Below are 72,089 nucleotides of genomic sequence, written 5' to 3'. Positions count from 1 at the left end.
TTACAATTACATGGGCAGGATAATGCATACATTTCTTACCAAGCATTGCAGCCTCCTCCTTTGTTTACCCTTCACCTCCCTTCCCAGCTTCCCCCCTCCCCCCCGCCCAATCCTTCCCCCCACACACACACCAACATTGTAAAGCAGGCTATAGATCTTTAAGTCCTGGAGAATCAAAGAGCCCTAAATATGGCCTTTGTTATGCAGTCAGCCACAGATATTAGAAGAAAGCTTGAAAAGTTAGAAGGTTTTGAGGTAAAGTGGTTGCCCAGTTGGTGTTGGATAAGAGAGACACTCTGAAAAAAAAAAAAAAACGAGTCTAAGAAGAGAGTTTGAGTTTTGGTAGGAGCACCAGAAAAAGGATCAAGAAACCTTTGGCAAAGACAGCACAATTCATTTGAAAATGGCAGTAGGGAACCTTTAGGACTAGATCAGTGAGCTTAATGCAAGCACAATGGACATTAGGAAAAGGAATGTCCAAGGTGGAGAATGATAGAAAATGACAGGTTAAGTAAGCACATTAACCACCTGGAAAACATAAATGACAGGTTAAGTAATCATATTAACCACATGGAAAATGTGTTCATAGCTTTGGAGAAACATGCAAAGGACCTCTGAATTCCATTAAGAAATTATGGCTATGAAAAAGGAGCTGGGGGGCTGGGAAGGTGGCTCAGTGGTAGAGTGCTTGCCTTGCATGCATGAGGCCCTGGGTTCGAATCCTCAGTACCACATAAGCAAAAAGAAAAAAGCCAGAATTGGCAATGTGGCTCAAGTGGTAGAGCGCTAGCCTTGAGCTGAAGAGCTGAGGGACAGTGTCCAGGCCAGAGTTCAGGTCCCACGACCGGACTCAAAATAAAAAGGAAAGCAAAAGAAAAAGGAGCTGCATCTGATATAAGAATATATTAGGTTGAAGTACATGTCAATTATAAGCTTTGAAAAGTGTCACCAGAAATTCAAAGCAACAGAGAAGGAAGGAGAGTAGTTAGCAGAGAAGACAGGGAAGCGCTGTGTCATAGAAGATGAGGCCAAGAAAAGAGAACAGGAAAATATCAGGCTCAAGAAAAAGATTGTTTCTCTTCAGAAAGTGTTAAAGGACCACTTGCTTTGATAGAGAATGCCATGGATAGAGAAAGAACATTAGGAATAAAAACAGAAGAGCTAAACAAACAGTTGAAAGATCTGTCACAAAAATACACAGAAGTTGAAAACTAGAAAGAGAAACTACTAGAGTAAAAGCCCCAAAAGACTGCTGAGATCTTCACCATGAATGTAATTGAACCTGAATACACAGATCTGAGCCTCCTGTGTAGCTAGAATTAAAGGTATTCACCCCAGTAGTGTCTTCCTCTTGCAACCCCCCTAACTTTTTCTAAAATAGATAATTTCTTAGTTCATACATGGAATTTAAGCAACTACAAGAGGATCAACATAATACTCTGTATTCTATGTGAGCATAGTGGAATCTAACTAGTTCTCAATAACAAGGTATAAAGTAGAAAAAAAACATGGAAATTAAACAGCACTCTGTTGAACAATACATGGATCACAGAAGAAATTAAAAAGTTCCTACAATTCAGTGAAAATGAAGATACATCACAAAGAAACCAATGGGATACAGCGAAAGCAGTCCTGAGGGACAGATTCATTGCTCTCAGTGCACACATCAAGAAAACATAGAACAAGTAAACGATCTTATGATGCAACTAAAACTGCTAGAGAAACAAGAAAAAATTGAACCTAAAGTTGCTAGATAGAGAACCGAAATAAGAGCTGAAATTTAAGAGACAGAGATTATGAAAATTATAAATAAAATTAATTTTTAAAAGCTGCTTAAAAAAGTCACTAAAACTGAAGGACCACTGGCAAGAGTAACTAACAAAATAAGAGAGGAGATCCAAATCAATAATATCAGAGATACCACAGGAAAAATTACAACAAACATCCAAGACATCAAAACAATCATAAAGAAATAATTCCAGACTCCAACACAAAGGAAGGAAAACCTAGTAGAGAGGGATGAATTTCTACAGAAATACAAATTGCTATCCCCCCTTTCCTTTTCAGCCATTCTTCTCTACCATGTATGGTGGGGGCAGCAGTTCAGTAAATAAACTTCTTTTCATGACTGAATAGTGTGTGTTGTTCTCTTCATGGGCTACTTAATGAAACCTACCTATTTAATATACCTTACAAATGGTGCCATGACTGGGATGAGGTTTTTGAATTGGAAATGCTAGAATTTTCTAACCACCCCTTTTCTGCAAACCAAACTGCCTTGAGACACCACGTGAGACTTTTCACCAATACCATTGCTGGCCTTCACACCTCCACCGTCCACACCACTTCTCTACTCTGGTGAATGAAACTACTCTCCACTACTCTCTGTTACTCAATCTCTGCTCAGATGTGGCGCCATTCCAGAGAGCTCCTACGGCCTTTAGCAGAAAGGATGGTCATCTCTGAAGCCGAGAATGCCTGGTATGGGGGGCTTAGTCATTTCTCTCTATAGGGGTCTGGGTCAAGCCTGAACACCACTTCTTCCTGGTCAGCTCTCCTTCACTCACCAAACTGACTCTCTAACACATTTAATGGGGTCCTGTGAGTCATGTCCGAGCTGTGAAACCCCGCTGACATGCCTCCTGTGCTCCCTGGATAGCCAGATGACCTAATATTTTTTGCTGTTCACAGATTTAGACAATTTATGCCTCTGCAATGGTACATGTTCAGAAGTCTCTTTACTATCAGGCTGTCTTTGCTCTCTGCTATTCATGTCTAATTTTCTATATCTCTACAACTTTTTGGATTGTGCCCTGAAGAGTGCAACATGGGCTGGTTCCCAGGGAACCTCTCTAGGTTCCCTCAAAAAGGCCAGCCAAACTAGGCTTGATTTTTTGTTCAGGCTTTCTTTTCATTTTTTTCAGAAATTCGCCAAATTGAGTTCACCATTTTGGCCACATGGTGGGTTAAGGGTTTGGCCCCATCCAACCCGTACACTTCCACGAAGCTTGTTACTCCTCCATCCATCTATTCTAATATGCATTGCTAACAAGTTGCTCTTTTCACAGACCCTGGTAACTGAGGCCCAATCATCTGATGTGCTTTGTTAGCAAAGATGTCTAAATATTGTTGTCAAAAATTTTAAGTTTTGAGTTTTGCCTTTTTTGTTTTGTGTTATGTAGTCTAGTACTGACTATGTGATTCTAACATATTGGGCATATATGTGCTAAGATTCTCACATCTAACGAGTTTTGTCATTGCAGAATATTTGGTCAATTCTTGATAAGGACCAGGTAAGCTCTACTCATTATAGTTGATCTCCTTGTTGCTTTAATTGGAAATAACAAAGAGCTTTTGTGGAAAAGATTGTAGTGCAAGCCAGCCTGGGCTGAAAAATCCCTCAAACTTCATCTCCCAACTAACCTGCAAAGAGCCAGGCTGGAAACATGGCTCGAGCCTCTTATGTCTAACCAGCAAACACTATATGTGGTACCATCATTCAAAGTGGTAGAGTGCTAGCCTTGAGCAGAAGTGCTCAGGGACAGTGCTCAGGCCTTGAGTTCAAGCCTCCTTGAATGCAAACTGGGACTAACCATCCCAGCAACGAGCACCTAGACTCAACCAGTCTGGGGAACAAAGGAACATGGAGAAGAATAAGAGGAGATGATATCACATCATCCACTTTGTGCCTGCCCTATCAAAATTAACCAGAGCTGGGAGGTCAATAGAAGTAAGAACACTGCCCATCTAATGTCCATACCTGTCTACCTTTCAACTGGACAGGAATTCATATTCTTGTACTTGTTATTTGACTTCTTCTCTATCTAGTCTCCAGGTGTCAGAAGAAGGTAGGGACATTTCTACCAACATTTTCAGCCCCATGTCCTACCTCTTGCCATTTATTTGCTCTCTAGTATTTTTTTTCAGTCCCTCAATGCGTCATGAAACTTCTCCAGACTTCGTCCAAGAGACTTGCCTCCTCCAGACTTTATCTAAGGACTCAATGCCCAAGTGACAGCTGTTGCCTTCTGCCTTCTCCCAGATGGGACCACATATCAGCCTTTTACCCTTAATGTCAATGCTGCTTGCAAACAGGAAGTAGCCAGAGAGAATCTTCACCTTTTTTCATAATTATCAAATGGCTGGAATGTAAGTTCTGAACAGGGACACCTCACTCCCTCTTGGCTAAGTTTCCACCCAATATCTGTTACATAGGTAACTGGCAGACGTGGAAGCAATCACCTTCTGCTTCTCTGCTAGGACACATCCTAGTCCACCTCTGGTCACAAGCCTCCCATCTGACCTTCGGAGGGTTCTAGACCCTGTCACATGCAGATCCAGTGTGGCCACAATTTTCCAGCACCTGGCCACACCTCTTCCTGTCCCTGACCTAGATAAGTCCTGGATCAGAGGTGGGTCGACAACCCTTCCTTTTCAGTCATCCTTCTCCACCATGCATGGTGGGGACAACCTTTTGGTAAATGAACTTCTTTTCCTGCCTGAAAAAAAAGAAATGCAAATTGTCCAAACAGAACCAAGAAGAAATAAATCAATTACAAATGTAAATAACCTACAATGAAATAGAAGAAGTCATAAGAAATCTTCCAACAGGAAAAGCCCAGGACCTGATGGATTCACTACAGAATTCTATAAGGCCTTTAAAGAGGAGCTAATACCCATACTCCTCAAGCTCTTCAGAGAAATAGAAACAGAGGAAATAATCCCAAACTCATTTTATGAAGCCAATATCACATTCATCCCCAAATCAGGCAAAGACCCAACAAAGAAAGAACTACACACCAATCTCTTTTATTAAGACAGATGCAAATCTCCTCAATAAAATTGCAGCCAACAGAATCCAGAAACATATAAAAAAATCATACATTATGACCAAGTAGGCTTCATCCCAGAGATGCAGGGATGATTTAACATATGTAAGTCAATAAATGTAATATTGATCAATCCATTGGTTTGGATCAATCCAATTGATCCAATCAATTGGGTTACATTGTAAAATGTAAAATTGATCCAAGGTCAAGAATCACATGATTATCTCCATTGATTTGGAAAAGGATTTTGATAAAATTCAGCACTCATTCATGTTAAAATTTCTGGAAAAAAGAGGAATAAAAGGAACCTTTCATAAGACAATAAAAGCGTTACATGGCATATCAAAAGCCAATATTATGCTTTATAGGGAAAAACTACAACCAATTCCCTTAAAAACAGGAACAAGGCAAGGATGCCCACTCTCTCCACTCCTCTTCAATATAGTTCTGGAATTTTTAGCCAAAGTAATAAGGCAAGAAAAATGCATTGAAGGGATCCACATAGGAGATGAAGAATATAAACTCTCTCTTTTTGCAGATGGCATTATTTTATAAGTTAACGATCCCTAAAGCTCCATCCCCAAACACTTAGAGCTTAGAAACCAAATTGGCAAATACCAGGATTCAAAATTAACCCCCAAAAATCAGTCCGCTTTCTGTAAACCAACAAAGTACAAATAGAAATGTATATCAAGGGAACAACCTCATTCACAATAACCTCAAAAAAAAGTATTTAGGAAGTAACCTAACCAAAGATGTAAAGGGTCTATTTCATGAAAACTATAAAAGCCTAAAAAAAGGAATCTTAGAGGATACCAGGAAATGGAAAGACTTCTCATGTTCCTGGATAGGCAGAATTAATGTGGTGAAAATGGCCATACTGCCAAAATTAATAAACATATTCAATGCAATTCCCATTAAAATTCCAATGACTTGCTTTACTGAAATAGAGAAAATATTCCAAAAGTTCATATGAAACAACAAAAGACCTAGCACAGCCAAAACAATTATAGGCAAAAGAAAGGATGCAGGAGGGATCATGATACAAGACTTCAAGCTCTATTATAGAGCCATAATCACAAAGACAGCTTGGTACCGGCACAAAAAGAGACCCAAAAATCAGTGAGACAGGTTAGAGGACCCAGAAATATAGCCACATAGGTACAGTTAGTTGATATTTGACAAAGAAGACAAAGACATACGGTGGAAGAATCATAACCTCTTCAACTACTGGTGCTGGGAAAACTGCCACATGCAGAAAACTAAAAGTGGACCCTAGCCTATCACCATACACTAACATAAACTCAAAATGGATTAAAGATCTTAACATCAAGCCTGAAACTCTGAAACTATTGCAGGACCGAGTATGAGAGAGACTTGGAATTATAGGCAAATGCAGGAACTTCCAGAACAGATTCCCAGGGTCACAACAAATTGGAGAATGACTCGATAAATGGGACTACCTTAAAATAAAGTTTCTGCACAAATAAATAATAGCAACCAATCTAGAAAGAAAGCCAAATAATTGGGAAAATTATTTACCAGCAATATATCAGACAAGGCTCTAATATCAATTATATACGGTAAACTCGAGAAACTAACCCTTTACAAACCTAACAAACCAATTTTGAAATGATCAAGGGAGCTAAAGAGAGACTTCTCAGAAGAAGAGGTAAAAACGGCAAAGAAACACATGAGGAAATGTCCATCATAACTGGCTGTAAAGGAAATGCAAATAAAAACAACTCTGAGATACCACCTTACCCCAGTCAGAATGGCCCACATCCTAAATTCAGCCAATGACAAATGCTGGAAGGAATGCAAAGAAAGAGAAGCATTACTGCATTGCTGGTAGGAATGTATACTAATACAACCACTTGGAAAGAAGTATGGAGGTACCTCAGAAAGCTAAATATCGACCTGTCCTATGAACTGGCCATACCACTCCTAGGCATCTACTCAGAACAACAGGAACAAGTATACAAAGACACACACTCCTTTATGATTATTGCAGCACTGTTCACAATAGCCAAAATTTGGAAACAACCCAGATGAGTCACTACTGATAAGTGGATCCAAAAATTGTGGTACCTATATACAATGGAATACTATGCAGCCATTAGACAGGACAAAATGATGGCATTTGTAGGGAAATGGATGGGACTAGACCAATTTATTTGAGTGAGGTAAGCCAAGAGCAAAGAGACAAATGGCACAGGATCTACCTGATATGTGGATTCTAAAGCCAAAATGCAAAAAGGTATGACAAATTAAACAGGATCGAGAAACAAAGGACAGACACTCTTTTTGTTGTATCACCGTTAATGACTCCATGTTCTTGATTATGTAGATGGTAGAAATATGCACGCAATGCAGGGAAGCCAGGAGGAGGAACAGAAAAAGTGGGAAATGGAACAACACACAACAAAGTAGTCCATCAGCTGCACTGGACATAGAAGAAAAATATCTAAGTAACCCAAACACAATGATGGGAAGGGAGGAATGAGAGGGAAAGAGGGAATAGCTTACACTAAGCAAAAGGGAAAAAATGTAAACATCACCTGAGTTGGGAAAAATAATTTGGATTGTCAAAGCTCATAGGATTAACAAATTTTAGACCATGATAACGATAATTTGCCTTCTCAAGGTTAAAATGTGTTTGTGACTTTAAGTATCACAATTCCACAATATTGTGAAATCACCTATTTCAATTTTGACAAAAAAGTGTGAGAAGGGAAGGGTTATGAGGGATGGGTGACAATGTTGTCAGACACCTTGTATTCATATACTGTTTTGTAGAATGGGAACTTCTTTCTACAACTACTTAAAAATAATAATACAAGGAATTTAAAAAATAAACAGGGATGGCAACTGATAAGTTCAAATATAAAATAAGAAATTAAATCCAATTGGAAGGCAAATTTCTTTGGCGAGAGTAATGTAGTTTATTCGATAGCAAGTCTCCTTCAGCAATAATTCCAAAAGCTAGACCTCAAGTAAGTGAAGTAAACTAAGAAATGGAGATACAAAAAAAAAAAAAAAAAACTTCGCCCACTCTTTCTTGCCTGGACAGCTGGTGTGGGTAAAAATTTATCATGCTCCTGAGTTAGGACCAAAGCGGCAAGGAACATACTTGGTCATGCTAGGACCAATATACAGAGAAGGCTGCAAGATGAACTGTTCAGAGACACCCAGATGATCCCTTAAGGATAAGACTTACTGTTAACTACTGCTAACTAGTGTGTTTCTATAACTTACTTGTTTTCTATTAAATTTACATTTTAAGTCTGTTCATTGGGTGGAGAGAAGGGAATTTTTAGGATCTGGTAAGAAGGAATCAAGGATTTGATTGGACATGAAAACCAGTGGGGGGTGTGTAAAGCAGCGGGGCCCTAATAATCAGCAGCACTATCAATGAGGCCCCATATCCTGGCCCACTGGAGTGCATGGGACATACTACCAAAGGGCCAGAGTATCTTGTTGGAAGGGGTAGGATGTCATCTTCACATGATTAGCTGTGAAGAAGTGATTGGGGAACGGGCAGTTTGTGAAGTGATGGTTGAATACTGTTAGGCAGGAGACCCACTGGAGTGATGGAGGGGTTCAACCTATGTATACGCTGCATGGTCAGAGAAATGGAATTGGAGAAAATCAAGAGAAGGAAGTGGTGAGACAGTAGGAGGGGAAAGATTTGGGAGAAGAGGAATTTAAGGGAGAATAGGAGGGAAAGTATGCCAATTGGCCACCAGGCCAGAGGAGTATAGGCCTGTGGATAGTGGAGAGGCCTAAAGAGCAAAAGGAAGTGATGCAAGGGAAAAAGGGAAATGAAGGAATGTCTATAAAGAAGGAAGGAGTAAGGCAAAAGGACAAAGCCTTTCCTATTGAAGTTTGGAACTTTGGAGATGATAATTTGGGGAGTTGGTGCTTTGCAGACCAATTAACTATGAGTGACTGCCCATTGGAGGTCTGAGATTTGGTGTTTGGGTTGGCTTGTCACTGAGTGTACAGCCCAGGACAAGGTAAATGAAGGCACATTTCGAGTGTAAATAAAGTTATTTTCAATGTGCCTCATTGGATTGTCTTGTGTTTTATGCATCATATGTATACTAGTTCACGTTAGTAGTCTCAAAGGCCATGAAATTTGTAAAATTTATGAGCTCATAATCAGTTTGCAAATCCGAATGGGACAATGATGGCAATATGATGTCACAATATCAAGTCATAATAATATTTTGATGTAATAATTAGTTGGTGATTCCATAATGGTGATGAGGTCATAATAGGTTTATGATGTCACAATTGGGTTGTTGATGTCACAATGGCATGCTGGACTTCAATTTTCATTAACTCCCAATGAGAATATGAATTCAGAATGGGAATGTGAGATCTACAAAGTCATGCATTGGCTCAAATGTGATGAACTCCCAACAGGTATGTGATATCACAATGTAACACAATGCTCATGATATCTGACAGTGATGACATAATTTTCATGGTAGAGTGCATTTCTAATATCACACATCATACCTGAAATATGAAGTCAAAAACATTATGAGATCACAAAGGCCTATGTATCACAAGGGCATCGTGTCAAAGTTATGAGGAAAGGACTGGTTAATGATGTCACACTGGTGATCCTGCCTCCAAGGGTTTGTAATATAATGGTTTAATTGTTAGACCACAATGATTATATGGGTAAACAACTTAACTTTGATGTCACAAAGGCCATATGCTTTTTCAAAGGTGCTAAGAGGTCATAACCGATTGAAATGTCACAATGTGATTGTGATGTCACAATGGCAATGTGATGCTCCAATAGCTTTGTGATATCACGTTGGTAATGAGGTCACCCATGGAATAGTGATGTCACTACTAGTTTGTAATATTACAATCACATGTCTGATTTCAATTGCTACTAGTTTACAATGAGGACAAGAATTCAAGGAAGGAGCTAGAAGTCCTAAAACCCATGACTTTTCTAACATGTTGATGTCATAATAGGTTTGTGAAAACAGAAAGGCACAGTGATATCACAATGTCAATGTTATGTCACAATATCATGTCATAATAATGTGTTAAGGGATTTCAGAAGAAGATTGCTGAGGAGAGGTTGGATTCAAAATAAGTGCTCGCATAGAAAGCAGTTTTAGTGTTCCTGTGAACAGTCCTAGGCTAGAGAATCACACCCAAGTGTGCCATCACCGTACAAAGAGGATGGCCAGAGAGGGAAAATCCAGGCAAGGAAAGAGATCTGAGCACTTGCCAGTAGCCATGGCTGCAAGGGCTGGGGTGGCAGTGGCGGTGGCCATAGACACCATACCTACAACAGAGAGTCCAGGACAAAGGAGCCAGACACAGTAGACTAGCAGATTCTACTCAACACCAGCAAGAACTGAGAAGGAGCAGATATCTTCGTCCTGCAGTTTTCAGACCAGAGAGGGTCCAGGAACCAAGAATCTGGTGTGAGTAGAACCCTGACTTCCTCACTCCTTCTCAGGGAGCAGATGTGGGAAGGCCGCCCCTCCCCTCACCACCACTGGAGGTCTCCATCTTTGATACTGACAAAGGCCCGGTTGAGCAGATAACTCCGACTCAGGCCTTGGAGAAAAACAAGAGAGTCATTTTGCAGGTCACAGGAACTAGAAGTGTCCTGCCAGGCTCAGTTCCACCAGGGGAAAGTCACTCTGCCCAGGCAGAGTGAAATTTGTCCTCGGGGAAGAGACTTTCTTCACTGGGTAGACAGAGCCAGAGGCTGCCCCACCATACAGAAGCCTAGACAACAATTGAAATTAAGTAAACATAAACCCTGAGAATGGCTCCAAGCTGGGTTCTGTGAGTGTCTCAGGAGCTAGCCCCTTAGGGAAAAGCTACTGTTTGATGAAAGGCTTCAACCCTACCCAGAACCTAGCCTCATCACTGCATCTCCAAACTAGAGGAAACAGCCATCTCCCACTTTTGTGATACTCAAAGATCTCCCTCTCACTGAACTAGCCTGGGAGGAGGATCACAAAATCCTGCCTAACACAGGGCATTTTCTGCCTGACCAAACTGACTTAAGAAACCAATCAAGCCATAGGAAAACCAAACACCACAAGCAGACCAGAGACTCCACCAAGACACTGGTTATAGATACAGGGGAGATACAGGCTCTTCCCATTCCCCCTCCAAAAAAAACACCCAAAACCAAAGAACTCTTTTTTAAACATTTTTTTAATTTTTATTTTTTAAGTGTTTTCTGTTGATCTTTATTTTCTCATAATTTTTATTTTTGGTGTAAGTGTGTGTGTGTGTGTGTGTGTGTGTGTGTGTGTGTGTGTGTGTGTGTGTGTGTTTAATCTCTTTGACCTTTTGGTCCTTTTTCATTATTTTCATTTTTTCTCTTTCTTTATTTTTTGCATGACTTAATTGCTGTTCTGCTCAACTCCAGATACATACCTGTCATCAATTGGTAGACCTTCTCCCCCATTATGTACATACGTAAGCCAGAAATTTATTGCTCAGTTAACAACCTGTTACGCTTAACTTTTATAATAGCAGTATTATCTCTTTATACCTACATAATTTTCAAGTAACTAATTTTAAAATTTTTATTTTATAGTTTTCACGTTTCCTTTCTATCCCTCACCTCCTCTCATTCTATCCTTTTCTTCTCTCAATATCATTTCTTTAAACTTACATAATTTTTAAGTGTTTCATTTCCTAAATTTAAATTTAATTTTTCCATTTTTTTTCTTTTTTAAAAAAATTTCTCTCCTATGATTCTGTCCAATCCATTTCCCTCTCAGAGATTAGGAATTGGTTACATTTAGTCTCATTTTACCTATTCACATCCCTCTAGTCCTATTTTTACCCACATTTCTCCCTGAAGCTAATAATTTCTGGTTTGCCAAATCCTTCCTCGTTGTTCTTAACTCATTAATCCATGGTTGTTTGATTTAGAATAGATTGTATCTGTTGAACTAGATTGTATCTGCAGCCATTTTGGTTGTGCAACTGAAGGACTCTAGCTGATGCTTACCTTAAAATAGTGTTCAAACACAAAATTGCTGTTACTTTCATACCAAATGGGCAGAACAAGCCGGAAAAACACAAGAAAAATGGCAAGTCCAGGTATCTGAACTTCCACTAATGATAATCATGTGAGAGAATAGTTAATGATAATAATAATAATAGTTAATGATAGTAACAATAATTAATAGTTCCCCCAACAGCTCTACAAACACTACTGGTAAACATGGTGAATGAAATGTTTGAAAATTTGCAAAGGTCTCAGTGTGAGCGTGATAGGGAACAAGAGGAGGCAATCCAAATAGTATTACAGGAATCATGTGAGCATTAGGAAGCTACTTAAAGATTAATACAGGAATTGCATAAGCAGGCTGAGAACCGTCATAGAGAATTACAGGAATTGCTTTAATTTGAGGAAACTAATCAAAGAGTAATACAGGAATTGTGAGAGCGTGATCAGAATAGACAGAGAGAAATAGAGGCATTCAAAAAATCTATAAAGAGACAGCTGGAACAATTCAGGGAGACCACAAAGGGAATGCAGAATAGAGCCTGCCAGAAGGAATGGGAGTCCAAGGAAACCATAACCAATCAGCTATGTGATCTGAGAATAAACACTGAACACCAAATTAAGGAAGTAAAGCTCATACAAGATCTAAACCAAAGCTCCAACAAAGAATTTGAAGCTATCAAAGCCGACCAGATAAAAGGAAAAGAAATTAAAAACAAATAGAAATTCTTGACAGGTTAGACCAGGCAGAAGATCAAATTTCAGGGACTGAAGACAGCCTAGATATTATAGAGAAATAACATACAAATATCCAAGATAAATCCAAGAAATATGATAGATCTATTCTATATTTGGAAGACACCATCAGAAGGCCTAATCTGAGGATAATGGATATAGAGGAGCACCTAGAGACAGAAGTTAATGGTCTAGAAAATTTATTTAACAGAATCCTAGCAGAGAACTTCCCAAACATGCAAAAAGATAGGCCTATGGCCTATTCAGATAAAAGATGCTTTCAGAAGCCCAAATAGACCAGAACAGAATAGGACATGTCACCGTCATATTATAATCCACACAAGATCAATTCAGACCAAGGAAAGGATCCTTAAAGCTGTCAAGGAGAAAAGACCAATCACCTATACAGGAAAACCAATTAGAATATCCTCAGATTTCTCAGCAGATATGATGAAAGCAAGAAGAGCCTGGAATGATGTATGCCATGCCCTAAAGAAAAACCACAACAAAGAACAGTGTACCCAGCTAAACTCTCCTTCATAACTGAAGATCAAATAAAAATTGTTCATAGCAAAGAAAAATTGAACAATATATCTCCACAAAACCAGACCTACAAAGGTACTTAAAGATATCCTACACATAGAAAACTAACAAGACAATGGCCAAGAAATGGCATCTAAGCGAATAAAATTAGAACTCAACATGAAAAGCGCCCAAAGACAGTCCTGTAACACATGGAAGCTGAACAACACACTGCTGAATCACCAGTGGGTCATGGAAGAGATTAGAAAGGAAATGCAAATGTTAATGATATTCAACAAAAATGAACACACAAATTATTAGCTCCTCTGGGACACAGCAAAGGCAGTACTCCGAGGCAAGTTTATAGCTCTGAATTCTTACATCAACAAGTTAGAGAGATCTGAAACCAACAATTTAATAAGACATCTGAATCTCCTTCAGAAAGATCAGCAAAATAAACCCCAATCCAGTAGACAGAAATAAATAATTAAAATTAAATTAGAATTAACTAAATTATCATCCAAAAACACCATAAAAATAATCAACAAAACAAAGAGTTGGTTCTTCGAAAAAATTAGCAAAATTGACAGACGCTTAGCAAATCTTATCAGAAAAAGAAGTGAACACACCCACATTAACAAACTCAGAGATGAGAATGGGAACATCACCATCAGAACATTATAATGGAATACTTCTCAAAACTTTATGCTAATAAGTTTGAGACCTGGCAGAAATGGACATGCTGAAACTCAACCAAAATGATTTAAATCAACTTAACATGTCCATATCAAGCATAGAAATGGAAACAGCAATAAGAGACCTCATATCTAAGAAAAGCCCAGGACCAGGTGGATTTAGAGTGGAATTGTACAAGGCATTCAAAGCAGGGCTCACACCAATCCTCCTCCAACTATTCAAAAAAATTGAAAGAGTAAGTTCACTACCAAATTCATTCTATGATGCCAACATAACCGTTATCCCAAACCAGGCAGTGACTCATCAAAGAAAGAGAACTATAGACCCATTTCTTTGATTAACATTGATGCAAGTCTTCTCAACAAAATTTTGGCCTTCAACAATTCATCCAAAAAATCACACACCATGATCAAACAGGATGCAAAGCGGTTCAATATATGCAAATCAGTTAATATAATTCATCACATCATCAAGAGCAATGATGAGAACCCCATGGATATATCAATAGATACAGAAAAAGAATTTCACAAGATCCAACACCCCTTTATGATGAAGACTCTGGAAAAACTATGAACCCAGAGAACATACCTCAATACAATAAAGGCTGTATATGACAAACCTATTTCCAGCATTATAATGGTGAAAAACGAAAGCTATTTCCTCTTAACTCAGGAACGAGACAAGGATGTCCACTCTCCCCACACTCTTCAATTTAGTATTAGAATGCCTACCTACAGTAATAAGACACGATACAAACATAAAAGGGATCCAAATACAGAAAGATGATGTAAAAGACTCCCTCTTTGCAGAAGACATGGTCTTGTATTTAAAAAATCCCAGAGACTCCACTCCCAAATTACTCATGCTGATTCAAAACTTTGGCAAAGAAGCATAGTATAAAATTAACTCTAAAAAATCAATGGCTTTTCTGCAGGCCAACAGTGAGAAGTGTGGATGAAATCAGGAAAGCAACTCCATTCATAATAGCCCCACAAAAAATGAAATACCTAGGAATTAACTTAATCAAAGGAATGAAGGAACTTTATGATGAAAACTTTAAAAACCTGAAAAAGGAAGTCAAAACGGAACTTAAAAAGTGGAAAAACCTCCCATGCTCCTGGATTGGAAGTTTCAACATAGTGCTAATTGCAATACTTCCCAATGCTATCTACCAATTCAATGTGATACCTATCAATATTCCAAACTCATTCTTCAAGAAAACAGAAGAGGCAATCCAAAAATTCATACAGAACAATAGAAGACCCTGAATAGCAAAAATGATCCTTAACAGAAAGAACAGTGCTGGAGGAATATCACTACCAAATTCCAAACTCTACTACAAAGCCATAGTAATCAAAACAGCTTGGTATTGGCACAAGAACAGACCTCAGGACCAATGAAATAGAATTGAAAACACAGAAATGAACCTACAGACCTTTAGCCACCTAATCTTCGATAAGGTAACTAAAAAACAAACAGCATGGAAGAAAGACAGCCTCTTCAGTAAATGGTGCTGGCAAAATTGGTTAATCACTTGTAGAATACTAAAACTAGATCCTTATATATCACCCTGCAACAGAATCAACTCCAAATGGATCAAAGACCTCGAGTCAAAGCAGACACCCTGAAAACATTACAGGATGGAATATGAGAAACCCTAGGTTTCCTTGGCACAGACCGAAATTTTCTTAATAGAGACCCAAAAACACCAAAAATCAAAGAAAGGTTGGACAAATGGGATTTCATGAAATTGCAGAGCTTCTGCCTGGCAAAGGATAAAGCTAGCAAGATCAATAGAAAGCCCACAGATTCGGAGAGGATCTTCACTAGCCATACAACAGACAAGGGTCTTATATCTAAAATATACCTGGAACTGAAAAAATTATATCCCCCAACAACAAATCCTCAAAGAAAGAACTCCCCAATAAATAAGTGGGCTAATGACTTACAGGGAAACTTCCATGAAGAGGAAATAAGGATAAGGAATAGACACACGAAGAAATGCTCAAACTCCCTAGCCATAAGAGAAATGCAGATCAAAACAGCATTGAGATACCACCTCACCCTAGCTGGAATGGCTATAATCAAGAACTCTAATAACAACAGAAGCTGGTGGGGATATTGGTGGGACTGTATACTTGCTCAACCACTTTGGAAAGCAATATGGAGCTTCCTCAAAAGACTACATAGAGCTCCCCGATGACCCAGCACTCACACTTTTGGGCATTTAACCAAATGATTACAAACAATACCATACTAAAGCTACCAACAAAACTATGTTTATTGCAGCATTATTTACCATAGCTCAGATACCGTCCCTAACCAGATGCTCCTCAGTAGATGAATGGACCAAGAAAATGTGGTTTATATACACAATGGAATTCTATGCCTCCATCGGAAAGAATGACATTGCCCCATTTGTTAGGAAATGGAAAGTCTTGGAAAAAATTATATTAAGTGAAGTAATCCAGGCCCAAAGAAACATAAGTGCCATGGTTTCCCTTATTTGCAATAACTAGTATATGTCTGAGACAAACAGAAACTCATAAGTGCCATGGTTTCCCTTATTTACAATAACTAGTATATGTCTGAGACAAACAGAAACTGTCAGAGAAGTTGATGTTAGGAGAAATGAACCCTAAGATAAGGACTCAAATTGTTTTCTGTTCTTGCTATTGTTTCTGCCATATTTATGACATGATTTATTTGTTGATTTTTATGTCCCTCCCCCACGGTATAATCCCTGTTTTCACTGTTTTTGATGTTGGTATAATTTGGGGATGGCAAGGGGAAAACAAATTGTTATACAGGTGGACTAATTACCACAATGACATGTACAAGATATTATGTCGAAAATGAACTTTACAATTTTGGTGCGAAGGGGTTGGTGGGGTGGTAGAAGGGGAGATATGAAGGAATGGGAAGGAGAAACAAAGAGGCAAAAATGCTTGAAAAGAAATGTACTCATTACCTTGTTCATGTAATTGTAAACCCCCTGTTTGTATTTTCACAATAAAAAATCATAAACTAATAAGGTAAAATTCATGTCAATCTTGTTTTGTCAGTCGTAGGACTCTAACTCTGGGCCTGGGCACTGTCCCTCCTCTCTTCGGCTGAAAGATACCACTGTATCTCTTCAGCTACAGTGCCGTTTCTAGTTTTCAAGAGATATATTGGAGATAAGAGTCTCACAGACTTTTCTGCCCAGGCTGAATTTGAACCACTATCCCCAGATCTCAGACTTTTGGGTAGCTAAGATTACAGGCATGAGCCAACAAAGTCCAGATCTAAGACAATTTTTAAAAAGTAAGCTTATTGAAACTTCTCTCTTTTTCCAATAAAAAATCTTACTTTTTCAGCATTAGTTTATAAGTATGATTTATTTTTAGATGAAACTGTGAATTTTTTAATCGAATCATACATAATTTTACTATTACTCAGTATCTCACAAAAATCCACAGTTATTGACTTTCCCCAACGTCAATTATTACATACTACATTACTTACTATTATTATTACACTCTATATTACATATATTATGAAGTTAAAATAGTTTGGATCATTTCAGATAAATTAGTAGCTGCTATTTTAGCATTATAAATTCACATCTGTGATTTTAAACGAAGGAAAGAAGATTTTCAAGTTAAAATGAAGTATGAATGTGTAGTGTGTCCCAATTGAAACAAAAATTCTGAATTCATACAGAGAAAATTATTTTCTTTCGACTTATGACTTTGTAGTAATACTATTGGAAATAGTGAGGCAAGAAGAGGAAGAATTCAATCATTTTTTTTTGTCGGTCATGAGGCTTGAATTCTGGGCTAGAACCCTGTCCCTATGCTTTTCAGCTCAAGGTGAGTGCTCTACCGCTTGAGCCCCAGCTCTACTTTTGGTTTTCTAGTGGTTTATTGGAGATAAGCGCCTCACAGATTTTGCTGCCTGAGCTGGCTTTGAACCGTGATCCTCAGATCTCCTTGATCTTCCTGAGTAGCTAGGATTACAGGCGTGAGCCACCAGTGCCCGGCAAGGACGAAGAATTCAAATCATGTCAAACAATGTCTCTGTATGAAGACCTGCCTATTCCCAGTTGTCACAAAATTTCAAGTGTCTATCTTAGAATTCTATTTGGAAAAGTTCTAAATCATTGATTCGTTTTGTACTTTCTACTATACGAAACAAAATATAGACACAAAACAATTGAAATAAAATGCACACATATGTTGAAGTCACAACTGGAAAAACAACTAACAAAGTAGAACTCCCCCAGGAACAAAAGCATGTTGTGCCCAGTTTTTTTTTTTTTAAGCACAAAAACTTCAAACACATGTTAACATGGCGTAGAGCCATAAAGATAACTGTGTCTCAGAAATACGGTTGTGTTAATTTGTAATTAAATTCATCTAGATGAACTTAATATAGCAAATCCCTTGAATGGATCAAATTGTATAAAACAATTGTGACTGTATGCGGAGTGAGATCTGCACATCTTTAAAAGAATAAAATAACAAAATCATGACATACTTAAAAAATTCAGAAATGTAATGAATAACTCCAAAAGTATCCGTATTGAGAACTAATTTCTACTAATTTAACAAGAAAAAATATGCAAATAGTAGAATCTGAGTATTTTACATGAGTGTACATAATTTTAAACTACTCCAATTTACACTTTGTAGAAGACGGAATGTAGCTTATCTAAAGGAAAACATCAACTCATGATATGAATGAAATTAAAAATCTCATGAAAAGAGAGAAGTAGTTTCTGGAAAATAGTAGTTTAATAAATGTTGGTCAAAATCTTTCTAGTACTGACAAAATTGCATATCTATTTATTTAGATCCAAAAAAGATCCCAAGTTACTCGTGCGGATTTGAAACTTTGGCAAAGTATCAGTTTACATCTGGAAAATTATTATGGGTTTTAACTCTGGCAAGGAATTCATTTCCTCTTCGATCTGACATATGAATATATGAAAGAACTTCTCCAACTAAATATCAAGACCTAACTAAACATATAACCAGAAAAATCATCATGTAAGCCGTATTGCAACTGGGGTAAAAGTAAAATCAGTCATACTGATTCTGTATTTATTGTAAATGTTTATTTTTCATTAATTATTTCCTTTAGCTTGCATTTTTAAAACATTGTGTTACATGATGTATATCTTAGTAACTAATTTTGGATGCCTCGTTAAATTTTGTTCTGAGTATATTGTCTCACTTCAGTTCCTATCCTATGAAATGATGTTGATTACAAAAAATTCTAATAACCACTGTTTATAATACACAAAATCTCATAAGCATGACACCAGTAAGCATTGTTTAACATTTTGATATCATGGTCTCATGACTGATGAGGCCTATCTGCATGAGTATCATTGTACCTAGATTCCTCAGCTTGAATTTTGCTACTGTTAAAAAATATTTATGTCTTTATTTGTGACCTATCAGAGATTAAATCTGAGTATAAAGCCTAAGGAAGATGATAAAGCAAGAATTCAGCTTTTCTGGATATAAAGTAAACAAAATTCAGCATAGAGTAACTCACTGGTTTGAAGTCAACCAATTTCTCCAAATCATTCTAAGCATTTCCTTACAATGTGTATTTTTCTCAAGAAGGGAATGGGTAATGTGAGAAGAGGACTAACCATGCATTGTCTTCAAATATACATAATTTGGATTAGCCTCTACATTTGGATATAAGCATTTCTGATAAAAACTGAGTAATTGATTATCAGGTCAGGTATAATATATCCTAGTTTCATATACCAAACTACATTCAGAAAATGGTATATACCAATTAACTAAAGAATGTCTTGGAAGAAAAATGGCATTTCTATACTATGTGATGCCCAATTCTTAGGTATTTCATTATGCCTCCATTTAATGAATGTGATTGTTTAAATGATTCATGAAGTATTAATTAAAATTGATCAGTGTCTTATAATATAATTGTGTATAATTATATCCTAGAATCATTCAAGAACAGCCCATTCAATCATGACATACATCACATTCCACTGGTATTCATACGGATACGAATGAGTTATTTAGGACCTTCTCCCATTTGGAGATGGCAGGACCAGGATTCGAACTATAGGCTCCATCTCCCACCACTTAAACCTGAGGATAGGGAACTCACCTGTCTGTCCAAGAACATCAGCAAGACCAGTGATTAGGCAGTCACCAGTGGCTCTCAGCAGTCCTCCTTGATACTTACAAGGCTGTGATAGGAGGATCATAGTGAAAGTCACCCTAGGCAGGAAAGTCCTTGAGACTCCTTTCCACCTTCAGTGCCAGCAAAGCCAGAAGTAGAGCCATATGGCTACAGTGGTAGAGGGCTAGCCTTAAGCAAAAGCAGCTCATGGACTGTGCCCAGATCCTGAATTCAGGTTCAGGACTGGCAACAAACAGACATACAAAACAATATGTGCAGCCATCCAGCTAAAACAGGTCACCCTCTTGTCCCCAATTGGATTGGACAAAGTTCCCTTGGAAAGGGGCTGGGGGAGCCGCTGTCATCTTGAATCCATCCATGCTGCCTGCATCACAGGATTCTGGCCACACCCCCATTCTTTCACGTTTCTTTCTGTCCAATGGGATACAAGAATGGTGGCCACACCCACATTCCATGATGCTCAGCACCAAGATTCCCTTTGGTGTTTGACACTACCACCAGCAGTTGAGGAAGGTAGAGGTGGCTGAGTGGTGAGCAGGAGACTCGAGGAGACTTTGGAGGAGAATAGAAAATTGACATCCTAATCAGTGAGTGGGAGAATAGAGGATTTCCCAGAGCCTGGGAACATGGCCAGCCCATCTTTCCCATCCCAGTGGTCAGATGTCTGAAACAACAGGACTCCATGAAAGAGCTACAGGCAAAAAACTACTTCCAGAGCAGCAGCAAAGGAATCCTCCCATCAGACCTGCAACATTCGAGAAAAAAAAGAACACAGGAAAGGGAGGGATCCCCAAGACAAACACCACTGGGGAGCGTGATTCAACAGAGGGTCTGGCCAAAGGTGATGCAGACTGTGGGCCTCCCCTGCCTTTGGACACAGGCACAGCCACCAGGGGCCATAGGTTCAAGGGTCCTGATACCATCAAGGATCTGCAGATGTGCTAGTGACACGTGGTGCTCACCCTGGACTGCAGCAAAAGAAGAAACCAGGCACTCAGTGCCAAGATTCCACCACTGAAGCAGGAGAAGACAGACTTGCAGGATCGACTAGAGAAAGAAAGGGAGAAGATAGCCCAGTTACACAAAGCACCACAAACAGAGCTAGAGATCCACAAGTCACCCATACAGAGGTTGGTTTCACCAGAAAGAGATTTACAATCTGCACCAGCCCAAGTGAAGCAGGTGGCCAATGATAGATAATGGGAGCACGAAGCTCTTACCAGCCACCTGCAGGCTGCAGAGTGGTGTGTAGCAGAGCTGCATATGGTGGCTTCTACGGACACTGCTGCACAGAAGGAGACTGAAATGTTCTTTGAACGACTGAATGATGTGACCCTTCAGCTTGAGGAAAAGACCAGAAGTTTTGAAGTCCTGCAGCAAGTGAACACAGAGTTGCAGGAGAAGCTGGAAGTGCTCTGGACAGAGAACAGCACCAGAAGAACAGAATCTGCAAGTTCCAACTAGTGCTGGTGGCGCATGAGTTACTGAAGAGACTACTGGACAACCTGAGCTGGATGGTGACCTCAGCAATTCTGGTGAGAGACACGTTCACAGAGGACCTGAGCATTGAGAGGTCCGCATGGAAAGAGGCGATTCAGTGGCTGAACGAGCAGGTGAACCAAATGATAGAGGAGGAGAGAAGGACGAGGCAGGTGCTGGATAATGAGCTGGGGGAACTGAGAACGAAGCTGACAGAGCCATGGCCCCCAGCAGGACCATCTCAGGTGGAGCTGCAGTTCCAGGCCTAGGCCTACGGCACACAGATGGAGTTGAAAAAACTGGAGCAATAACTTCACATCCAAGTCCAGGAAAACCAGAAGCTCTGTCTCCAGAACACAGAGCAGCAGGAGCAACTGCAGAGACTGGAGGATAAGGCCAAGGGTCTGCAGGAGATACCCTAGACCCCACAAGGTGCATGTGTTTGTGTGTGACCCATAGACAGAGGAAGAGCTGGCCCTGCTGTGGAACACTCTCCACAAGGCGTGCGGTGAGAAGGAGGCGCTCACCAGCATCCTGGACTCAGAGCAACAGGTGAAGAAAGAACTGTGGGAAACCTAGACCATTCAGAGGAGAAGATAGAGGAATGGAAAGAGGTGGCTGAGAGAGGGAGAGAGAAAGAGAGAGAGAGAGAGAGAGAGAGAGAGAGAGAGAGAGAGAGAGAGAGAGAGAGGGAGAAAGAGTTAGGGAGAGAGAGAGAGAGAGAGAGAGAGACAGGGCCAAGTATCATGGGAGCTGCAGGAGCAGCAGGAGCAGTCCCTGGCCCAGCTGCAGGTGCTCAGAGACACCTGTGAGCAGCACATTGCCTCCAATGAGCGGCTGAACTCTGAGAAGGAGGCCCTGAAGCAGCACCTGCAGAGGCAGACCCAGCTGCTGGAGCTGCTGAAGCAAGTGTAGGGCCCGAACAACTTGGGGGGCCAGGTGGTGCCCCCAAAGTGGCGGTACACTCTCAAGTGCCTTAAAGTGACCAGACCATAGGAGGAGCGCCTCCAAGTCCAGCTGAGCTTCCTGGCTTTCCCTGGGGAAGTGGAAAGTGTGAGTCCTGGGGAAGAAAAGGAGAGGAGGTTACTCCCCCCGACATGACCATCCCAGAGGATTGAGACATGCCCCAGACCTAGAGGGACATGGATCTGCGAGCCCTCTCAGAGGCTGAGATCCACAGGGGAAATATTCTGCTGCAGGGGCAGCGGCCTTACTGCAGGTGTCCAGCCCACCTGCAGCTCAGTGCCAGACAGAGCTGGATCCACAGGCCCCCTGCACTGTGAGCTGCCATCACAGCTGGCGTGGGGATGGCAAGTGGGACACGTGCATCCGAGAAGAAAATCTGCTTCATCCAGGACCTGTCTGATGAGGTGGACTTCCAGAGTCCAGTGGATGAGCTCCACCATCAATGTAGCCAGCTGTCGGCACACATCCGCACCATCGAGGAGTCCTTCATGGCATGTAAAGAGCAGATGTTTGTCCTGGATGAGCTGTGTCAGGAGAAAGCCGAGTATGTGTGCTGGCTCTCCCAGGAGAAGATGGAGAAGAAGAGAGAGCTGCAGGAACTGCTGTGGGTCCTCGCAGGGGAAGGCACGGACAGCGGCTCCAGAAGCAAGCACAGGCTGAGCTCCTGCCCCCACCACCACTGCTTCAGATGCCTCAGGCTCTGGGGTGGGTGAAATGAGGGAGGAGCAGAAAGGTTTTGAAGAATTGTAACTTCAAGTCAGCTTGGAAACTGCCAGAGGAGAGGTCGGGGTTCCAACCCCATAGATGACTCCCCCATGGAGCACATCCTGTGGCAGATGCCTCACATCCAGAGCCGCCTACAGCTTGAGGTCTGAGGCAAGGAGCACTCCTTCCCTTTCTTCTGTAGACTGATGTGGATGATAACTCTCTATGTGACATGCTGACTCTCAAAAGCCTCGGCAGCCACCAGAATTAGGTGGCAGGTGGCCTTCTCTCAGGCCTCCATCTGCCACAAGATGGGGGTAAACTATGGGCCAGGTAGGGCAGAGGCTGCCAGGAAGCGGTCCAAATTCAAGGGACATCTAATGGCCCATTGGTGGCCAGAGAAGAGGCCCATGTTATGCTTATCACAAAGAATAAATTGTTTTCAAAGGGAAGAAAAGCCTCCAACAAAGATTTGTTCTTCCAGTCCTGGGGCTTGAGCTCAGGGCCTAGCCACTGTCCCTGATCTCTTTTGGTCAAGGCTGGCACTCTACCAGTTGAACCCCACCTCCCCTTCCAGCTTTTTCTATATGGAATTGAACTCAGGGTGTCAGTCATGCTAGGCGACCATCTAGCAGTGAGCCGCATTCTCAGTTAGGATAATTCCTCCCCCCCCCCCCTCCCAAACCCATATGGCCATTCCTCAGATAAATAGGAAGTAGGGGCTAGGATGAATATGAAGCACAGTCTGGTTCACACAGAAATACTACCCTGCCCCCTCTTGGACACACTTAGTTGAAGTTTCTCTTCTACCATTGTGGGATGAGAGAGGGACGGGGGAGTCTCGAGAGAGGAGTACCAAGAACAGTGACCCCCTGACACCACAGCCTACCTCACACAAGTGATCCTCTAGATTCCAAACTTAACTGACTCAATGTGGATTCTACACTTTCTCATCACCTCTTCAATGCTCAGGATGAATAAATGTAGGTCCTGGCCTCAGCCCACACACAGGGTAGAAGCCCTAGTCCCAGACCAACTTCCATCTCTGACTGCTCTGAGTTAGGCCAGACTCACACTCACCATAATGTTGGTGGCCATGACCTCATGTATGGATTCCAAGAAGATGCTCTGTAGCAAAGAGCAGAAGCAACAGAGCGAGCAGGGCAGAAGGATGTGGTGGTGATGATTGCTCTGAGATCTTCCTCCTTGGAGCCCTCCTGTCAAGCCAGAGTCATGCTAACCAAAGCATGGCCAAGGCCAGAGTGTGAGATGAGATAGAGTAACACAGGACTAAAGGAGGTACTGCTTTGTCTTGGAGCACTTGAAAATTCCAATTATATTTGACCCATATCATTCCCAAAGCCAACATGCAATGCCTCTCCTTGTTGTTGTTGGTTGTGAGCACTGTCCCTGAGCTATTTTTCTCAAGGCTGGAACTCTGCCAATTGAGCCACAGCGACACTTCTTTTTTTCTGATAATTCATCGAGGATAAGAGTCTCACACACCTTCCTGTCCAGGCTCGCTTGGCACCATAATCCTCCAGATCTCAGCTTCCTGAGTATCTAGGATAACAGGTATGAGCCACGAGTGCCCAGCATGTGATGCCTTTTGAAGGAATCTTGGCGAGTCTGTATAAGGAGCCCCAAAGGGCCTGGATAGACCACAACCCAATCAAGTAGCTGGGATGGGGAAGGCTGACCTTCTAGCCATACTGTTTCCCAAAATTAAAGATGCCAGGTGGTTTTGTATGCATCCAACACCTAGGTCAACCCCCGTGAGGCTTAGTGGGGAAAACGTGGAGAATACCCAAAGATTGCACTGTAGAAATCTCTGATTTTGCATGCATGTGGTGTGAGTGTGTGAGTGTGTGTGTGTGTGTGTGTGTGTGTGTGTGTGTGTGTGTGTGTGAACTCAGGGCCTAGGCTCTATCCCTGAGTTTTCTTGCTCAATCTAGTGTTCTGCCACTTGAGCCACAACCCCACTTGATTTTTGATGGTTAATTTTATATAAGAGTCTCAAGGATTTTCCTGTCCAGGATGGCTTCATAGCACGACGGGGGCCCCAGGGCAGTAAGAGTAAACATAACTCACAGGTACAATCCCTATGGTGGGTGACTCCTGCCTCCTCGTGGCCAGACGCGGGACATGCAGCCCCATGTCATCGTCCTCTTGAATTCAATTGGGGGAAGTGACCAAGCTGACTTTTGCTCACCCTGAGTGCTGATGCCAGAGCAGGTATGTTCCACCCTAGGCCAAGAGAGCTCCAGGAGGCCCGGCTCCCAGGGGCACAAGGAAGGGAGAGGTCAGCTCCAGGCTGAGCTAAGAGCCTTTTCTCACGGATACCCCAAGTTGGCCTTCCTAATCACCGTAAGAACTGTCAAAGAATAAACAAAAAAATATTGTAGCTGTGCCTACAAGTGCTAGAGCTCTAGCATTGAACCAAAGAGCTCAGGGACAGGACCCCCAAGCTTTTAGTTCAAGACCCTCAGCTGACCCTCCCCCAGTTTAGCTAAATATGAACTAGTAGGATTTGTCAAGTGTTTCTGAAGAATGGTGATACTGAAGAAAGCATCCTAATTCTAATGAAAGCTGAACTTGTGACATACAGCTATGTGCTGAGTCCTTCACAAGGTCTGTTTGCTGGGTCCTTCCGACATGGGGGTTTTGTGTGAGTCCTCAAAAAGTCCTGTTTGCTGAGTCATCCCAAAGTGTGCTATGTGCTGAATCCCTGAGAAGAGTGGGCCCTGGTGGTTTTTTCAAAGGGTGCTGTGTGCTGTGTCCATTACACAGCATGCTGAGTCCTTCAAAAGATGCAGTGTACTAATTAATCCCAAAGGGTACTGCTGTGTGCTGAGCCCTTGAGAAGAGATGGATAAGGTGAATTTTTCAAGTGCTCTGTGCCGAGTCCTTTACACAGGGTGCTCTGTACTGTCCTTCAAATGGTGCTATGTGCTGAGTCCTTCCACCCGGTAGTATGTGCTGAGTCCTTCAAAATTGTGCTATGTGCTGAGTTTTTTGAAGGGTGCTGTGTACTATTTTACACAGTGTGCTACATACTCAGCCCTTCAAAGGGGGCTGTGTGTGATCTCAACACCGGGTGCTATGCACTGAGTCCCTGGGAAAGAATGGTAGCGTTGAGTTTTTCAAAGCATGCCATGCACTTAGTCCATTACCTTGTGGGCTATGGACTCCCTCCTTCAAAGGATGCTGTTTGCTGAGTACTCTACACAGGGTACTTACTATATGCTAAGTCCTTCAAAGGGAGCTGTGTGCTGAGTCCTTTACACAGGGTGCTTTGTGCTGTTTTTTGAAGTGTACTGTGTGCTGACTCATCTAAAAGGGTACTATGTTCTGAGTCATTGAGAGGTAGTTATCCCCAATAATCACACACATGCAAACACACGCAAACAAACATACACACACAAACATAACCAGTAACAAACATACATACACAAACATACACACAAGGGTCACCGTGCACCACCTTTTTGGTGTGTGGATTGGAGGGGCATGGAAGAGAGTCTCCTCCAGCCGTGGGGCTAAGGGGAGATTTGATACCCTGGGCAGGTACTGGGGTTGAGAGGGAGTGATGAGCTGAGGAGAGCCTATAATTTCCATGGCCTGGAAGCCTTTGGTCCCAGTCAGGGCTTGGCTTGCAGCCAGGGGTGAGGGCCAGGCCCGAGGGGAAGAGGGGGAGGGGGCATGAGGAGGAGGGAGCCGGGCCCAAGGCACACTCCCATGGCAGCAGTGGCCAAGGGCATGGCTCAAGGTAGGGCAACAGGGTGGGTGAAAGACCCCAGACTCCTGGGATATTTTCTTCAACGGGAGGGCGCTCCAGAAACCAAGACTCCAAACCAGTAGATGCAATAAGCAAGAAGAGTTTATTCAGCATTTGCGCAAACGGTCTCTCTGCCTCGGCACAGGAGAGAGCCCGGAGAAGCAGTTACAGGCATCTGGGCTCCAAGACTCTTTACTCAATTCCTTATTTCCAGAAGGGAGGGGGGTTTGTGCTAGGGCGAGCAAGTTTACAAAAGCAAAATCAGCAGTGAGCAATTGTAAAATGTATCTCTAATTTTTAATCTTTCATTCCCTCCTTTTTCTTTGGGCTAACTTTAATCTTAAAATTTAGGGTGTCTCTATATTATCTTGTGGGGTGTCAGTTTTCTCAATGCTTGATATTTGGATCTCAGAACTAATAAATGGACTGCGCTGATCTTTTTCTTTTACAAAAGACACCAGTCTGTTGAGTATACAAGGTCCGATTGTAACAAAATTAACAGTACCAGGGCCACTTACATTTTTTTTCCCACCAGTCCTGACTCCGTGTATCACAGTTAACTTAATTTTATACTAGCTTTACTTGTATTCTCCAATTTTAAGACATACTCATACCATCTGCTACGTACTTAAACTTTCTGAGGTTTGTCTTAAAGACAATTCTTACTTTTCAAATTTCCCCAATTCCTTTTCCAAGGCTTTCTTTACTACCCTCTTTTTTTAAAATTCCTTGAGCATCTTTGTGGCTGGAGTTTAAAACTGCCCAATTTTCCTTTGGCTTGTGGAACCTTTATCTTAGAACAGCCTTAAGGCACCACTGTGATGCAGAAGCTTGCTAGATTTTAAGGCTAAGAGTATTACCTCCATTGATAACACACTCAGGTTATTACCATACCAGAGCCAAACTAGGCTGTGACCATGGAGAGGATTTCTAGTCACTATGGACTGAAGTACCTAAGGCAAGCAAGCCAGCGATATCCTTGTCCCCAATATCCACTGTGGGAAGAGAGGGTTTCTGGATATCACCCAAAAGAATGTCCCACAAGATCTTAGATTTAGCAGCAGTCAACCAGGAAGCAGACTCAGGTGATGGAATCAGGCAGGAGTTCCTCCAGGTGGCTTTCAGGCCGTAGTTGAATGCAGCAGCAGCAGCAGCAGCAGCAGGGTTTCTCAGTGGCTCCAAGGGACTGTCACACCTCATGCTGGGCTGTAAATTCCTACACAGACTGGTTAAGGATACATTGCATAGGCTTGGCAGGCTTTGATCCTGCTGGTTTTTAAGATCTTTAAACAATAGCCCAGGACAATTTACCAAAATCACAACTTTTTACTAACCAGATATTTTGTAAATAGACACAGAAGGCTCAGAAGGCTTAGTCTTGTAGCCATCTCTGACAGATGCAGTCTCCACACCTTGAACACCTACAACAGTTAACAATATTCTTTATGCCTTTTTTTAAAAATTATTTTATCTATTTTGCCTCATTTCTCCAAAACTGACTCTGGACCCTTGATATTAAATTGGGGGTAGAAGGGCGAAAGTCCATCTTCTGTAACTTTTTCAAGCTGACTTCAGGGACGTTAATCCTACCTAGCCAGGAACCTATAACCTTAGCCTATTTTACAAAGAGGCCACCAGGGTTAGATGTCATTAAGAACAATATTTAACTTTTGACAACTGCACAGACCTTTTCTCCGGCTACAGCAGTATAGCTTGTTTTTCACTCTGGTTTGCAAAAGCATCTTCCTAGATGGCTTAGGAATGTGATCTCTAATGATCCCAACAATGCCTGAGACAGATATCAATAGAAACACATTCTCTGTATTTTTCCTGAGCAGGTGAAATTCATGTAACTAGTGTCAACTCAATTAGAGCTGCCAATTAGAGCTTTTGGCACATAAAGGGGTTGAGATTTAAACTATCCCCCACGTTTTATAACATTAGCTTTTTACTGTCACAGAGGACTGGTAAGTTCCTGTCCCTCACAAGGTAGATAGTCATGGACATTAGGCATGCTTACAAACTCTTTTTATGACCTCCTGGCTCTGACCAGTTTTGAAGGGCCATACACAAATGACTCTAGGATCTGACATTTCTGCCATCCAAGCAGTGGCTTACTGCCTCTGGATGCTCCTCCATTGCTTTTGTCCCAGGAGTGTCTTCTTCACATTGGGATAAATGCCTCATTGGCATTTCCCTTTAGCTGGTTGCTGGACTTGAACTCGGGGCCTGAGCACTGTCCCTCAGCTCTATAGCTCAAGGCTAGCACTCTGCCACTTTGAGTCCCAGACTCGGGGCTTGAATGCTGTCCCCTAACTCTTCAGTCCAGGGCTAGTACTCTGCCACTGTGAGTCTCGAGCTTGGGGCTTGAGTACTGTCCCCTGACTCTTTAGTCCAGGGCTAGTACCCTGCTGGCTGAATAGAGGTGACAGTCTCACAGGGACCTTTTTGTGCCCGGGCTGGCTTTGAACCAGTTCCAGATCAATGACTCTTATAAAAGGCCATTTTACTCCAATTAAAAGCAACAAGGTGGTCAACATAGAAGTAGCTTTTAAGCATGCTCTTACCTGAAACTTATTAAAGTTACATCTGACAAACTTGTAAGAATCCTCTGTGCTTTGCTCTGGGCTTGCTGGAAACTTAAGAAACAAGCTATAAGAGCAAACTGGAATAGCAATTATTTTGGTAATCCTAATTTTTCCTCTGTGCACATTGAAGCCAATGTTAAAAACAACTTTACTTTTAAATTTTATATCCAAAAATCCATTCCCTATTTTTTTAGTCTCCTATTAATCTTTTTTTTAATATTGTATACTTTAGTTTTTATTTTCATTTTGAAAAGATCCCTTGAAATCTTGAGGCCAAGTGTCACTCATTGCCTCTTGACTGCTTGTTTTAAAACAGACACACAAATAACAATCATCATAACTGAATCAAAAAGCTAGACTTAGCATCTTTATGACTTTTAAAAACATCTTAATTGTAAAATATTAAAAACAAGTCACATTATACAAATAACCTTTTAACTCTCTTTTTAAGGCCTTTCTAATTTTAATGTTAACACATCCAAGGGGAAGTTTTAGCAATACTAATCAGATCATCACATCACTCATTTTAACCATCATGTTTTCAGTGTCTGTCTGCAGGGAAAAGAGAGAACAAAGATGGGCCACTCAGCCCCTTCTATGGAATGGGCACACACCCAATCCGACTCTAAGGTTAGATTGCGGCGAATGCCTTCTCGGCCAGAGAGGAAGAACGACCACCACACCAGGAGTCTTCTCAGATCACACTTTATTGGAGAGCATTTGCTTTGATGGGAGAGCTTGAGCGAGAGACCCCGTACAGGAAAATGTGGCCGCTTATATAGGGAATAGGAAAACGGGTCGTTCTATCATTGGTCGTCTGCCTCCCACCGTCACCAGGTGCCACGGGATTGGCTGGGGACTCTACGTGGCTTGCGCATGCGCAAAGCCCGGGACCCACAGTCCCGCCAAGCATTGCCTAATATGGAGTTGTTTACCTCCAAGCTGCAAGGAAGTGGGCGCCATCCTGTAATGGCATTCGCCCCGGCTCCCCGCAGTTCCCCCTTTTTGTTTTTGGCAACAGGTAAGAGTAGAGGTCTGTTCCCTGAATAGAAGAGGACAATGCAAAGCCTTCGTTCCAGGTTACCTCTCCCCAGAGGATGGCCCGCCAGTCCGATGCCTTTTTTCCAGGGGTGGGGAAAGCACGGCATCAACCCACATGCAAACAGACTTGCTCTTCTTGAGGAGATGGGGTCTTCCCCAAGTGCAGTGCATACGCCTAGCACCCTGTCCCGTATTGTAAGCTGCATACCTGTCCCGGTGCAATGAGATCCCCTGATCCCTCGGGGTGCTAAGGCTATGCAGGATGGCAGGGCTTAATTGCCCTTTAGGGCTGACAGCCAAATCTGGGGTGAGGATCCACTTTCCAAGGCGGCTAATGCTTGTGAGATAACAACATTGTCCCTTCTGGTTTGGGCTCGAAGGTGACAGACCAACCATAGGCAGACTACGCGTCCTCCCAAGCAGCAGACCAAAAACATCCCAACTCCCACCCACTCTTTAAACCAGGAAACAGCAGAGGAGACCCAAGACTGGAGTCCCTCCACCAATCCGGGGTCCACTCGCGTTGAGTTCACTGTAACAATGGCAATCCACAGCTGATCCAGCATCTCATCAAATTCACCAGTCCAATTACCTAAAAGATAACAAATAATCGTGGGAAAAGTCTGGCATCATGTTTGACTGGCATCGGTCTCGGGAACACCGACAGGATCCCCCATCTGTGTTCCTCCTGGCTGGGGCAGATCTTGACCATCAGTAGTATCATCATTATCAGAGATTTCGCAGTCATTTTTCTTCTTTTCTTGGTCTTCTTTGACAAGTCGTGTCAACCGACTCGGGACCCAATGTGGCGTTTCTTGATCCTGCGGAAAAACACAAACAACTCCCCTGGATCTCGTAATAACCGGATCCGGTCCATACCATTTATTATTGATAACATCCTTCCACATGACCACGTCTTTAATATCCATGGAGTTTCCCATCATATGCCGATCTGCGGCGGACTGATTATTGTCATTTAAAATTTAAAAATTAAGGGTAAAAAGTGCAAGAGAAAGTCTTTCCCTGGGGGACGCTGACTCAGCAATTCCCCCTTTTTGTTTTTGAAGCATTTGTTTTAAACTTTTATTAGCTCTCTCTACTATACCTTGTCCTTGTGGATTGTAGGGTAATCCTGTGGTGTGGGCAACCTGCATTTGTGCGCAAAAGGCGCGAAAACCATGGGAAGTATAAGCAGGGCCATTATCTGTCTTAAGTCTAAGGGGCTTTCCCCAAGCTGCCCAAGCTTCTAAGCAGTGTATTTTGACATGAGACACCTTTTCTCCTGCCAAAGGTGTGGCATGAATGACACCAGAAAAGGTGTCCACAGACACATGTAAATATTTCAATTTACCAAATTCTATCAGGTGAGTAGCATCCATTTGCCATAGGGCGTTTGGTCTCAACCCCCTGGGGTTTACCCCCACATGGGGAGGATGAAGAAAGGTAACATAAAATTTACAAGCTTTAACAATATCTCTTGCCACATGCCTGGGTAAATTATATCTTTTTCTAAGGGTATTTGTGGGTACATGATACAATCTATGAAAGTCCTTTGCCAATTCTACAGGATCAGCAGCAACCAGGGCCACAGCCCGAGTTGCCTGGTCCGCCAGGGCATTACACCTTACCATCGGGCCCGGCAACATAGAGTGGGCGCGAATATGTCCAATATAAAAAGGGTGTTTTCTGTTTAAAATAAGGGATTGAATCTGTAACAAAACATTAGAAATTGTGCTGGCCTGCTTAACTGAAGCAGCAACTTCAAGGGAAGCAACGGCATTTACAACATATAAGGAATCAGAAAATAAGTTAAAAGGTTGATCAAATCTTTTAAAAACTTCAAGCACAATCAAACATTCAACAGCCTGCGGAACATTTGGCCGAAAATGAAGGACCACTGGTTGTTGGTGTCCTTGAACAAAAAAGGCTCCTTGTCCAGACTCTGATCCATCCGTAAAGATGGTCAAGGCATTAACTAGGGGTTCCTTTGAAGTAACAACAGGGAAATACACTAAATTTTTACTAATAATAGCAAGCAAAGGATGTTTAGGATAATGATTATCAATTACCTTGGGAAATGAGCAAACAAGAACCGCCCAAGTATCCACGGTAGCCGCCAAAATCTCAACTTGTTCACGGGTGTATGGAATAATTAACTTATCTGGAACCTTTGCAAAGTGTGTTAAACAATATTTTATGCCCAAAAGTGCTTGTTTAGCCACTAATTCAGGAAAATATTGGACTGTCTTTGCTCCCACCGAGTTGCCATGAAGCCACCACAAGGGGCCATTTTGCCACAGAACCCCCGTGGGGTAATTTTTTGTTTTTAATATACACAAATCAATAGGTAATTTTAAATCAACCCGTAAAAGTTGAGCCCTAGACAAAGCTGCCTCAACCTTTTGTAGGGAATTTAGTGCTAAAGGTGTCAGGGATCTAGAGGAGGTGACTTCAGGGTCGCCCTCCAAAATGGCAAACAAAGGTAACAACTCTGACCGAGGGATATTAAGAAATCCCCTTATCCAATTAATATCTCCGGCCAATTGCTGAAAATCATTAAGTGTTTTAAGATGACCAATTTGAATGGAAAGTTTTTGTGGCTTAATCTCAGTGGGGAAAACAACGGTCCCCAGAAATTGAACAACACTAGACTGTTGAACCTTTTCAGGGGCAATAATCAATCCTTTGTCAGCTAAGGTTTTTGACGCCCGCCCAAACACTCTATGGAGAATCTCTATCGAGGGCGCAACCAACAGAATATCATCCATATAATGGATAATCCGCACTTTTGGGAAATCTTTCCTAACAGGGGTTAGTGCAGCCCCCACAAACAGTTGACAAATTGTGGGGCTATTGGCCATCCTTTGGGGGAGAACCCTCCACTGATAGTGAGCATCCGGGGTTTCATGATTAACAGAGGGTAAGGTGAAGGCGAAGCGCTCCCTATCCTTCTCATAAAGAGGTATGGAAAAGAAACAATCCTTAATATCTAAAGCTAAAATGGGCCACTCTCGAGGTAACGCAGAAAGTAATGGAAGTCCCCTTTGAATGGGCCCCATAATTTGCATCTGGGCATTTACTGCTCTAAGGTCATGTAATAATCTCCATTTTCCAGAGGCCTTTTTAATCACAAAAATTGGGGTATTCCAAGATGACACTGAAGGTTCAACATGCCCCAGCTGCAGCTGTTCCTGGACAAGAGTTTGAGCCGCTTCCAATTTTTCTCGAGAGAGGGGCCACTGAGGAACCCATACCGCCTTTTGTGTTAACCAAGGTATGGGTACCGCACCTTCAGTGGAAGCTTTGTTTTCAGAGGCCCCTAAGAAAAAACCCAAACCCTTTCTGTCCTGCTTAGGAAGTGGCTCTATCGGCTCCTTGCATCCTTGGAGACATCGACCAAGCCCCAAGGCCGGAACAAATCCTTGCTGTTTCATCATATTCTGACTGGCCTCAGAGTAATCATTGGTTAAAGTTAGCTTCAGCTGTTGCTGCACATCTCTTCCCCAAAGATTGACTGGGACGTCTACCACAAAAGGCTGCATTTTTCCAACCTGGCCTTTGTCTGTTCTCCAAGTCAATTCTTTTGCACTTAACTGTGGGGCATCAGCATAGCCCAGCCCTTGCAAGGTCTGGGAGGATTTTTGAGTTGGCCATTGTTTTGGCCACTCCCCATTTTGGATGATGCTTCTATCTGCCCCTGTATCCACCAGTCCCTCAAATCTTCTCCCTTCCACTTGGAGAGTTAGCATGGGTCTTTGGTCTAAAGTTATGGACAGGCATGTAAGGTCAACTCCAGTGGAGCCTAGCCCTTTATCTCCTCTCTTTATCTCCTTAGCAGGGAAGTTGCCATGAAGAGAAGGCAAAAGCAGGAGCTGTGCGATTCTATCCCAGGGAGAAATGGACACCACTCCATGGGGGACATGGCAGAGGACCTTGATAGTCCCCGTATAGTCAGGGTCAATCACTCCCGGGAAAATTATTAATCCTCTCATTGTGGAGGAGGAGCGTCCTAAAACTATTCCTACAGTGCCTTCATCTAGGGGTCCTGTCATGTCCGTCTCCACAATCTGGACTCCCATCTGCTGTGTTAATACCAGTCCGGAGGTGGCACAGAGGTCCAACCCTGCGGAGCCTGAGGTTGCTCTTTTTGGCTGGGGGGTTGTTGCGGGTGCTGTCCAGGAGCCGTTGTCTGAAATGCCCCGTAAATTTTCGGGCCCTGGGGACGAGGGCCCTTTGCCCCGTTTTTTGGCTCTTGTTTTGAATCAGTGTTTGGAATAATTTGGGGGATAGGATGTCCATTGATGTCTCTAACTGATCTGCATTCATTGGCCCAATGCTTCCCCTTTTTACAACGAGGACACACTCCTGGAGTCCTTGGCTGCCTGGGCGTGTTTTGCGCAGGACCACCATTTTGTGGACACTGCCGTTTAAAATGTCCCAACTGGCCACACCGAAAATATCCTTTTCCTTTATTATCTTTTGCGGCCCTGGCAGCCGACAAGACAGCAGCCGCCAGCCCCGCATTGGTCAGGGGGCCACCCACTTCTCTGCAGGCTCTTAACCAAGCTTCTAGGCTTTGGGTTCTTACTGGGGTAATTGCCCTCTGACATTCCTTGGTGCTTTGTTCAAAAATGATTTGTTGTACAAATGGCATGGCTGTTTCCAGATTTCCTAACACCCGCTCAGCTGTCTCTAGCATGCGGGCAACAAAATCAGAAAATGGCTCATTAGGGGCCTGAGTGATTTTTGTCAGATTGCCAGCCGCCTCTCCCTTGTTTGGGAGGGCTCGCCAGGATTTGTAAAAAAGAGTATTCACTTGTCGATACACTTCAAAGGGATATCCTGTTTGATCTACAGCATAGGGTCCCTGCCCGAGAAGCATATCTACGGTCCAGTCCGGGTGCCCGTCATGGACATTTTGTCTGTATTGGGCTTGAGCCTTGTCTTGAACAATAGACCGGAAATCGAGGAACTGCCCATGATTAAGACAGGTACGGGCTACCTCAAACCAGTCCGTGGGCGTCATAGCATTGACGGTCAGTCTTCGGAGCAGGGCAGTGGTATAATTAGCCGTTACTCCATAAGTTCGGACTGCCTCAACTAAATCCTTAAGCTGGGAGTAGGAAACAGGCTCAAAATTTCTTTCATTAGTAATTGGATTTTCAAAAACTGGAAAGGCGGCCGCCAGCCGCGACTAGGTGCTCCCTTTTATAAAGTGACTCCGCCCCGCCGGCAGGTACGGCGGGGGGGGGGGGGGGGGGGGGGGGGGCCGACCGGTGAGGGCCAGCTCCTTTCCTCCTTTCTGGCTGCTGCGGTACTCTTATCGTTTGGGGACGCCACCCCCCATATCTGTCTGCCTCATACTCAGCCGCAGCCTCTTCTAAGTCTTCATTATCAGCTGGATCGAGCTGCTCTCCCTCCTCTTCTAACATTTCTTCCTCTGAGTCACTCACAGGATCACTGCATTCTTGGTCCTGCCCTTCCACATGTAGGGCTGAGAACCGGTTTGAAAATTCCTTCAAAGAAGGGTATAGGGGTCTCCTTGAGACCCCCTCTTTGTGGTCATCCCCACAACGCAGACAGGCACAGAGAACCACCAGAAAGACAAACCACAAAGGAAGCAGCAATGCAAGCAACCAATAGTCCATAGTAAAAAACAGCATACCTAGGGATACTTACCGACGTCTCCTCTCCGTGTGTTGAGTTCTGGCTCCTGTTCGGCCTCTCGCGTGGTTCCCGGGTTTCGGCACCACTTGCGGCAAACGCCTTCTCGGCCAGCGAGGAAGAACGACCAACACACCAGGAGTCTTCTCAGATCACACTTTATTGGAGAGCATTTGCTTTGATGGGAGAGCTTGAGCCAGAGACCCCGTACAGGAAAATGTGGCCGCTTATATAGGGAATAGGAACACGGGTCGTTCTATCATTGGTCGTCTGCCTCCCACTGTCACCAGGTGCCACGGGATTGGCTGGGGACTCTACGTGGCTTGTACATGCGCAAAGCCTGGGACCCACAGTCCCGCCAAGCATTGCCTAATATGGAGTTGTTTACCTCCAAGCTGCAAGGAAGTGGGCACCATCCTGTAATGGTGTTCGCCCCGGCTCCCCGCATTAGATGAACTGCATTTGTGCCAGCTTGCCCTCTTTCACCACGCATGGATTCCTCCTAGGGCCTGTCCCACCATGCATGACCAGCTGAACTGCACTTCGACTTGTTCACCCCTTACCCCTAAAGATAGGTCTTCTTTTGGCTTCTAAGTTTTTCTCCATCTCTTCTCTTGGTTCTTGAATGAAATACACAGTTTTAAGCAAAACAGGTACTCTCTTTGACAGTGTTAAACTAACCTTTACATTTAAATTTCTAATATTTATCCCCAAATTTTAGCCAAGGGAACTAAATCCCAAACTGCCAATGCATTTTTGCTAAGCCAGATAACTTGATTAGAGTATAAACAGTCTTATGCATTTTAAAATACCAGATTTTGTAATTTGCAAGTTAAAGAATCTTTAAAAAGCCATTTAAAACAATGTGAAGATTCTTTAAAATTTTTGGGTAATGTCCAAACCTCATAACCTTTTGAATTTTTAAATTAAAACTCACCCAATTGTTATAGCATGCTGACAATTCTTATCTTTGAACACGTTCACAGACACACACAAAACACTCACACAGATCTTAAAGCACGCAAAAATCAAAATCAGTCGTACGTACACCTTCTAAAGTTTTTAAACAAAAATTTAAGATAGTGTTTTTTTTAAACTAGGTACCTATGTTGGGCTTTATTTTCCCAGAGCTTGCTTATCTAGCAAGGCAAGTCACTAATTAGTCTTTTGAATCCCTTCTGTTGGAGGAGGGCTGGGGGAGGGGGTCACATAAAACTAAACTGGCCAGAATTTTTTTAATCCAATTTTAGACAAGAGCACTTAACAAATTGTTACATTGTCAGGACTAGCTGAAAAAGTCCAAACCAGGCACACAGCCTTTTACACCCTCCCTGCTGGCAGCCTGCACAAGGAGAAAATGCAGCCTGAGGCTTGAAGGGAACCAAACTAGCCCAGTAACCTTCCATGTCTCACAGGGAGGGTGGGCATAGCAGGTCTGTGACTGAACCCAGCTGGAATTTTTATTCCCCCAGACATGTTAAAATAAATAAATAACAAAAACACAGATAAACACAAAAACCAAGGATCCACATTTAAACTGGTACCAATTCTAAAACAGAACTAGACAAGAACTGAAGGCTGAGTTGGGGACTAATGGGCCCCAGTTTATCCCTACCGGAACTCTGTGCTGCTCCCAATCAGCAAGCTGAATCCAGAGTCTGCTGAGTGAGCCTGCCACACTCACCCAGAACTTCCCTACCCCAGAAAACATAAAACAAACACACCAAAGTAAACAAGACAGACAAGTGGCCACAAAGACAAAATCAGGTCTCAGTGAATGGGACGACATCTCACCACCATTCACTTAGCAGGGGACTCAACACCCCTACTCACCTCCGGAGGATTTTTTTCTTTTCTTTCTTTCTTTTTTTTTAGATTCCTGCAAGCGTTGACCCAGGGGCCTTTCAAGGTGGAGGAGAATTGCCAGTCATCTTGGGGCAAGGGAAAGAAGTCCCCAGCGGCCGTCCCCTCAGACTGACAGGTTCTCCCCCATGCTCAGACCCCCCAAGCCAAGGCCCGAGGCTGAGATCTAACTGGGGCCACTCGCAGGTGGTCAGTGGCAATTTCATAATTGACAAACAAGCAAGTTCCTAAAACCTGACAATCTGGGATTGGGCTGTACCTTCCTTCCAGTGACCTAAAGTCAGACTTAAGGGGATTGTTAGTTGCTGCCCCATCCCTTTAAGGACAACAAAACAGACAACAGAAACAATTAACACCAAACAGAAACAGAGGAAACCAGACAGGTGCTGCGCGGCAGTCGAACGACTGCAAACAGAGAAAGCAACTTCAGATGGGAGTGGCCCACCACGGCTAAACTCCCCGGGAAGGAGAGAGATTCCACGTTCCCCCCTTCCTCCAGTTCACGGGAAGGAGAGAGACTCCACGTCCCCTCCTTCTACACGGGAAGGAGAGAGACTCCACATTCCCTCCTCCCCCCCCCAAACCTCAAGGGCACATAGGCCCAAGCAAACCTCAAGGGCACGTCTGCCCGAGCAAACCTCAAGGGCATGTCTGCCCGAGCAAACCTCAAGGGCATGTCTGCCTGAGCTGGGCCAGGGGTTTCAGGGCACGTCTGCCTCCCCCACTGACCTCAATACAGACTCTGTACAGGCACTTTTCTTTGGATCCCAGAGTGCAGAATACAGAACAGAGATAACAAACACAGAAGATGCGAAACGTAAAAGCTCTATCTTACCTCCTACCGGTCCTGGAATTTGGGGTCTGGGGGCGCCGGCTTCCTGGCCAATGCACCAAATGAAAGACCCCAGACTCCTGGGATATTTTCTTCAATGGGAGGGCGCCCCAGAAACCAAGACTCCAAAACAGTAGATGCAACAAGCATGAGTTTATTCAGTGTTTGCGCAAATGTCTCTCTGCCTCGGCACAGGAGAGAGCCCGGAGAAGCGGTTACAGGCATTCTTAAAGGCAAAATCCACAAGATTAGCATATAACACCAGGTGTCCCCAGGATTGGCCCGTTTAAAAGTCACCATGTACTCCAGCAATCATTTTTACTATGCGGGGAAGTTTAAAACAGTTGACTCAGGGTAAGTCTAGGGGGAGCGGTCACCCTGGGGGGGGGGGAGTTTACATAGTTACAGGCTTGTGATTGATTAATATTTGGCCTAGTATGCTGGACTTGCCAGGTGGTCCTTATCTTGGGCCCTTATCTTGGGTCCTTATCTTGGGTCCCATTCTTAGGTCCCATTTGACCACTTGGGGAATTTACTTGTTTGTTCTTTATTTATGACCACAGACCTTGTCCAGGGGCCGGCATCTGGGCTCCAAGACTCTTTACTCAATTCCTTATTTCCAGAAGGGAGGGGGTTTAGTGCTAGGGTGAGCAAGTTTACAAAAGCAAAATCAGCAGTGAGCAATTGTAAAATGTATCTCTAATTTTTAATCTTTCAGTGGGCATGCCTGGCGGAGGCAACACAGCCCAGGAGAGGAGTGGGAGCAGAGAGAGAGCAGAGAGAAGAGCGAGTATACACAAGGGCAAGTGGCTTCATCAGCTGGCAGCCTCGCTGATCATATTGCAGGTTCTGGTGGGGAGCACAGAGCACATGGAGCTGGCACAGCAGGCATATCGCCACGGGCAGCCACGCGGAGGCACGGTGGACATGGTGGCTCTAAGACTGAGATCCCCACAAGGGGGGCACAGGAGCGGCTGAGGTGGGGGTGGTGTAGGCTGAAGAAGAGGAGCAGAGGCCACATGCAGTCCTGCCATGCGCCCGCAGATGCTCCTCCCCCCTCCCAGCAGCATTGCATTTTAAACATGGCACTTTCGACTCCGACCAGCTGCCTCTCACAGTCGCCCAGAGGAGATGGCACACCCATGGCCGGCTTGCGTCCCTGAATTGGTCGCCACCCCTGGTCCTAAGATTCTGGGCCCATGTGCACCTGGTGCATCCGCCTACAGCTTCTCCCATTAGTACACATATGTGGTGGCTCTGAGGGCCCACAGCCTGGAAACACTCCGGCCAACCAACCACTGACCCGGACCTGCACCTCCTGACTCCCCTTTCCTGTCTCCTCCTCGAGTCCACCCTCCCCCACCCCACAGTCTGCCATGGCCTTCTCACAAACGTGCCCCAGGGGTCAGGAGTAGGGGTGTGTGTTGACCTGGGGATCCCACCCCCATCCCTAGTGGCCATGTCCCAGGAAACAGGGAGATGCAGGAATGGGTGAGGATGGGTGCCACAAAGCACCTGGCCTGGAGCAGTGGGAGCCACACAGCCACACATCTACATCCTTCCTCTCTCTGGTGGGAACCTGGTGGCTTTAATCAGAGGTGGGGAATAGCATCTCCACACCTGCCTTTTTGAGTCTTTTTCTTTTTTCTGGGGGTGGTGGGTGTTGGATGCAGAAGATAGGCCCTCCTTGCTGTGTGAGCCCTTGTCTTCTGTGCTCGGTCACCCTTTCACCTGAAGAGGGTCCCAGAAGAGCCCACTAGGTATGTGAGGACACTTGGAGTCATACAGAAGATGAATATCTGAGAGGTATATACCCACTCCGACTCACATACACCCAGCCTGTCTGCCCTACCCCCCATCCCAGCTGTCAACAGTACTCACAGTGTGATCACATTTCCCAGCTCTCCCAGCATCTGCTGGTGCTCCCTTTCCATCTGGTCTCCTCGTCCCCCCAAGAATCCACCAAGTCACCCAGAAGCATCTAGGCTGGAAGTAGGGAGTCCATCCATGTATGTATCCTTTAAGACCCCATCCGTTTCCCCAACACTGTCCCAAACACAGGTCAGACAACCATCTGCGGCACCATGACCCTCTGCTTGTTTTCACCCCAGGCTCTGAGAAGCCACCTATCTCTGGACACCTTCACCAAGTGTCCTGGCCTAGGGTTTTTGTGAATGGGGAGTCAAGGCTGGTTGTTCCCAAGGGCAAGTGTCTGGCCCTGGAGAAAGGGATAGGCAGGGTTGTTCTGCATTATTAGAGTGGTGCTCCCTTTGGTTGGATCCCCTGTTCTGACCAGGCAACCCCAGTGCTCAAGCTTGTACCTTGTCCAAAAGGAGGAACCAACAAACTCAGGAGAGTCACTGCTCTGAGTCTGTGTGTGTGAGTGTGTGTGTGCATGACAGAGAGAGAAGGAGCATGAGAGAGAGAGAGATGGGGGAGGTAGAGAGACAGTCAGACAGACAGACAGACAGACAGACAGATCATCTTTCTCCTTATACAGCCTGACTGTGCTCAGGTGAGTGATCCGTTGGCAAATTACAGGTGCTGCATGGACTAATCTTCTGTCACAGTTCTGGATTTGTGTGTGTGTGTGTGTGTGTGTGTGTGTGTGTGTGTGTGTGTTTCTGTGTGTGTGTTGGGAGAACAGGGAGATGAGAACAATGAAAATATATTTAAGGCACCATGTCTACAAAGAGCAAAATCCTTTTATTTGTGTATGTGTGTGTGTGTGTGTGTGTGTGTGTGTGTGTGTGTGTGTGTGTGTGTGTGTGTGTGTTTCTGTGTGTGTGTTGGGAGAACAGGGAGATGAGTACAATGAAAATATATTTAAGGCACCATGTCCACAAAGAGCAAAAGCCTTTTATTTGTGTGTATGTGTGTGTGTGTGTGTTGTTCTTTTTTCATCAATGCCAAGTAAGAGTCTAGCGATAATTTGATTTCTCTTTCACCGTTTCATGGCTCCTTTGGGGAAGGTTTCAGTACACATTCTTTTCCACTTCTTTCTTCTCCCTTTCCTGTAGCCCACAGTAGCTGCTGGGCCTGTATGGGTCTTCCCTAAGAGGCCTGTGTGAACTACAAACCAGAGTGGACACCTGTTCTTCTGTCTTCAGCCAGAAGGCTCATGAGGCAACTGTGACCACAGCCGTATTCTTCCAGCCAGACAGTCTGCTCTAGTGTGTATAGTTGGAGCTAATTCAAGGGTTGGAAATGTGTCTGCCAAATGTAATTAGGGAACAGATTGGGGGGAGGGGAGAATAGGGCAGGGGCTGTGAGGCTAGGAGGGTATGGGAAGTGGTGAATGTTGTGAAATGTTAGATGGTTCACCACGACTGAGACTGAGGGAAACTTACCCAGGGCATTGACTGTGTCCATTGGCATCTGGGGAGGGTATTCTAGGCCCCCTCTGGTGGCATGGATTCCCTCCAGGGGCAATGTACTGGTGGACAGTCCTCCTTGGAGTCCTGCAGACTCCAGTCTGTGTCTGGCTTGGGCCATTTCCAGCTGGGCAGTGGTAAGCAAGTGTGCTCCCCCTGCTGGAGCCAGCTTGCTAACTGCCCTGGCAGTTAGCTTGGGCTCTCTGAATGCCACTTTCTTTTTTTTTATTGTGAAAATACTGTACAGAGGGGTTACAATTACATTGGCAAGATAGCGAGTACATTTCTTATCAAGCATTGTAGCCTCCTCCTTTGTTTACCCTTCCCATCCCTTCCCAGCCTCCCTCCACACCCCCACCTAATCCTCTCCCCCCACCAAAGTTGTAAAGTTCGTTTTCAACATGACCACTTGTACTTCTCATTGTTGCAACGGGTCCACCTATATCCTTATTTAAACGACTTGTTTTTCCCCTTACCCTCCACAAATTATACCGACATCAAATATAGTGAAAGCAGGGATTATACTGTGAGGGAGGGACATACAAAGCAACAAAGAAATAATCTTATAAATGCTTTAGAAACAAATGCATGAATGAAAAAAAAAACATTTAAATATATATCTTAGGGTTCATTTTCCTAACATCACCTTATCTGACCTTTTCTGGTTGACTCATATATATACTAGATATTGCAAATAAGGGAAACCATGGCGATGTCCACTCTCCCCACTTCTCTTCAACCTAGTATTAGAATGCCTAGCTACAGCAATAAGACAAGATGCAGACATAAAGGGGATCCAAATAGGGAAATAAAAAATAAAACTCTCCCAGTTTGCAGATGACATGATCTTGTATTTGATGAATGCCACTTTCTATAACCTGCTGTAGGCTGTCTAGAAGAAAAAGCAGACCACTGAATTTAGAACCCTTCAAGTTTGATTGGGACAACTGAAATGCAATGTTTTCCAGGTTTTTTTCTTGAAGCTGGCAATTTCCACTAACGCCTGGGATGATGGGTCAAATTAGACAGACGATTTCAGCCTCCAAAAAATGACGTTCAAAGCAGCACAGGAAGAGTTCCCAAGCCAGATGGTCTCCTGTAATGAACGTCATGCCTTGACAGACGTTCTTCGGCAGTTGTTGATTCTCCTCCAGCTCTCTCTAGGGTGACCACCACAGCCACAAATGTCGTGGGGTGCAGAGATTGTGACCTCACCATCCTTAGCCTGCCAGCTGTGAGCAGAGACGATTCCCAGCATCTGCACTGGACTCTGGGAGATTCAGAAACCAGGGATACCTCGAGGAGATTTTCTCTGCCACATGAAACTTGGGGGCCGGATGTGGTAATCCTGACTGGCCCCAGGGGGAGGAGAGGAGGCCCCTTGGGTCAGGCATTCAGCTAACAGCAACCTCATTCACACCTACATGGGAAATTGAGTGCCACAGAGCTGGTCAGCTGCTGGACAGAGATCTTTGAGAAGATAGGCATCCCAGAGGCCCTGGAATGTAGTGAGTACATACATGGTGGCTCACATCTTCAGAGCCAAACAGTTAAGTGTGGTGGAACCAGGAGGGGGTAAGAGGGAGGAGGGAGAACTGTTGGAGAGCTACATCAGGCTTTGTCCCCACTCCCCAACAGAGGATTCTTACCTGGATCCGATGGGACTGTTCTGTAGTATTGTAATAGACAGATGCTCATTTATTTATCCAACAAACCATTACAGTGTGCACCAGGCTCTGGGGGGTCACAGACAATGAAAAGTTCCAGAACTGGTTCCACAGACCATGAAGAAACCTTGGATTGATCTGGATGCCAGCGCTTCAAGCCTGTCATCCTATTTAGGAGGCTGAGATGAGAGGATTGAGGCTTTTGGCCCGGGCAGGAAAGCCTGTAAGACTCTTGTCTTCAATTAATGACCAAAAACAAAACGTCAGAAGTGGATGTGTGGCTCAAGCCGTACACTGCTAGCCTTGAATAAAAAGGCTTAGGGACAGCACATATGCTCCCAGTACAAGGCCCAGGACTAACACAAAGAAAGTAGAGAGAGACAGGAGGGAAGGACAAGGAGAAAAAGAGGAAAGAAAGGAAGAAGGGAGAACATGCAAGCCTTGGTTTGGAGTCGCTGGGTCAAGGGAGCCAACTATTCACAATCTCTGTGGGGACAGTTTCAGAACTGTAGGACCAAGCCACTGACCCCTCAGCACCTTCATGCCATCCAGGATCTGTGTGGTCACCGACTACAGAGGGAACCAGCCTCGGGTAGAACCTAGGGCTCAGAGTGGGTCACCAGGTTTCAATTATGCCCAGCCTCATCGAGTTTATTTTCTGGTCAGATAAAAAGAAAGTTTCCAAGGGCTAGGGTGGTGAGAGTTTCAACGTGGGGGTGGGGGCAAGGGATAAGCAGGAATTTCAAGAGGGAGGATGGACCCAGGTCAGGTGTGTCAGGAAATTGGAGCCATGACCCCACCTGACAACATAGACTACCAGCATTTGATACAGACACGCTTCTATTAAATGTCCTGGCATCTTGGTCTCATCATTGACAACCTGGCTGTCGTTCACTGCAAGATGCCTCTGCAATACATCCTTGGGGACTAGGACTGTCCAGGTCTCAAACTGATGATACCACCCCCGGTGTTCATTCCTCCACCAAAGACTGAGGTAAGCATGCGACTGCCACAGGACAGCTTGGGAATGAGGGCAGGAAATGGATCTCTTGACTGGCTCAGTCTTTAGTCTAGATGGCAGATCTGGGATTCAGAGAGGGCAGGCTGAAGGTGGGGCAGAGCTGGGTAGAGGCTGGTGGGAAAACCAGAGGCACTGGGCACTGAGCAGGGCGGTTTCTTTGATCATACTCACAACATAGGAACATTTCTGGCATAGAGCAGCCCTTTTCGCCTCCCCAAGAGAGACCTAGATCTCCCCAGTCTCCATCCCTTGACCAGGAATCCATTTAGTTCCCATATCATGTGGTTGGATAACTAGACCTTACCTCACTGCCAAGTGTTCAGGCAGGACAGTGAGAGATCCTGAGTCTTTGATAAGGTCAGGGGATCTTCAGTATGAGATTGTACTTGAATGTCCCAACTTGGTGCATGGTCAGTCCCATCTAAGTTTGCCATGATGTAGGACATAGAATCTAGAGAATCAGAGCTGGATGGGGTCTGTTCTGGGAGTCCTGAGTATTATGTGTTAACTTTGAGCTCCCATATGACAACCTGCTTCCCTTTCTTGGTTGGGTCTATGCTAGAAAAAGCTTGAAACTAGGGCATGGATCTTATCTTTTATGCTCCAAGATAGCACTCTACCATTTGAATCACAGCTCCACTTCCAGCGTTTTGCGGTGTTTAATTGGAGATAAAGAGTTCTCACGGGCTTTGCTGCTAAGTGGCATCCAACTGCAGTCCTCAGATTTCAGTCTCCTGAGGGGAGAGGATGACTGGAATGGAAAAGTTTGTTTGGCTGGGAGCCAGTAGCTAATGGCTTTTATCCTAGGTACTCAGGAGGTGAGATCTGAGGATCATGGGTCAAAGCCAGCCTGGTTATGAAAGACCTTGAGACTCTTATCTCCGAGGAATTGCCAGAAAACCAGAAGCAATTCTGTGGCTCAAGCAATTGAGTGCTTGATTAAGCTAAAGAGCTCAGGGCAAGCACCAAAGCCCAGAGTTCAAGCCCCTTAACCAACAACAACAAAAAAAAGAGGTGATTAAGTTTTCCGCATAGCAGTGTGTATGGTAGGAAATGCCATACTGGTCTATGAGTCATTCCAGATATGTGAGAGGCTCAATGTTTTGTCTACCGTGGGTTTGATGTCGGTACTGCCACCTTCTCAGGGGTGGGATGTGATCCTAATTGAGGGAGTTCATGTTTCTGTTCTCAGGGACTGCTGAATCCTTGGGCTATCCGTGTGTGTGTGTGTGTGTGTGTGTGTGTGTGTGTGTGTGTGTGTGTGTGTGCCTGTGTCTTTATCTGTGTGTGTTTGGAGGTAGAAGAACTGGGCCTTGAACTCAAGGCCTAAATGCTGTCCCTGAGATATCTTGCTCAAACTAGAGCTCTGACACTTGAGCCACAGCTCCACCTGTGGTTATTTGGTGGTAGATAAGAGCCTCACAAACTTTCCTGAGTGGCTGGCTTCGAACAGTGATCCTCAGATTTCAACCTCCTGAATAACTAGGATGACAGACAGGAGCCACGCATGATGACACTGTGTGTATGTGTGTGTGTGTGTGTGTGTGAGAGAGAGAGAGAGAGAGAGAGAGAGAGAGAGAATCTTTCTCCTTGTACAGTCTGACTGTCCTCAGGTGAGTGATGAGTTGGCAAATTGTAGGTGCTACATGGAAGAGTCATCTGTCACCATTCTGGAGGTGTGTGTGTGTGTGTGTGTGTGTGTGTGTGTCTGTGTGTGTGTGTGTGTGTTGGGAGAGCAGGGAGATGAGAACAATGAAAATATATATAAGTCACCATGTCTAAAAACAGAAAAAGCATTTTATTTCTCTGTGTGTGTGTGTGTGCATTTGTTGTTGTTTTTCTTCATCAATACCAAGTACAAGCCCAGCCACAATTTTTGTCTTCTCCTTCACAGTTCCATGGCTCCTTTATGGAAGATTTCAGTAGACATTACTTTCCTCCCCGTTCCACCTCTCTCTTCGCCCTTTCCTGTAGCCCACAGTAGCTGCTGAGCCTGAGTGGGCCTCCCCTAGAAGAACTGTGTGAACCCTGGACTTGAGTGGAAGCCTGTCCTTCTATCCCCTGCCAGAAGTTTGGTGAGGCAAATGAGATCACAGCCACATTCTTCCAGCCAGACACTCTGCTCTTGTGTGTTTAGTTGGAGGTAATTCAAGGGTTGCGAATGTGTTTGCCCAACATAATTAGGGAACGAGATGAGGGAAATGATAAGGCAGGGGCTGTGAGGCAATGAGGTTTTGGGGACTGGTGTATGGTGTGACATGGCAGATGGTTCACCATGACAGTGGATGAGGGGAACCATATCTATGGTATTAACGGTCTCTGTGGGCATCCTGGCACAGGGATGCAGGCCCTCACTGGTGGTGAGGATACCCTCCTGGGGTAGTGCCAGTGTCAGTTCTCCCTGGAGTCCTGCAGAATCCAATCTGTGTTCCCGCCTGGGCTGTTTCCAGCTGGGCAGTGGTAGGCAAGACCATTCCCTCTGCTGGAGCCCGCTCGGTATCAAGAGGTGGCAGTTACCTAGGGCTCGCTGAATGCCAGTTTCTGTAAACTGCTATAGGCTGTGTGGAAGGAAAAGGGGACCACTGACTTTGGAAACCTTTAAGTTTGATTAGGACAAATTAAATACCACATTTTCCAGGTTTTTTTAAATTTAAGCTGGCAATTTCCACTAATGCCTGGGATTATGGATCAAAGTAGATGGATGATTTCAGCCATCAAACAATGATGTTCAAAGCGGCACAGGCAGAGTTCCCAAGCCAGATTGTCTCCTGCTTTGAACGTTGTGCCTTGACTGCCTTTCCCTGGCAGCTGTTGCATCTCTCTAGGGTGACGACCCCACTCGAGGACATTGTGGGGAGCAGAGATTGTGACCTTGCCATCCCCAGCATGCCAGCAAAAACCAGAGATGATTCCCAGCACCTGTACTGGACTCTGGGAGATTCAGAGAACCCAGGCTGCCTCAAGAATCCTTCCTCTGCAACATGAAATTTACGGGCCAGATGTGGTGGACGATCCCGGCTGGCCCCAGAGGGAGGACAGGAGTCCCCTTGAGCCAGGCATTCAGCTCACAGCAAACTCATTCACACCTCCATGGGGAATTGAGTGCCACAGAGCTGGTCAGCTACTGGACAGAGATCTTTGAGAAGATAGGCATCCCAGAGGCCCTGGAATGTAGTGAGTACATAGTGGCTCACACCCTCAGAGCCAAAACAGTTAAGTGTTGTGGCACCAGGAGTGGGTAAGAGGGAGGAGGGAGAACTGTTGGAGAGCTACATCAGGCTTTGTCCCCACTCCTCGACAGAGGATTCTTACCTGGATCAGATGGGAATTTTCTGTAGTATTGTCATAGACAGATGGTCATTTATTTAACCAACAAACCAATACAGTGTGCACCAGGCTCTTGGGGGTCATAGACAACGAAAAGTTCCAGGACTGGTTCCACAGCCCATGAAGAAACCTTGGATTGATCTGGATGCCAGTGCTTCAAGCCTGTCATCCTAGTTACTTAGGAGGCTGAGATGAGAGGATTGAGGCTTTTGGCCCGGGCAGGAAAGCCTGTAAGACTCTTGCCTTCAATTAACGACCAAAAAAAAAAAAAAAAAAAAACCACCTGAAGTGGATGTGTGGCTCAAAACATAGACTGCTAGCCTTGAGTGAAAAGGCTTAGGGACAGCACCTAGGAGCCTAGTACAAGGCCCAGAACTGACACAAAGAAAGTAAAGTGAGAGAGGAGAGAAGGACAGAGGGAGAAAAAGAGGAAGGAAGTAAAAAGGGAGAACATGCAAGCCTTGGTTTGGAGTCCCTGGATAAAGGGAGCCAATTATTTACAATCTCTGTGAGGACAGTTTCAGAGCCTAACGCCAGTGTGTAGGACCAAGCCACTGACCCCTCAGAAACTTCATGCCATCCAGGAGCTGTGTGGTCACCGACTACAGAGGGAACCAGCCTCGGGTAGAACCTAGGGCTCAGAGTGGGTCACCAGGTTTCAATTATGCCCAGCCTCATCGAGTTTATTTTCTGATCAGATAAGAAGAAAGTTTCCAAGGTCTAGGGAGGTATTGGAGTGAGAGAGTTTCATGGGGGGGGGGGGTCAAAGTATAAGTAGGAATCTGAAGAGGGAGAATGATCCTAGGTCACGTGTGTCAAGATATTTGAGACATGACCTCGCCTGACAACATAGACTAACAGCCTTTGATCCAGCCACACTGCAAATATAAGTCCTGGTGCCTTGGATTCATAATTGACAACCTGGCTGATGTTCACTGCACAAATCCTGTGCAGTACTTCCTTGGGGTCTAGGACTTTCCAGGGCTCAGTCTGACAATACCACTCCTGGTGTTCATTCCTTCTCCAAAGACTGAGGTAAGCATGTCACTGCCAAAGGACAGCCTGGGAATGAGGGCAGGAAGTGTGTCTCTTGGCTGGCTCACTCTTTAGTATACATGGCAGATCTGGGATTCAGAGAGGGCAGGATGAAGGTGGGGGCAGAGCTGGGTAGAGGCTGGTGGGAAAATCAGGGGCACTGTGGTCTGAGCAGGGTTGTTTCTTTGATAATACTCACAACATAGGAAAATTTCTGGGATAGAGCAGCCCTTTTCACCTCCCCAAGAGGGACCTAGATCCCCCCAGTCTCAGTCCCTTGACCAGGAATCCATTTAGTTCCCATATCATGTGGTTGGATAACTAGACCTTACCTCAGTGCCCAGTGTTCAGGCAGGACAGCGAGAGATCCTGAGTCTTTGATAAGGTCAGGGGATCTTCAGTATGAGATTGTACTTGAATGTCCCAACTTGGTGCATGTTCAGTCCCATCTAAGTCTGCCATGATGTAGGACATAGAATCTAGAGAATCAAAGCTGGATAGGGTCTGTTCTGGGAGTCCTGAATATTATGTGTTAGCTTTGAGCTCCCGTGTGCCCACTTGCTTCCGTTTTGTGGGTGGGTCTATGCTAGAAAACCGTTGAAACTAGGGCGTGGATCTTGTCTTTTATGCTCCAAGATACCTCACTACCATTTGAATCACAGCTCCACTTCCAGCTTTTTGGAGTGTTTAATTGGAAATAAAGAATTCTCACGGGCTTTGCTGCTAAGGGGCATCCAACTGCAGTCCTCAGATTTCAGTCTCCTGAGGGGAGAGGATGACATGAATTGAAAAGTTTGTTTGGCTGGGTGCCAGTAGCTCATGGCATTTATCCTAGGTACTCAGGAGGTGAGATCTGAGGATCACGGGTCAAAGCTAGCCTGGTCAGGAAAGACCCTGTGTCTCTTACCTAAAAGGAATTGCCAGAAAACCAGAAGCTGTGCTGTGGCTCAAGCAATTGAATGCTTGCCTTAAGCTGAAAAGCTCAGCGACAGCACCCAGGCCCAGAGTTCAAGCCCCACAACATATTAAAGAAAGAAAGTAAGACATCTTTGCCTGCAAATGATGGTGGAGGTGTGGGGGTGTGGGGAGGGTGCTGTGTTTGGGAGACCAAGTGCTGGCCTCACTGTACAGATATTTGTAAGAACTCCCCAAATTTGCTCCAGTTTGAAGCCACAGCTTCAAGAGGACGTGTCCTGTGACAAGCAGGGAGTGGGTGAAGGGGTCCAGGTGTGAGATTGTTGTGTCTTAATTTTCTCCATTGAAGGATAGATTTGGATCCTGGGTATCAAAATCTGAAGTGAAGGTTTGCAAAAAGTTTGTGGCCTGACGACATGGGTTTCCTCTGTGTATATGAAGGTGGCTGAAGCAGGAAGCTACGCGTGGCTCACAACTCTCATCCTAGGTACTCAGAAGGCTGAGATGTGAGAACCTTGGTTACAAGTCAGCTTGGGCAGAATAGTTTGTGAGACTTGATGATAGACCACTAGATAACAGGAAGTGTTGCTTTGGCTCAAGTGGGAGAGTGATCAACTTCACCTGAATTGCTGAGGGACAGCACATTGGCCCAGAGTTCAAACCCCTTGACCAACAACAAAAAAAGAGGTGACTAAGTTTTCCACATAGCAGTGTGTATGATAGGAAATGCCATGATGGTCTATGAGACATTACAGATATGTGTGAGGCTCAATGGTTTGTCTACCGTGGGTCTGATGTCGGTACTGCCACCTTCCAGGGCATGGAATCTGATCCTAATTGAGGGAGTTCATGTTTCTGTTCTCAGGGACTGCTAAATCCTTGCCCTATCCTTTGTGTGTGTGTGTGTGTGTGTGTGTGTGTGTGTGTGTGTGACTGTCAGACTGTCTGTGTCTGTGTCTGTGTGTGTTTGGAGGTACAAGAACTGGGCCTTGAATTCAAGGCCTAGGTGCTGTCCCTGAGATATCTTGCTCAAAGCTAGAGCTCTAACACTTGAGCCATAGCTCCACCTGTGGCTATTTGGTGGTTCAGTGTAGATAGCAGCCTCACAAACTTTCCTGAGTGGCTGGCTTTGAACAGTGATCCTCAGACCTCAGCCTCCTGAATAACTAGGATGACAGACAGGAGCCACCCATGATGGCTCTGTGTGTGTGTGTGTGTGTGTGTGTGTTTGTGTGTGTGTAGAAGTTGGTTGTTACAAGGAGTGCTGGACTCTTTGCTAACTTCTAACCGCTGTCTTGGGGGGTGCATGGACTTTGTGTCTGAGGTCTGGGGGCTTGGAAGGTTGAGACGTTTGAAGGGGACTCAGCACCTTTAAATTATAAGAGCAAGGGATCTTTGTATACCCGGAACTGTCTACTAACTTGGGCCTGGTTGGTGGCAGAGGGAGCACGGGAGGACCTGGGGGTGGGGCCCGTAGGGGCTGGCTCCCCAGGGGACAGAGAGTGTGGTCAGCTCTTATTAAGATTGTGAGCCCTGTTACTATGGACCTTATTGGCATGGGTCAGACTCTGGGTCATCTCATCATGACGTCTGATGGGCAAGGCCAACCCTACCTTAAATCTTGACAAGTGATCTTCAGATCTCAGCCTCCTGAGTAGGTAGGGTTATAGGCATGAGCCTCTGGTACCGGGCCTCAGATTCTTTTTGGTATATGAGGGTTTGAAATGAAGAACTTAGGATTTCCAATCAGGTTTTCTTCCATGGGAGCCAAGCCTTTCTGTCTGGGGCATCTCTGAGGTAGAGACTCCATATATGCTCAGGCTTGGCTGGATCATGGTCCTCCTGTGACAGGCAGGTGTCACCATGCCTGGTCCTCTGTAGTTGGGATGGTAGATATGTAGCACCATGTTCAGTCATCAGTTTAGATTACTGTCCCAAACTCTTAGTCCACAGCAGCCGATTTTTGACCACAGTTGAAGCTCGGGGTTCGGCCTGGAACCATTGGTCCTCAGTCTCCTCACAGGACAGTTGTGAGGAAACAAGGGATCAGTACAAGGGGAACTCTGAGGCAGAGCCAGGCATAGAGGCAACGATCATCAGATAAGTTTCTTGGCAATTCTGTGAGCATATAACAAGAAGATACCTGGAAAGGACTCAGAAGGGGCCTGTTATTTATAATGCAACAGGTATGGGATTATGAAACAAAACATGGCTCTCCTCATCCTTACCCTATCCCCATGAGGAAGGGGATCCTTCACTGTTCAGCTTTGCAGCTGGGGAAAACGAGGCACGGAAAAGCTGGGTGACCTACTCATGATCCCCAGGTGACAGGAAGCTTGGCCTGACTTCTCGGCCATGCTCCTTAGGACAATGGGTGCTATTCAGTCCATTTCTTGTGGTGGGAAGTCCACTTATTGTCAGTCATGGGGCTTGAACTCTGTTTACAAGCTGCTCAGATCAAGTTTAGGGCTCAACCAGTTGAGCCATAACACCACTTCTGGTTTTCTGGTGGTTCTTTGGAGATAATCGTCTTACAGACATTCCTGCCTGGGCCAGCTCTGAACCATGATCCTCATATCTCAATGGGTAGTTACCATTGTAGGCCTGTGCCACTGGCAGCCTGCTTAAGTGTAAGTCTCTCTCTCTCTCTCTCTCTCTCTCTCTCTCTCTCTCTCTCTCTCTCTCTCTCTCTCTCTCTCTCTCTCTGTCTCTATCTCAGTAACTTGTTGAATTTGTCGTGGAGGAGTTGGCTCAGTGTCCCCATGTGGCTGGGACCCAATGTGACCCTCTCATTCTGGAGGTAGGCTGTGTGTCAGGGTCATTCTCGCTTGGACTGTGGAACTAGCTCCCTTTGGTAAGCCCCTCTGTGCCTGGGGTAGACCGTGATGGTTACTCATTGTCAGTCTGTCCAGTGAGTCCTTCCCCACTACCCTCTGCTAAGACAGGTAAAGGAAAGTGGATGAACAGACATCTCATTGTCCAACTGCACAGCACTATCCCAAGCCTCTGATCCTCACTGCCACCTATCTGGCCAGACCCTGATTAGAAGAAACTGAATTCACTCTATGTCTACTTCACGTTGCTGCAGTGTGTCATTTTGGGGAATAGAGTCAATGTGCAGAGGAAAGACCCCAGGTCCAGCACCTCTTGGGGGACATTTGTTCTGTGACAGCGCAAAGTCTTTGCTGTGGAAAAGGAGGAAGCCAGCATCAGACTGAGCCAGAACAATGCTCAAAGGTAGGTAGTCTGTTGAAGAATCAAACACATCCAGGTCTGCTTCCCACTCACAACAAGGAGGGTGCAATGCAGGTAGCCCAGCACTGGCCCTAGAGAGCTATCAATGGATGGTGGTGGTCAGGTGCCAGTGGCTCTCACCTGTCATCCTGGTTATTCGGGAGGCTGAGTTCTGATGGTCGTAACTCAGAGCCAGCCCAAGTGGTAGAGTCTGTGAGATTTTTTTTTTTGGTCCAGTCATGGGTCCTGAACTCTGGGCCTAGGCACTGTCCCTCAGCTCTTCAGCTCAAGGCTAGCACTCTGCCACTTGAGCCACAGTGCCACTTCTGGCTTTTTTTCTTTTTCCTTATGTGGTGCTGAGGAATCGAACCCAGGACCTCAGGCATGCAAGGCAAGCACTCTGCCACTGAGCTACCTTCCCAGCAGCAAGTCTGAGATTCATATCTGCCATAAACAAACTCCCTCCCCCCCTGAAAAATGCCAGTTTTGCTGCTGTGGCTCAAGTGATATAGCCTCAACCTTGAGTAAAAGAAGCCCAGGGATGACACCGAGTCCCTGAATCCAAGACCTGGGACTCACAAAAAATAAAATAAATGAATAGTGGGCACTTGTTATCTTACTACTAAAAAGGATGGATGCATTCTTCTTTCTGGTACTTGTAGCCAAAGGTAAGGGGCTTCCCCTGATGTTTCTCTCAAGCTCTCCTTCTCTCTATTATCACCCTGTCTTCAGTTGCAGGATAGAATTCAGATCATCCCACTTGATGTAACCTTAAGTACCCTCCCCTCCCCACTTTTCTTGGGGTGGGGATCCTGGATGTACTCATCACTGGGTGAAAGAAGCACCAGAGAGTTGGAGGTAGGTATCCCTGAAACTCATACTCTCTCTCTCTCTCTCTCTCTCTCTCTCTCTCTCACACACACACACACACACACACACACACACACACACACACACACACACACTCACTTAGGCCAACTCTGACTGGCGATTTCCAAAGATACTTTATCTCCTTGGATTAACTGACCTAGGAGAGGAACTTGATCCAATATAAATGACTATTTTAAAAAGGGCTTGCTAGTTGACACGAGATAAACAGAAGCTCAAAGGAAAGGTTCTGGAGCCTGTCTGGCTCAGGCTCACACTTGACATCCTGGCTCCTTGGTAGGCAGAGATCTGAGGATCAAAGATCGAAGCCAGCCATAAGCTGGAAGGCTGATAAGACTCTTCTCTGCATGGAACCACCAAAAATCCAGATGTGGAGCAGTGGCTCAAATGGTAGAGTAGCAGCCTTGATTGAGCATGAAAACTCAGAAAGACAGCTCCCAGATCCTCAGTTCAAGCCCACACAAGAAATGGCACCATTTGTTGCCCCCAGACTGCCTGGGCCTCAAGTGCCCTCTCACAGAGTGTGATACCGCACTGGTTCCTGGGTAGTGTATCAGAGCCTTCAGAAATTGGGTGGTGAAAGCTAGGCCTTCGCCTTTGTGCACTCTCAACCCACACCTGCTGGAAGGCAGAGCATGACAAGGCCAACAGCCTGCAGATTGGAGAAGATCCGCCTCTGCCAGGGTGATTGGAGCGGGCTTCTTAGAGGCAGCAGTTGAAAGGAGTTCTTGCTTAACAAGGAGGATATGACAGGAAGCATAAAGAGAAGAGATCCCATAGATAAAGGACAACATAGCGGAGCGTGTTCTTTTCCAGCCAGGGCTGCTGGTTAGAAACTCAGTAAAGCTGGGCAAGACTGCCTGAGACAGGCCCCAGGGGTCACAGAAGAACAGCTATCCAATGTTGAGATTTTGTCTTAGCAGTAGTGGGCTCACCTAGCACACAGGAAACCCTGGGTTCGAGTCCTAGGTCCCACATACACAGAAAAAGCCAGAAGTGTTACTGTGGCTTGTGTGGAAGAGTGCTCACATCAAGCAAAAGAAGCTCAGGGATAGCGCCTGGACACCAAGTTCAAGCCCCAGCATTGTCAATGTAAAACTGCACTCCAAGGGACCTGCGTGACAGGTGGATGGCTGTGCCCTGTAGCTCTTAGCAGATCCATCCACGCTTTGTGTCTCCTTCTTTGACAAAGAGGATCTGGACACTCCTTCTGCCTTAGGCACCCCTGGACCCAGTTATCAGCAACCTTCCAACGTCTTCCACTGGGACATGGAGCAGCTTGCCCCAGAAATTCTCAGGTACCAGTTGGATGTGGCGGGGGATACAGGGCAGGCCTAAGAAGTCCTAGTGGGTCTGATATGCTCCAGACAACCAGGCCATCCAGCGGAAGTGGATGGGAGCTTAGAAAGGGGTAGTGATGTGAAGGGGCCCTTTAATGCCCATGGCCCTCCCCAGATTCTGAGCCTCCCTTTGCTGTCCGTGAGGGAGGTAGAGGAGGGTCTAGGTGGTAGTCTCTAGAGGAAGACTAGTTGGAAATTGTAAAGAATGAGACACCATAGGCCATGCGCTGATGGCTCACGCCTGTCATCCTGGCTACTCGGGAGGCTGAGATCCAGAGGGTCTTGTTTCCCAGCACAAGGAGGAAATTCCTTTGAGATTCTCATCTCCAATCTCCAACCGGAAGTGGTGCCATGGCTCAAGTGGTAGAGCACTGCCTTGAGCAAATTCATCATCAGAGACAGTACCCAAGCCCTGAGTTCAAGCCCCTCACCCAAAAAAACAAGAAAGAAAGACAACTCTTGATTGCCAGAAATGGTGAAGGAGTTGGGTTGCTATGGTTCGGACACCAGTTTCTGGCCTCAGTGTACAGCCATTTCTAAGAACTTCCCAAATTTGCCCGAGTGTAAAGTTACATCAGGCTGGGCGTTGTCTTACCAAGAACTCCAGAGGTTGTTGCCTATCTTAGGCAGGGAGTGGGCGAATGGGAGTAGGGTTGGAGGGTACTGTCGATTATATTCTCTCCAACCAAGGAAGAATGGCTTTGGATACTGGTGTCAAAGTCTGAACGCGAAGGGTTGCATGTGCTTTATGGCCTGACAATTTGGATTTCCCCTAGTTGTAAGAAGGTGGCTGAAACTGGGCAATGCCTGTGTCTCACCACTGTCATCCTAGCTACTCAGGATGCTGAGATCTGAAGATCACTGTTCAAAGCCAGCTTGGGTAGGAAACTCTGTGAGACGTTAACTCAAGGGAAGCACCAGAAAACTGGAAGTGGTGCTGTGGCTCTAGTGGTAAAGCGCACACCTTCAGCTGAAGAGCTGAGGGATAGCAGGCAGGCTCAAAGTTCAAACCCCATGACTGACAACCAAAATGCTGTGGCTGAGTTTTCTTCATAGTGCTGTGTACAGTAGGAAATGCCATGCTGTTTTATGAGCCATTCCAGATGTGTGAGAGGCGCTGAGTTTTGTCAACATTTGGTCTGATGATGATAGTGTCATATTCTTGGAGTTTGGGATGTTCAGTTGCTCAGGGACTGCTGAGACCTTGGGCTACCCGTGTGTGTGTGTGTGTGTGTGTGTGTGTGTGTGTGTGTGTGTGTGTGTGTTTCTGTGTGTGTGTCTTTTTCCCTCATCATTCTCTGCCCACTTCCTGGTTGCTTGTCTGCCTCTTCCTGACCTTGGATGGTGCCCTTCCTCAATAGCAACCTTGTCTTTAGTCCCCTATCATGGTTTACAATGAGTCCCAAATTGCCAGAGACCTGCATATTCCAGCTTTTCCTTGGGACCCAAGTCTGGCTGTCCATATCTTTGTCCTCATCCAGGGGATTCTGGGTCCTCAGGGCAGGCTGGCATATGTTCTTTCCTGCCTCTGGGGGCCAGGGTGCCTCATGCTCTGTCCTGTTTTTTCTCAGCTGGGCCCCTGGCTGCATTTCCCACTCCCAGCATGCTGGTAGTGGTGTGGGGGAAGGGTGGTTGCAAGTGGCTCTGGCCAACTCGACCTTGATAGCTGACTAAAGGCTTCCCAAACAAGGATAACCTGGGGCTACATGAGAGGTGAGGCCAAGGTGGCTTGGATGTATTGTTCAATGTCTAGGAAATGTCAACATACCTTATCGTAGGCAAATCTATCTTCTGGCAACAGCTGGGCCTCTCAGGTCCTTCTAGACAATTCTGGATTCGCAGAATACAGAGGCATATACTTTAGATTCCAGGCCCAGGGAACTGGGGGATGAGAGACTGGTATAGTACCTCAATGTTCTGGGGCATTAGTTTTGACCTGGATGAGCTGAGCTACAACTGGGGGGCAGTCCTGAGTCATAGTCACAGTAAACTCTCAAGCCAGATCAAGTGGTTTCTCCCTAAGTCTTTCTTGGGCTGAGGGGTTTGGGCCATGTCATTAAGTTCCATGGAACCTGCCCCTCGATCTCAACATGGGGCTACAGGATCAAGGGAAGGACACTAGGGTTCCTCCTTGGTTGTCGGCCCATGATTGCAGACCTTCATCTGCCCCCCTTTCCCAAGCACTGGTGAGGAAAGCAGGGCACCGAGCCCTCGAACTCCTGGGATAGTGACTGCTACAAGCAGCAGCCAGTTGGCTGTGGATTCCTGAGCCTACAAAATTTTCATGAGCCTAACTCAACACCTGCCCAAGGTCTGACTGACAAATTTGCACTCTTGTGATACTCGTGTGACTAGACATTATCTGGTATGACATCTTACAGCCCCTGCCCCTCCTGGCCCCAAACTGTGGTCTGAGACAGTGACTTACTGCTCTGATCCACATTGCACCCATGACAGATGCCATTCTGATGAACTTCATGCCCCACGGCTTGATACTTCTCTGAATCTGTGGCCTGCTCTGTAGGCAATGGCCTCCAAACAGGCTTCTATCAAGACTTGTAGGACACCTAGACATTAGGTGTCTGCAAAGAACTCTGCCTAGAGCTACAGAGTAAGGTCTAAGCAGGCCAGGTGTTGGTCATGGGGCTTGAACTCTGGGCCTGGGCTCTGTCCCCCAGCTCTTCACCTTACCACTTGAGCCACAGAGCAACTTCCGGTTTTCTGTAGGTTCCTTGGAGATCTGAGTCTCCCAGACTTTCCTGCCTTGGCTGGCTTTGAATAGTAATCTTCACATCTCAGCCTCCTGAGGAGCTAGGAGGACAGGCTGAGCCACCTGTGCCTCGATGATCTGGCCTTACACCACAGTGGACTAGGAGCTCCTGAAATCTTTTCTTTAATTTTCCTGTGCTAGTATTGGGGCTTGAACTCAGGGTCTGGGCTCTGGTCTCTAAACTTTTTCCTGCAAGGTTACCACTTTACCACTTGAGCCACAGCTCCATTTCTGGATTTTGGTAGTTAATTGGCAAGAAAAGTCTCATTAACTTTCCTCTCCTGAGCTGGCTTGACCCTCGATCTATATCTGAGTCTCCTGAGTAGCTAGGATTTACAGGGGTTGAGCCACTGGTGGCATTGGGCTAGAAGCTTTTCTAAAGCAAGAGTTTTTCTCTGCGTTTGCCCTGACTCCTCCATGCAAAGGAGGCCTGAGGGTCAGGAGTTGTGAAAACAGGTTTCAAGCCAGAGGAAATGGCTTTGGGTCCCTGGCGAAAAGAAAAGCTAATCTTCCCCCTGGGCACTATTCTGGGACCCCACCCTCTGCCCTGTGACTCAAGTCAACGCTGACCCAGCCTTGAATATCCTGCCAGACTTTTCTGAAGCCATAAAACCTTCATACCATTCACACCACCTGCACTACAGCACACCTCAGGACCTTTGCCCATGCTATACTTTCTTCCAGAGGCTCTCTGTCTTGTACCCACATATGCGAACTACTGTGGAATTTTGGCACTGGGTATAAAACTTCCTGGAGAAAGTCTTTCCTTCCCTTCTCCATCTTTATTTTTTTTTTTAATATTGAGTTGCTAGAAATGGAATTTGTGTAGGCTGACTGGCAAATGCTCTATATTGGTGTGTGTGTGTGTGTGTGTGTGTATGTGTGTGTGTGTGTGTGTGTGTGTGTGCCAGTCCTGGAGTTTGAGTTCAGGGCCTGGATGTTATCCTATCCCTGAGGTTTTGTGCTCCAGGAAAGTACTCTACTACTTGATCCACAGCTCAATTGGGATCTTGAGATCTTATCCTCCTGAGTAGATTACAGGGGTGAGCCTCCAGCACCTGCCCTCTATCCTACCTCTTACCTATAACCTTGGCCCTCCTCTGAGTTCAAGAATAATATATCTCACCAGGCTCAATTTTTTTTTTGCCATACTTGGGCTTGAACTGAAAGCTCATACTTAGGAGATACTCTAAACATGTGAAGACTGAGACAAATGCTTCCATTTAATTATGTATCATATTTCAACACTTAATAAAATGTTAATTAAAATGAATCAATGCCCTAAATTATTGTGTATAATTTTATAATAGATGTGCAAAATATAATATTATGTGTATAATAATACTAAATACCATAAATAAATGAATCAAAGAAAAATAATATACAAAATCAATTATAAAATTCATAATATGAAATTAACATCCATATAGATGTATATATCATGTATTACACATGTATAGAAATATTTCTTCCATTGCAGGGCCATCATTCAGGCCCTGGGAACACTATCCTGGATTTATTTTCCTCAAGGACAATGAGCTTCGCATTCACCCATGGTGCAAAGAGTTACCTCGACGGTGAGCTCAAAACCTAGCAATGGCAGAAATACTGGCCCCAGTTCTAAGAGAGTGACTTATTTTTTTTAAATGTTACATAATCCTCCTTTAATAAATAAGGTGAAGATTCAGTGTCATGGAGCTCTGCAAGAAAGACGGCCTTTGTTTTCAGCATTACTGATTCCAAAAGAAGAGGACTTGTCACAATTAGAACACAAGGCCAGCTATAGTATGGTCACGTCTATCAGAGCTCAATCACAAAGAAACAAATAGCATCAATAAATAGCTCTTTTTTTCTATTCTTATTGTAAAGATGATGTACAGAAGGGTTACGGTTGCGTATGTCAGGAAAGGAGTACTTTTTTTTTTATTATTGTGAAAATACCGTACAGAGGAGTAACAATTACATGGGCAAGATAATGAGTACATTTCTTATCAAGCATTGTAGCCTCCTCCTTTGTTTCCCTAATTTTTTTGATGGAAGCAGTTATGTTTATTCAGTTCCATACTGAATATTAAAAAAAGCAATATAGAGTTTTGTACAGCTATTCAAACATCCTTCCCTTACCTTCAAAGTGCTTCTCTGAGAACTACATTGTTTCTCTTTTTTTGTATATTTTTTATTGTAAAAATGTTCTACAGAGGGGTTACAGTTCCAGGAGCAAGGTAATGAGTACATTTCCAATTGAGCATTGTTTACTCCTCCTGTGTTTTTCCCCTACCATCCCTTTCCTCCCATCTCCACAACTACCTCCCCCTGCCGAGGTCAATGACTTAGTTTTTCATTTTTGGTTGGCATGGAGTTTGAACTCAAGTAATGGCAACTCTTCACTCACGTTGCTACAGATTTACCAAGACTCTGAGTTCAAATCCCAGGCTAGAAAAGAAAACTGGCAGAAATTCCAAACCAGGGAGCTTTATTTTTTAAATTTATTTAAATAATTTATATATATATATATGTATATATATATATATATATATATAGTTTTTTTGGCCAAGCATGGGGCTTGAACACAGGCCGTGGAGATTCTTCTTCAGCTTGGATCTCCCTTTGCTGGGGTGCAGTCTCTGGTCTCATAGCCCATCCTGTGATCCTGGGCCCAGAGGGCTTTCAGGAAGAAAAACAATTTGGAAAGCACGAAAAGTGGTGAGCTGCAGAGAGTTGGGGGATTACGATTTTTTTCTTAGGACAGTGACCATCCTGGGTCTGAATGACAAAGCTGCAATGTGGACCTGACCTGCCATTGCTGGTGGCTGGTGGGCTATTATTGAAGCCATAGTCCAACCTGTCAACATAGGCCCTGGGTTCAAATTGCAGTCCTGACATCAATTGCAGGAGATCACGAGACTCATTCCTATGCATAGGAATATTGATTGAAAGAGTAATTTATACGTTTGTCTACGCTAAAATTGGATGCAATAATCCTAGAATGCTGATTGAGCTTAATTAATAGTTTATTAAGTATGTAAAGAATAATATTCCTTCAATTGCGGTATAATAAATACCTAAGAGTTGGAAGGAACATAGTAGGTGTCATTCCATCATAGATAGACGGGTATGGAACACTTTACTAATATATATTTTTATTTGTATACCTCTGTCTGCCTATCCATGTATTGCTGTTTTGGCCAGAGCCTGGGAACCACCTGACATCTTCATTGACTGGAGGCTGCCATGATCAAACTCACCCAATCATGAATTGGGCCTGCTGGGCACTAAGTTCAGATCCTGGCACTGCCAGGCATGATGGAGAACATATCTAACATCTGGATGTTTTGTGACAGGATGTAAACAATGTAATAAATGGTATAGGTGTCATCAGAGTCAATAAAATAAATTCTAAATAAATGAATGAAACAAGAAATTAAATAAATAACCGCACCAAACACAATATGGACTGAACATCTGTACAGATGTATCAATCCTATCTTTAAAATATACATAAGGAGGTCTGGGAAGGTGGCTCAATGGTAAAGCGCTTGCCTTGCATGCATGAGGCCCTGGGCTCGATTCCTCAGCACCACATAAGCAGAAAAAAAAGCCGGCAGTGGAGCCGTGGCTCAAGTGGTAGAGCGCTAGCCTTGAGGTGAAGAGCTGAGGGACAGCGCCCAGGCCCAGAGTTCAGTCGCACGAGTGTACCAAAAAAAAAAAAAAAAGTATATAAGGAATATCTTTTCCAGGCCTGAGGCTTGAATTCAGCCCCCCTATGCAAAGGAAATGGCGGGAGATCCTGAGATACTCATTTCTGGACCTGGGATGAGTCATGGAATGTAATCGATCTCAACCTTGAATGAGAAGTTTGTGCATGATGCAAGTAGGAAATGATAGGCAAGACTCATGGGGTATCGATTATTTGTAAAGAACAGTTGATGAAGCATGACAATAATCATCACAGTATGAAATGGAGGCATCAGGAAAGATCCAAGAATGGGTAGTCACACAGATTGGATTCCACCACAGTTTACCATCTCTCCTACTCTATACAAATGTGTACTTATTTGCATACTACCTTCACCTTATGAATGGATGACTGTTGTGCACCCCGCTGTCCCCTCGGGGGTGGGGCTCAATCGCAGTTCCTTGGAACAGCCTAGCTCCTTCGTGGCTCAAAGGCTGGTGTGCTCATATGACCCCATTCCCCACTTGGTCCTGCTAGGTCCTGAGTTCAGATTCCCCGCCCTGCCAAAAGATTCATCTTGATGTCAGAAGTCAATCGTTGCACCTGTTTTCTTTCCTGTGCAAGTCCTGGATCTCAACTAGGTCAGAGAATGCATGGGCCACCCTGTGGCCATGGGAATAAGTTGTTATCCATGTCAGCCCAGTTATGCCTGTCATCATATACTCAAGAAAATACACAATACACCCATGAATAGCATACAAAATAAAGAGAATACACTTAATGCACGATGCAGTCCACACACGGATGTGAACATACATCCCATGTTTCAATGATCATTGAGGACTATTTTGGCCTCCCTCGGGCTCGATCTCAGTTCCTGGGAATGGCCCAGCTCCTTAGTGGCTCACAGTCTGGTGTGATCACGTGGACCCATTGGGCAGTTGAGCCTCCTAGGCCCAAAGTTCGAATCCCATCACTGCCAAAAATTCACCCTGATGTGAGAAGCCAGTCGTTGCACCTGTTTTCCTGTACTGGGAAAGTTCTGGGGCTCAGCTAGGAAGAGAATGTATATGCTACTCTATACTCAAGGGAATAGGTTGTCATCCAGTTCACAGTTATATTTGTTATCCTATACTCAAGGAAATACACAATACCTCAATGAATAAGACACAAAACAAAGAGAATGACTACACCAAACACAAGATGCCGCCCACCCATGTTTGGAAATATAGATCCTCTATTTAATTATGAATTTATGACTATATTGGCCCCCATGAGGGTTCCATCTCAGGTGCCAGGAATGGCCTAGTTCCTTAGTGGATCTTAGCCTGATGTGCTCACCATTACCCATTTCCCAATAGGGCCTGCTAGGCTTTGAGTTCAAATTCCTGCACTACCGAAGATTCATTCTGATGTGAGAGGCCTATGGTGGCACAGGTTTTCCTGTCCTGTGAATGTCCTGGGTCTCATTGAGGATGGAGAATGCTACATAGGCAACTCTTAGCCATGTGAATAGGTTGTCATTCATGTCAGCAGTTATGTCTGTCACCTCATATGCAATAATATACACAATACATCCTTGAAAAAGACACAAAATAGAAAGAATAACTACACTGAATGCAAGATGCATACCTCACCTGCAGGTAAAGAGAAATCCTATGTTTAAAAAAGGTGGGCTTGCTATTTTGTCCAGTGCTGGGGCTTCAAATCAGGTCCTGCACCAGGCCTGACATTCTACTCTTTAAAGATGGTGAGCTTCCCCTTCTCCCACAGTGCAACAGAGTTACCCAGACCTGAGCTAAAATCCCAGCACTGACAACTGATTCATCCTGATGTCAGAAGCCAGTTGTTGTACCTTTTATCCTCTCCTGGGTCTCAAATATGATGGAGAATGCATAGGCAACTCTGTAAACATGGGAACAGGTTGTCATCCATGTCAGTACAGTTATACCTGTCACCATGCTTATTAAAGGACACAATACCTGCATGAATTAGAGACAAAATAAGGAGAATAATTGCACTGAACACAAGATGCTGACCACACATGTATGTCAATATAGATCCTATGTTTTAATTATGAATTTCTGACTATAGTCGACCACCCTGGGGATCAATGTCAGATTCTGGGATTGGCCACACTCCTTAGTTGCTCACAGGTTCATATGATCACCTTGACTGATAGACCAATTGGTTTTTCTCTGCCCTGAGTTCAAATCCGAGCACTACCAACACGTGAATCATGGAGTAAGGAGCGTGTGAAACTTTTTTTTTCCTTTTCTCTGAGTATCTTGGGGGCCAGGCATCATGGAAAACATTTTTTCAAATCTAGATGTTCTCTGATAGGTTGTCATCAATATAATAAACACAATGGGTTTCATCATAGTAAAATCAATGATAAATAAATGAATAAAACAAAAGATACCAAGAACAACCACACCATACATATATGGACTGAACATCTATAGGTAAGTATAAATCCTATCTTTACAATATATATAAATAGCATGTTTTCCAGGGCTGGGTCTTGAATTCAGGACTAGTGAACAGGACTGACTTTTTTATCTTCATGTAAGATGATCTTCTCCTTTATCCACATTGCTGCAGATTTACCCAGATCCTGAGTTCAAATCCAAAGCCTGTAAGAATAAACTGTGTGAATTGCAAGCCAGGGAGCTAATTTTTTCTCAGCATGGGGCTTGATCTCAGGTCGTGGCAAGTCCACCTCAGCTTCGATCACCCTAGGTTGGGGTGAAGCCATTGGACATACAGGTGCTCCTGTGATCCAAGAACCCCAGGTCTTTCAAGGAAATCAATGCACAGAAAAAATGTGGCCTTTTATGTTTTCTTCCTTTGCAGTGACCCTTCTGGGTCTGAATGACACTGTTGCAAAGGGTACTTCACCTTGCTTTGCTGAAGGCTGACAGACTATCAGGGAAGCTATAGGCCCACGTGGCATCATAGGCCCTCGTTTCGAATCCCCTTTCTTGACACCAGCCAATGGCAGGAGATACTAAGAAACTGGTTCCCATCCAAAGGAATAACACTGGAATTTTCTCAATGTCACAGTTGAATGAGTTCATGGTGCATGGTGATCCCATAAAATTAAACAGCATCATTTCAGAAGGCTGGTTGATTTTATTTAATTTCGATGAAGCATTAAAAGAATATTATTACTTAGAGGAACCCAATAATTTCAGGACACTGTGCTTTCATTAATATTTTAAGGATTTAAACAATAACATTACTTACATGGATGCATAATGAATACTCAGGAATTGGTAGGAATATAGTCTAAATAACTGAATTATGTATAGATATCTCTGGCACTCTATAAATATATATATTTATTAGCATACTGCCATCTGCATGTCAATCTGTTTTTATTTTGTTAACCCCTGGGGCTCGTTCTCAAGCCCTGGGAACATCCTGGCAGCTCAAATTGCCCCACGATGGCCTGTTGACACTCACCCATTCTGCTTGCTTCACAGGATTCTGGCCACACCCCGATTCTTTCATGTTTCTTTCTGACCAATGGGATACAAGAATGCTGGCCACGCCCACATTCCATGCTGCCAGGTAGCACTGGGATTCCGTCTGTTAGTTTACCCCACTACCAGTAGTTGAGGAAGGTAGAGGTGACTGAGTGGTGAGGAAGAGACTCGAGGTGACTTTGGAGTATAGTAGGAAATTGATGCTCCCACCCCCACCCGGCCCCTTCCCTCCCTTCATGCGGTGCCAGGTTTCAAACCTCAGGCAATGGCGTGCTGCCAGCAGGCCTAAATCCCCGACCTGGTCTCTGCCCCTAGTCATCTGCTCTGGGCTCATGTGTCCACAATGCTGCTGCCATAGCTGCTGCCCCATTTGGAGCAGCTGCCAATAGATTCTCTCAGCAGCACAGGTGAGTGGCCACCCCAACACCAATGCAACCCGGGTCAAACATCCCCCCTGGGGGCACCATGACCCCCATGCTTGCTTCCTCTCCCCGGCTCTGATGAGCCACATTTCTGTCTTGAGCATTTCTGAGATAGAAACTAAATATATGCTCAGGCTGGGCTGGATCGCGGTCCTGCTGTGAAAGATATGCTCCACCAGGCCTGGTCCTCTCTAGTTGGGATGGTAGACATGTGGCACCATGCTCAGTCGTTGGTTTAGATGGATTATCCCAAACTCAGTCCACAGCAGAGGATTCTTGACCACACGTGAAGCTCTTGGTAGGGCCTCAACCATTGGACCTCAGTCTCCTCATAGGACAGTTGTGAAGAAAAAAGGTATTTATATAGAGAGATCTCTGAAGAATGGCTAGGTAGAGAGGGAGCAGCCTTCAGATAAGTTTTTGGCAATTCTGTGAGCATATGACCGGAAGATACCAGTAAGGGCTCAGGTGGGGCCTGTTATTAATCGTGCCACAGGTGTGGAATTATGAACTGAAACATGGCTCTCTTTCATTATTACCCTATCCCAATGTGGAAGGAGATCCTTCACTTTGTTCAGTTTTGCAGCTGGGGAAACTGAGGCACAGAGAAGCCAGGTGACCTACTTATGACCTCAAGTTCACAGGAAGCTCGGCCTGACTTCTCTACCATGCTCCCTAGGACAATGGGTGTTATTCAGTCCACTTCTTGTGGTGGGAAGTCCACTTCTTTTCAGTCGTGGGTCTTGAACTCTAGGATTGGGCACTGTTCTCGAGCTCCTCAGCTCAAGGCTAGCACTCTATCACTTGAGCCCACAGTGTCCCTTCCACTTTTCTGGTGGTTCTTTGGAGATAAGATTCTCACAGATGTTCCTGCCTGGGCTGTCTATGAACCATGATCCTCATATCTCAGCCTCCTGTTTAGTTAGGATTAGAGTTCTAAGCCACTGGCACCGGATTTAACTGTAATTCTGGTTCTCTCTCTCTCTCTCTCTCTCTCTCTCTCTCTCTCTCTCTTTCTCTCTCTCTCTCTCTCTCTCTCTGGGACTGGAACTGGTAGAATGGGTGCTGTAGGGGGTGGCCCAATGTCCCCAGGTGGCTGGAACACAAGATGGCCTACTCATTCTGGTTCTGGAAGTGGGCTGGGGGTCAGGAGTGGTCTCACTCGTCGTGTTGATACATCTCCATGAGGTAAGCCCTCTGAGCCCTTGCTACACTGTGAGGGTTATTCATTGTCCATCTAGCCTTACTGGATTTATTTTATTGTATTCTATTCTACATCATTTTCTAGCACCAGGCCAATATTATGGTACATAGTTATGGAATAAAAATATAATATCAACTTAAGAAAGTCATTTAGGGCTCTGGGAATGTGGCTTCGTGATACGGTGATTGCCTAGCATGCATGAAACCCTGAGTTCAATTCCTCAGTACCACTTAAACAGAAAAACACTGGAAGTGGTGCTGTGCCTCAAGTGGTAGAGTGATTGAATTGAGCAAAAATAATAAATAAATTCAGGAATTATTCCCTAGCGCTGAGTTTAAGCCCCTTGACTAGGAAAAAAAAATTAGTTAGTAAATACAAAATAAGGAACCCATACTTGGAATATATAATTGCTCCTGCCATACTGACACCTGAGAGTAGTATTCCCTAATTCATGTACGTTACTTATATTAGTATATTGTGTTGAAAAAAAAAGTTTTGTTCATCAGGTCACAGCAATTAATGGCTTGAACGTGCTTAGATGTCAGGTGAAGATTAATTCTGGAAATTCAAAGATTCCAGGTTTGTGAATGGTCACTGCTAATCACAATGAGAAGGGTAGTCTAAATGAGATTTGGAAATATTTTTGGTCATTTATGGCACCAAAACAGCAGAGGCAAATTAACAGTTGTGACAGAAGAGAAGGTATAATTCCAGAGTTAATGAATAAATGACAGTAACTAAGATATCCCAGAATTTGTTTTAGAGAACCATTTTTGGTTATTGAACAAATAGTTATCAACTAGTCTTATTTCTCATTACCATTAGCATTCTAAATCTCTTAGGCTACTTCTTAATTTCTGTGTAAAAGATGTATCTCCTTCTGTGCTGTTCTTTCATACCTTACCTTCTTTGCTTTCTAAAAATTGTCTTTCTATATTTCTCTATAAACATTTCCTGATACTAAATACACCTACACAGATGGCAGAGGATGCTAATGTAAGGGTCCCATAGCTCATGAGTCGTTAATGATTAATGAAACAACATGGAAAGGAGGACATATTTATTGTTACCTCAAATTTCCTGAAAAGCTGCAATGCCATCATTCGATTCAAATTTCCATTATTTGTGTCCATTATATATTGTCCAATATATATTGTGTCCATATATATATTGTGTTCCATTATATAGTGTCATTCAGTGCACATAAACACAAATATGTGTTGGGTGCTGGTGGATCACGCCTGGAATCCTAGCTATTCAGGAGACCAGAGGATTGTGGTTGAAAGCCAGCCTGGTCAGGAATGTCCATGAGACCCTTATCTTCAATTAACTGCCAGAAACCCAGAAGTGGTGATATAGCTTAAGCGGTAGAGCTCTCGACTTGAGCTGAAGAGCTGAGGGAGTGCGCCCAGGATCAGAGTTCAAGTCCCACAACCAACAAAAAGTGCAAATATTACCTTAAGTTTCCCCAAAAGGAAAGACAAGATCAATAATCTTCCCAAGCAGAAAAAATAATTTCAAAATGATTCAGTGCACCTCCTTTTGCTGAGTTATTTAAGTTATGGCTTCTTTGCTAGACATATTCTCTTCCTTTATAAATTGTCAAATACTAGCTTTACAATAAACTTCATCTAATATTTTTTGTTTCAAAAGAGAAGTCCACACAGTTGATGTCACTTAGCTTTCTTACTATCTTAATTCAAACTAAACCAGGCAGGAGAGTGTGTCAAACTCTTATCACAAATTGAACACCAAAAAACCAGAAGTGGAGTTTTGGCTCAAGCAGTAGAGTACTAGCTTTGGGGGCAGGTGGGCAGGAAAGACAACTGTTCAGGGACAGGATCCAGCCTCTGGGTTCAAGACCCAGAACCAGCACAAACTAAACAAACAAACAAAAAGCCCAGATATTTCTTTGGGACCCTCCTTAAAGTTGTACTGATCAGAGAAGAGGCTTCTTTTGCTGATCATATTGACTGGATCCTGCTTTTTTGGAATCCTTAATGCTCTGAAGAACTCAGGACCAGACCAAAGGAATTGGTAACTGACTCCTGCATCAAGAGAATCATCTCAGGGGTGAAATATCCATCCATAAGACACTTTAAAACCTTCATGTCTTTGTTCCTTTGCAGGAGAACACTTTTAAAACAACGTTATTTCATTTTGTTCTATGCTGGCCTTCAAATGGTACATTATTTCCTTTTGTAATACTCTCAAAACTAGAAGTTTACAGAAAAATTTTATATGAGTAAAGAACACACTCGGAAAAGCCAGGGATAGAGTTTCCTTCAAGGCTTGGGATACTTTTCTTGTACAGTAAAAAGGAAAGCACAAGGTAATTTGAACTTTATTATTCCTCTATGTTCCACTGCTCTCCTGGGGTCAGTTTCCTCATCCAGTAACAGTTACTTCCAGTAACAATCCATGGTGCTGCTTGAGGTATAATGAATGTTTTCTGGCTTCACTGAAATAACACTAGGACACCTTTGGACCTGAGGTAACACGTGTTTCAGAGACAACTTATTAAAGAGAAAATATGAAATTTATATTGCTTATAAATACATTATACATGAGTACATTGAGTTCAAACTTTGTAAGTTCTCTGTAAATTAAGGCAAATTTTAAATGGGAAGAAGGTTCTCAGAACATTCATTTTGTGAGTGTACGTGCTGTTCATTATTTCCCAAGTTTACATGTGCTAACAGTAAGGGAAACAATAGCAATAATAGAAGAAAGAAGTTCTGAGTTTAAGTATAAGGGTTCAATACAATATAGAAGACTACAAATAAGACAACATTGAAACAATAAAGCCAAGTCCAGTATGTAGATTTATGGGAGTGATATACAGAAAGCAAGACTCCTACGTGGAACATGGAGTATGAGGCCATTCTCATTCTAAATCATGCTTGCTAATCATGCAACTTTGTAGAAAGTAGAATGGAAGAATAATCCTGTTTCCAAAGCAAGTCAGATATAAGAGCATGGATCGTGTGATGGCCTACAGCCTGGCTTTCACTCCTGTGCATATAGGCTGTTTGACCATCGACATTGGGGGTGGCATGATCCGTTTATGGAATATACTGCCCATAAAAACCAACTATGATGTAAACAATGTTTGACAAGGTGTTAAGTCCAAAGTTACAGTGGTAAGGATGATTACTATTTAGCTTTTTTTTGGGGGGAGGGTGTCCAATAGTAAGGCCTGAACTCTGGGCCTGGGCGCTGTCCCTCAGTCCTTCAGCTCAAGACTAGCCCTCTGCCACTTGAGCCACAGTGCCACTTCTGGCTTTTTTCTTTTTGCTTATGTGGTGCTGAGGAATTGAACCCAGGGCCTCAGGCATGCAAGGCAAGCGCTCTACCACTGAGCCACTTTTCCAGTCCTAGCTATTTTCTTTAAATAGTTAATTGCTTTTTAAAGTTTATCTGCTTATTTAATCTAGGAAATCAAAAGTTAATATTTGTGTTTTTTGGTGAAATTTGAAAGTAGGCAAATAAAAGCACTCATTTTCCTCAAATTCAATATTTAAAATTATTAAAACTTTGTTCATATGTTCTAGTTGTCAGAAATTTGAGCCACACATGGTAGCTCATAGTTGTAATGCCAGCTATTAGGTCTTGATTGATACAGAGAGGATTATGATTTGAGGCTAGCCCAGGGAAACATTCACAATATTGGATCTCAATCAATATCTGAACACAATGCATTGTGCTTTATATTTCATCTACTCAGAAAAGTTGGAAAGAAGGATTGTAGACCATGCTGGCCTGGTCATAAACAGAAAACCCTGCCATAAAAATGGATAAAGCAGGGCTGGGAAGGTGGCTCAGTGGTAGAGCGCTTGCCTTGCATGCATGAGGCCCTGTGTTCCATTCCTCAGCACCACATAAGCAGAATAAAAAAAAGCCGGAAGTGCAACTGTGGCTCAAGTGGTAGAGTGCTAGCCTTGAGCTGAAGAGCTGAGGGACAGTGGCCAGGCCTAGAGTTCAGCCCCCCCCAAAAAAAAATAAGTATAAAGCAGAGCTGGGGGCCGGGGGCTCATGCCTGTAATCTTAGCTGCTCAGGCCGTGAGATCTGAAGATCACAGTTCAAAGCCAGTCTAGGCAGGAAAATCTGTGAGACTATTATTTCCATTAAACCACCAGAAAATCAGAAGTGGCACTGTGGCTCAAACAGTAGAGCACTTGCCTTGAGCTGAAGAGTGCAAGGACAGTCTCCAGGCCCAGAGTTCAAGCCACATGACCAAAAAAAAAAAAAAGTGACTAAAGCAAAAAGAGCAGGCATGTGGCTCACCTTTTAGAGGACCTACCTTAAGTGCATGAAGCCCTTAATTTAACTGCTAGTATAGAAAGCAGGAAAGGATGTGAAGAAAAGAAGTAAGGGAGGAATTATGATATAATCAAATACTAGAATAATAAGTATTAAATAAAGGGATTACAGGTATTTTATATGAAAAGATACTGATTATTTACTAAAAGGAAAATTATAAAATGTGGAATTCAGGCTGAAATACATGTACAACTTTTGTTTTTTTTTTGTAAAATGATACTTACGTGCCCCTTTAGTTTAAAAGTAGTAAATGAGTTTAAAACAATATGAGTGGTTAGAAATGAATCATTATTTCTTATCACTTTTTCTGCTATATTCACCACTTACAAAATCGAAACAATGTTGGTCACTTTAATTATTAATTCATTAATTTAATCTTTCATCTTTAGTGTATAGTCTATTGTGCACATCATTTAAATGTTTGAATTATTTTTGTTTGTTTGCTTTTTATCCATCATGGATCTTAAACTCTGGCCTGGACACTGTCCCGTAGCTCTTCACCTCAAGG

Source organism: Dipodomys spectabilis, unplaced genomic scaffold (assembly GCF_019054845.1).
Source record: "Dipodomys spectabilis isolate Male_0828 unplaced genomic scaffold, ASM1905484v1 ptg000301l, whole genome shotgun sequence".
NCBI classification, from domain to species: Eukaryota; Metazoa; Chordata; class Mammalia; order Rodentia; family Heteromyidae; genus Dipodomys; species Dipodomys spectabilis.
The sequence above is the reverse complement of the archived record's forward strand: the minus strand, read 5'-3'. Positions refer to the sequence as shown.